General features: G+C 38.4%; 1 protein-coding gene across 1 annotated transcript; it reads left to right on the forward strand.

Annotated features, from left to right (window-relative positions):
• Positions 1–25,992: 25,992 nt before the first annotated feature.
• SPESP1 (sperm equatorial segment protein 1) lies at positions 25,993–43,156 on the forward strand. Its single transcript, XM_008971867.4, has 2 exons — positions 25,993–26,274; positions 41,089–43,156. The coding sequence occupies exons 1-2, from the start codon at positions 26,211–26,213 to the stop codon at positions 42,075–42,077; spliced, it is 1,053 nt and encodes a 350-aa protein (XP_008970115.2). The 5' UTR covers positions 25,993–26,210; the 3' UTR covers positions 42,078–43,156.
• Positions 43,157–60,948: the final 17,792 nt, after the last annotated feature.

Below are 60,948 nucleotides of genomic sequence, written 5' to 3' on the forward strand. Positions count from 1 at the left end.
AAATATATACCTAGGTATCTATATGCATCTACATATATATTGATGTCTCCATACATTTTTTTTTTTTTTTTTTTTGAGACTGAGTCTCACTCTGTCGCCCAGGCTGGACTGCAGTGGCGTGATCTCAATAGCTCACTGCAACCTCCGCCACCTGGGTTCAAGCAATTCTCATGCCTCAGCCTCTCAAGTAGCTGGGACTACAAGTGCCCGCCACCAGGCCCAGCTAATTTTTGTATTTTTAGTAGAACAGGGTTTCACCATGTTGGCCAGGCTGGTCTTGAATTTCTGACCTCAAGTGATCCGCCTGCTTCGGCCTCCCAAAGTGCTGAGATTACAGGTGTGAGCCACCACACCCGGCCGGAATACGTACTTCTTTTAAACTAATTTTCCATATTTTGGATGTACCTTCGTTAGTTATCTATAACCACACTGATGGATCAAAAATGGTTAGCCTCTTGAGGCTCTCCTTGATTTGTATAACAACATTACAAACAAGGACTAAAGCCTCCTTTTGTCTAATTCTGACCCGGTTCACAGACCAAGAGCCCTTTGAAAAAAAGAGGAAGCTGGATACCCTTGAGGAACAAATAACTAAAATGTCACAAGTATGTACTCAGGGTCCAACTCCAGTTCATTTCTAATGGAATAAACAATTAACCAGCTAACTGTGTGGTGAGAAAAGAGAAGTACCCAGATTTTGGGAAGTACCCAGATACCTTAATTCACAGCAACCCAGAAAGCCACTGTTGTCCCCAGAGGATGTGGGGTCTTATAGGGCAAACCTTAGTCTTAAAACACACATGTAGAACTTCAAAGACTTTTCCCTTACCAATGGAGTTATGGCTTCCCAAGTGCATCAACATATTTTTGCTTTGTTCTAGGTCAGTAGAAGACTTGAAAAAAAATGCTAGGCAGCATATACTGTTTATGACATTGTGTCACAGATGGGAAAGTAAAATTTGGGCATGTGAAAGGAATGTTAGCATCCATGGCTCAGGAGACCCCACTCCTCCACTTCCTTGATGCCTGTATTCCAGGTCTTTAGCAGTGAGCACTTTTTGCACAACAGCCCTGCCAATGAGAGAAGCTACAGCCTCTTACACACACACATACACACACACACTTAGAAAAAGTAGGCACAGACTTAGTAAAATATCCTCATGGCATTTCCTAGATTCTAAGAAGTATGGCTTTTCAGGTATTAGCATTTCTGAAATTTGATATATTCATTTTTATTTAATCAGTGTGTTTCTTTAAAGTGGCAGTCCTTACTTTTGCAAAAACAATTTTGTTATTAAATCAGTGGACATTTCATCCAGGCTTCTGTGAAAGCCATGCTATTCACAGGTTCTGTGTTGGGAGTGGCCCAATTTCCAACATTCAGAGAGTTCTCCAGCCTCAGGTCAGCCACTCAAGGAGAAGCTGGAGCTGTCTTCCCGCTGTCCCCATCTCCCTCCACTCCCTGGGCCTGCTTGACTCCTTTAGACATAATTAAACTCTTCTTATATCTTTTCAACTCAGAATGGGCAAGGTTCATGTTTTCATGAACAGTAGGACCAAATTGCATTGTGTGATAGTTTAAGGTTAGGTGGTTAACTGTGATGCAAAAATACATAAAAATCTGAAAAAAGTAAGCATTTTGATAACCTGTTTTTATAATCAGCCTAATTTTTAATCAAGTCTACTATTTAATTTATAATATAACATTATTAGTCAATTTAGGGCAGTAAAATTTGTGTCATTTCTTTTTAGCCATAATTTACTAGAATAACTTTCATTGGAATTTTTAAAAATCTAGAAAATACATACCTTTTCTAAATGTAGCACCAGTAGTAAATCAAATAATGACGATGAAAGTAATTTTGAAGACATCACAACCAAAAGAGTTTCTGCTAGATTGACTCAGAAGTATAATCCTTTACATACTGAGTTCAGTTGCACTGCTCTAATTAATTGAGAAGCACTAAAATTTGAATGTGTTATTTGCAGAGATATACTGGCTAATGTAAGCAATTCACCGTCAAACTATAGGCAACATGCATACGCAACTCATAAAGACACACATTCACAATGAAAAGAATTGTTTGAAAGAAGGAATATTGAATTAAAAAGTTAATGGAAGAAGATGTTCAATATTTCATATATGAAGAGTGAGTAGTACTTTTCAGGCTTCTTATCAAGTAGCACTTTGCATGACTAGGACAAAAAATTAAATTGTGGCGACATTAGCAAAAAACTTCATAAAAAATGTTTGCTTGGAAATGATGGGGGAATCTTGAGCAAAGAAGATACTGTGAAGACTATTTTCCAATGAAACTATAGATTAATGTATTTTAAAACTATCTAATTATGTGGAAGACCAATTTATGGTACAAATAAAGCCAGCAAACTATTTTTTAATGAAACCTGATGCACAGGTAACGCTAACAAAGCAATTCTTTTAGTATATGTGTTATTTGAGCATGATGGTAATATGAAAGTAGAATTTTTTTTCCAACTTCATTACCATAAACAGAACTCAGAACTGTATAAAATGATGATAGATTACACTGTCTATGTGGTTTGGAGATTAGGGGTAGAAGTATTTTTGATGCACAGATGTAATGACAAGTAAGCATTCTGGAGTAGTTAATCCAGAGAAAAGAGCTGGGCCAGAATATAAACCAACATGTAGTTCCTTCATTGAGAAAGTCTTGCTATCAAACAAACAAACAAAAAAACAAGCTGAACCAATAGTGTCTTAGCAGCATAGTTAAAATTGTGAGTTACATAAAGGATTATGTGTTAAATGTGAGGCTATTCTGTGATCATATGGAAGCTAATCATAAACAAGTGGTGTTGTATGATGAGGTATGATGGTTGCTGAGTGGAGAATTCTGCAGAGAATAAACATTCTCTGCAAACACCAACTCCTGGTATTTCTGCAAGATAAGAAACTAATTTGGTCCCAGCTTTTTAAAGATGTCAGAATTGCTAACTTTTATGATATTCCCAATATTTGAAGTTATCTCACTAATTTCACGCGAGGATGAAACGAAGTATTTTCAAATGCAGATAAGATGGAATGGCAAAATGGCAAAACAAGATGGAAGACTGGAAGGACAAAGTTTCTGCAGATGGTTATGGCATGTTTCATAATTTCACAATTATCGATAGCATAGATGAAGACCTGGAAACTGCACAACTGCAAAATGTTCTCAGTAAATGATTGAAAGTAGATGAGCTTTGTGCAGGCAGAAATCTACTGTACAACTGGCAAGGGCGCCATGTGGAAGAAGTGCTTGGCTCACTGGGGGTCTGAATGTAGATTTGCACAGAATTTTTGAAGGGCAATTTGACAGTGTATATCAACATTTTAAAAGTATGTAATTTTGAAATATAATTTACAGAGAAGTGTATAAGACAGAAATGAAGAGCTCAGTGATTGGTCACAAAAGGAACACCCGTGTAACTTCTACCCAGGTCAAAATAACTAGTAGTATTTCACTTGTATTAATGGCAATCCATTTTGCCTTCTATTTGTCTAGTTGGAAAACACTCTTCCATTAACAAATCCAGTTTTTAAAATAACTGTAACTGAAATTCTGGCCAGTTCTATATAAACATTACATTCCTTTGAAAAGTTCAATGGTTAAAAGAAATCAAAGTATTAAAAGGAAGAATAAATAAATACCAGCTGAAAGGTTTATAGGGGTAGTTGTCTGTGAAGAAGAAAAGGTAAGTTCTCACTGGAGCAGGAGTTGTGGGGTTGCAGAAAGTGGGTACAGCAAGAGTGGAGGAGTGAGAGGAAGGCTGGTGTGGAAATGGTCTGGCAAAGCATTTTAGAGAAGCGGTGGGGCTCAGGGAAAGCCCAGTGAGGCTGGATTTCAGAGTGGTTGGTAACAAAATTCCAAATTTGTGAAAACATAACTCTGAGTTTTAAATACAGCTGATCCTTAAATGATGCAGGGGTTAGGGGTGCCTACCCCCTGCTCAGTCAAAAATCCATGTGTAACTTTTGACTCACCCAAAACTTAACTACTGATAGTCTTACTGATAACATAAACAGTCAATTAACACATATTTAGTATATTAGATATATTATATACTATATTCTTAAAGTAAGCTAGAACAAAAGAAAATGTTATTTAAAAAATCCTAAGGAAAATCCATTGACAGTACTCTACTGTATTTATCAGTATTGTAAGTTAACTGTTTACAAGGTGAATTGTCTTTCTGAAATGGCAACCGTAGCTGCAGACCTCAATCCACAGTACGTATCAAGCAATCTAACTTTTTCTTGTAATGTCATGAATTTTCTCTGCTTCTTGAGACACTTCCAGCATCACTAGGGGCACTTTGTATGGATTCCATGGTGTGAGTCAAGGTTTACAGTATTGAACTAAACATAATGAAAGCTATGTGAGAACCATGAGAGATCACATGTACTGTGGTTCCAATGGTCTGCAGGGAGAAACTGCTCACCTGGAGATGATCTGCATCACTTGAGTTAAGCAGATACTCACGACAGTTGAGCTCCCCACAATAGCAACAGGAGGTGGCTATGAAGTTTTTACAGTAGTACAGTATATACCACAGTTCATTTGGTGCATTATGATTTAATACTGCATCTTATATTTGTTTACATTTCTCTTGACTGAATTGTGTCATCTATGGTCTGTAAGTGTGTGCATAAGTTTTTATAAATTTTAACATCTTATAATGGACTCATTTTATGGTAATAAATGATAAAATGGACCAATATCGACGTATATTTTATACATTTATGACATACTTAACTTTCTTAATTTTTTCATTATTTTTAAGCTACATGGTTCACATCAAAGTTTTTTCAAATTGTTGGAAATGTAGAACACATTTTCTAATGTATTTATTTTAAAAACCCACATAGAAGTGGACTCATGTAGTTCAAATCTGTGTTGTTGAGAGGTTAACTGTTTATCAAATGATCCCTCCCACCAGCCCACACACTGAGGATACATGCCAAGTCTATCATATCTAAGTCTCATTCTCATTCCAGCTTGTTATATTTGAGCAAGTAGCCAGGTGGTCACAGGTTTTAGGACTGAGTAGAAAAATAATCTGGAGCATGGACCACAGAGGCTGTGCTTTTTATCTAGTGCCTAAAAGAGTCTACTGTCCATATCAGTGGCAATGTATTAAATTACATTACAAATTAGTAAACAAATGAAAAAAAAGTCAAACTGTTTAAGCCAAAACATTCAGCCTTTTGGAAAGATAACAAAAATTCAAACATGTTTCCTTAGGGTCCTACTGTGAGCTAGATTAGAATTTTGTAAATTAAAATTAGAATAATACAGGCACCTCAATTTGTCATGTTTTAACAATGAAAATAAAGAAAATGCTTATTAAATTGTTCTTTAGTGAATGTGAGTTTGTATTGTAACTCTATTACATATTTCCTACTCTATAGAGAGAAGATCATAAACCCATAAATGTCTGTCCTTGAAAGCAGAGAGAGAACATGTGCTTCATGATAGCACCAGGCCAGACTGCATCTGTGAAGAATATAGAAAAGTTTGCAAAGGTGTATCCCTTCATTGGGTATGTAAAACACCTCTACCTGTTAATGTCATCAACTGCAGTTTGGGTCACTCCAAAGCATATTATTTCTAGACAGACAACATACAGTGTCTTTAGAATGTAAACACTGGACAACACAGCAAGACCCTGTCTCTACAAAAAATTAAAAAGTTAGCTGGGTGTGGTAGCATGCACCTGTAGTCCTAGCTACTCAGGAGGCTGAGGCAAGAGGATCTTTTGAGCCCAAGAGTTTGAAGCTGCAATGAGCTATGATCACAACACTGCACTCTAGCCTGGGCAACAGAGTGAGACCCTGTCTGTATATTAAAAAAAGAATATAAAGACTGGATCTAGATAGAATTGGCTTTATGTATTACACATATCAGATACAAAAACCTTCAAAAGGTACATTTTTATAAAATTATTTTTGTGCTAAACAGTATAAAATGTATCATCTTAACCATTTTTAAGTGTGAAGTTCAGTAGTGTCAGCTATTTTCATATTGTTGTGCAACAGATTTCTAAAAGCTTTTTCATCTTGCAAAACTGAAGCTCTATACCTATTAAACAGCAACTCCCCCTCTCCCCTTTCCCCAGTCCCCAGCAACCACAATTCTGCTTGTTTCTAAGAGTCTGGTTTCTTTAAAACCACATTTAAGTGGAATCATGTAGTATTTGTCTTTTTGTGACTGTCTTATTTCACTTAGCGTAATGTTCCCAAGATTTGACCTAGAACAAACTGCTGAATGTGCTTATTACAGTATCTGTATGCCTTTTGGTGGGAAAATGTTGAAAAAACAAACAAACAAACAAACAAACAAAGACAGCTGGTAACACTGCAATGCCCAACGCCCAATTCCAAAGCTCCTTAAATATTCCTTGCAGAATTAATGTTTTGGAGCAGTGCTTCTGGCAGGCCTCTTCTCACTTTTTGTTTTGTTAGGGGGCAGTCGATGGCATACCTAATATATTCAACATCCCCGATCCTCTATAGGACAAGATTACCTTCTGTAATAATCAGTAATAATGATTCTCTTGATTTGTTCTTTAGTTTTATAACAACTACTAAAAGAGTATAAATTTTAAAGATATTTCACATATGAAATAAAATTTGTGTTAACAACAAAAATATATCTCACAATTTGCCCTACTTTAGTTTCCAACTTTATTATTTTTTTCCTTTTATTTTTTGAGATGGAGTCTTGCTCCGTCACCCAGGTTGGAGTGCGGTGGCATGATCTCGGCTAACTGCAACCTCTGCCTCTCAAGTTTAAGTGATTCTCTTACCTCAGTCTTCCAAAGTAGCTGGAATTACAGGTACACGTCACCATGCCCAGCTAGTTTTTGTATTTTTAGTAGAGACGGGTTTTTGCTGTGTTGGCCAGGCTGGTCTCAAACTCCTGACCTCAGGTGATCTGCCTGCCTCAGCCTCCCAAAGTGCTGGAATTACAGGCATGAGCCACCGCACCTGGCCTGTTTTCAACTTTAAATACAAATGAAAACGCTAAGAGGTCACAAAGACTGACATGATTGAAGTAACTCAGGTTTTGCTTCTTCATCTTTATAAGGCTGTGCCATCATTGCTGATGTCAAATCTACCATCTCAATGCAGGAATGTGTTTATCACTTGAGCTGGATTCAGGCACACACTGTGCCAGACAGCTGGAACAATTCTCAAGTATAAGCGGTAAATAGATGTACTAATTGACAGATTACATGTATATTCTTAAAACTCACCAGTAATCACTGCTATTGTATAGAGTGCAGACCAATAATTTTGTTTTTAGGTAGGAGTGTTTTATTATTGACTTTTTTTTTTTTTTTTAGACAGAGTCTTGCTCTGTCGCCCAGGCTGGAGTGCAGTGGTGCATTGTTGGCTCAGTGCAACCTCCGCCTCCCTAGTTCAAGTGATTCTCTTGCCTCAGCCTCCCAAGTAGCTGGGATTACAGGCACGTGCCACCACATCTGGCTAATTTTTGTACTTTTAGTAGAGATAGGATTTCGCCATGTCGGCCAGGCTGGTTTCAAACTCCTGACCTCAGGTGGTCCGCCTGCCTTGGCCTCCCAAAGTGCTGGGATTACAGGTGTGAGCCAACGTGCCTGGCCTTACCATTGACATTTTTTATAATTGCCAGGGAGTAGTGACAATAAAAAGTAGGTCAACTTTCCATTGGTTTTGTTACTTTATAAATTTTTTTTCGATGTTCCCTCTTGCCTGCACCACAGGCAGGCTTACCTTGTTCTTGGCACTCCACCCTCTTGAATGTCTTACATTTTGCCACTTTAGTGGCAAAATGACTCCTCCCACCTCATCAGAGCTGCCACGGCCCAGAACTCACTTTCACAGAGGGCCTTGAATTTAGAATGTGGACATGCCATTTATATGAGGCTATTTCTGTAGTCAGAGACAGACCAACAAGAATGAAGGAAGGAGATGTTCACCTTACAATGTTTAACTTATGCCGTTAGTGGACTGCTATGTGTAAATTAATATTGTTAAAAACTCTGAGATTATTTTTATAAATAGCACAAGTATAATAAATTGTACATTTGGGGTGTTTTAAATGGGTTAATTTAAAAAATTTAAATGTTAAAACAGATCGCAACTTTTATAATCATTTTGCCATTTCTACAAAATGACAAAGTAATAGATGCCATTGAGCCTGTTTGCACTGCTAAAGCAACCAACCCTCTGGGTTGCACAGAACTACAGGATTTCACGGGATGCAGGGCTGTCAGTGCTAAAACCCAGACAGTCCTGTCCAGGTAAACCAGGATGGCTGGTTACTGACGTAGGCCCTTCAGAGTACAGCACACCCTAATCTTATAGGATGCCTGGTTTCTTACTGCTGAGTCTGGAGATTTTTTCTGGTAAAGAACAGAAGATAGATGTTTTCCCTTCATGCTGAAACAGGCACTCAAACTAGAAGAGTTCAGCTTAGAGGAACGGAGGCCTCCACAACCCTCTGCCCACATCTTTCTTTTTTTTTTTTTTTTTTTTTTTTTTTTTTTTTTTTTTGAGACGGAGTCTCGCTCTGTCGCCCAGGCTGGAGTGCAGTGGCGCGATCTCGGCTCACTGCAAGCTCCGCCTCCTGGGTTCACGCCATTCTCCTGCCTCAGCCTCCCGAGTAGCTGGGACTACAGGCACCCGCTACCACGCCCGGCTAATTTTTTGTATTTTTAGTAGAGACGGGGTTTCACCGTATTAGCCAGGATGGTCTCGATCTCCTGACCTCGTGATCCGCCCGCCTCGGCCTCCCAAAGTGCTGGGATTACAGGCGTGAGCCACCGCGCCCGGCCTGCCCACATCTTTCTAAACCAATCTCTAACTCAGATAGACTACCGGACAACAACAACAACAAATGCAATTACATAATGTCCTTTATATAACTCAGAGTAGAGTGTTTTATAAACTAAAATCAAAATGGCTATAGAAAATTTGCAATTTTCTTTCTGACCTGAGAGAGACTTACCTTTCTCAAAATTACCTGGAGGCTGTTGCCACACCTCTGTGGCATAAATTCAGAAAGCCCTAGATTTGGGGTTCCAGGGCTGAAATGTAAGTATCCAGAGATCTAAGAAATATTTTTGAATATGGAACGAAATAAAAGGTTCAGGGAGTATTACAGCCCTGCTGAAACTGTACCCCAAGTGAATCGCATTACTAAAAAATCAATACACATTACCAACAGCCAAACTATTGTATTGTTGGAGGTTTAGTGCTGAAACAAATAGTAGTAAAAGAGAATAGTGGTGTTTCTCATAGATTGCATGTTGTCCTTTAACCAATGGCATGGTCTGCAGAATCTATAAATAATGATTTATAGTAGAAGTTAAGTCTTGAAATAAAGTCATTTGTGATCAAGTTTGATTAACATCTTTGCCTGTTGCTACTTGAAAAACAAAACTAAACCTAACCAAAACAAAAAAGACTTCTAGACCTGAAAGAAAAGAATCAAAATGGTAAAATAAACAAAAAAGTTATGGCGGCTTCATTAATTAACCACTTAAGACTTGGCCATTCACAGCACCAGTGAGATTTCAACTGCAAGGTCAGTTAAAACAAAGGCAATTGGAGCTCATGAATGACTGAAAATAGATTAGTTTTATCAAAGTGGAGAGTCAGATAAAAAGTCTCACCAAAAGGATGTGGGGAAGACAGTAATCATGTCTGCATTTGTGGAAAGGTAAACGGATACAAGCTTTTTGGAGGGCAATTTGACCCCATATACAGAATTTTAAATACGCATATACTCTGATTGAGTAAGGTCATTTCTGAGAATCCAGAACACTGAATATTTACACAAATTTGCAAAAATATATGAACAAGGAAAGCTTATTGCTGAATATTTGTAACATTTGTAATAGTTAAAAGTTGACAACCTAGATATTTAACAATAGAGTTGAAAACTTCATTGAGGTGTTTTGTATACACTGACATGGAAGTAAGTTGGGAATAAACTGGGGAGAAGAAAACAAGTTACAGGCATTTACAGTATTAAAATAAGTTAAAAAATAAAACAATCTGAATACATGTGTATATGTGTGCTCATAAATACAGGAAATACTATATTCCCAGCAAACTGTCAAGGGTGGTTAGTACTTGGGAATGGGACTGGAAGTATTTCATTTGAATTTTTTTAGGATGTGCTTATATTAGTTTCTGTTTTTTAAGGCAGAATTTTTTTTTTTTTTTTTGAGACAGAGTTTCACTCTGTTGCTCAGGCTGGAGTGCAGTGGCACAATCTCGGCTCACTGCAATCTCCGTCTCCTTGGTTCAAGCAATTCTCCTGATTCAGCCTCCCAAGTAGCTGGGATTGCAGGTGTGTGCCAGGTCTGGCTAATTTTTGTATTTTTAGTAGAGATGGGGTTTCGCCATGTTGGCCAGGCTGGTCTCGAACTCCTGATCTCAAGTGATCCACCTGCCTTGGCCTCCCAAAGTGCTGGGATTACAGGCATGAGCCACCGTGTCTGGCCAGAATGTCTTTAAAAACACTTATTTTTATTTTTATTTGTTTTTTTTTTTTAGAATCAGGGAGCTGTTCTTAGGTCCTTACTCTGAATACCATGTACTTGCATTGTCTACATAAGAGACAAAAAGCAGTGGTGACTGCCACTGGTGACAAACCAGGCTCTCCACACCATCTCAGAAAACAAATGAACAAACAAACACCTTATCTATCCTACTATATTTTGAGGAAAAGGGTTCACTTAGGTAATATTAAAGTCACTTATCAAATAAAGCTAATATATTGTCTAAAGAACTAAAGTTATGTGTTTGGGCCTATTCATATTGCTCTATTTTAAATATGGAGGATAAAAAGAATAAAGAATGCTTTTCCTTCTTCCCTAAGTTATTTCTTACTCTCTTGGGTTTTCCCAAGCCTACATCTGTCTCTCTCTAGACACCATCCAAGTAAATTTTCAGATATTTTTAAAACAGGAAGCAGAAGCTGTCTGTGAATGGCTCTAAAATAAATGTTATTTCTGGAAGGTTCCAAATGGCCTGGGGGAGTGAAGTGGGTCAGGACTAATAGAAACAAATTTGATAAAGTTGCATGGTACAAGATCAAAACACAAAATTTAGCCACGTTTCTATACATAAGCAATGAACAATTTAAACAGAAAATTGAGAGAGGACAATTACATTTACAATAGCATCAAAAAATAAAATACCTAGGAATAAATTTTACCAAAAAGGTGAAAGACTTGTACACTAAAAATTATAAAACACTGCTGAAAGAAATTTAAAAAGACCTAAATAAATGAAAAGACAACTGTGTTCATGGATCATAACACACAGAGAGCCCTGAAGAGCTGAAACAATCTTGAAAAAGTTGTAGGACTCACACTTTTAGATTTCAAAACTTACTACAAAGCTACAGTAATCAAAACTGTGATACTGCCATAAGAAAAGACATATAGGCCAGTGGAATGAAATCAAGAGTTGAGAAATAAGCCCACACATCTATGGCCAATTGATTTTTGGCAACAGTGCCAAGACTGTTCAATAGGGAAAGAACAGTGTTTCAACTAATGGTGCTGGGACAACTGGCTGTCCATATGCAAAAGAATTAAGTTGGATCCCTACCTCACACCATATTTTAAAAATCAACTTAAAATGGATCAACAATCTAAATATAAAGGCTAAAACTATAAAATCCTTAGAAGAAAACAGAGGTAAATCTTCATGACTTTAGATCTGGCAATGGGTTCATAAATATGATATCAGAAGCATGAGCAACCAGAGGAAAAATATAGACAAATTGGACTTCATCAAAATTAAAAACTTTTGCGCATTAAAGACGTTATTTAGAAAGAGAAAAGACAACCCATAGAATGGGGGAAAATATCTGCAAACCATATCCCTGATAAGAGTCTACTGTCTAGAATATATAAAGAATTCTTGCAATTCAACAACAAAAAGAGAAAAAACCCAATTAAAAAATGGGGAAAAAACTTGAATACACATTTCTCCAAAGAGGATATATAAGTGGCCAAAATGCCCCTGAAAAAAATGTGCAATATCATTAGTCATTTGGAAAATGCAAATCAAAATCTCAATGAAACTTCACACCCAGAAATGGAGACACAAAAAGCCCTTCAAAAAAATCAATGAACCCAGGAGCTGGTTTTTTGAAAAGATCAACAAAATTGATAGACCACTAGCAAGACTAATAAAGAAAAGAGAGAAGAATCAAATAGACACAATAAAAAATGACAAAGGGGATATCACCACCAATCCCACAGAAATACAAACTACCATCAGAGAATACTATAAACACCTCTATGCAAATAAACTAGAAAATCTAGAAGAAATGGATAAATTCCTCGACACATACACTCTCCCAAGACTAAACCAGGAAGAAGCTGAATCTCTGAATAGACCAATAACAGGCTCTGAAATTGAGGCAATAATTAATAGCTTACCAACCAAAAAAAGTCCAGGACCAGATGGATTCACAGCCGAATTCCACCAGAGGTACAAGGAGGAGCTGGTACCATTCCTTCTGAAACTATTCCAATCAATAGAAAAAGAGGGAATCCTCCCTAACTCATTTTATGAGGCCAGCATCATTCTGATACCAAAGCCTGGCAGAGACACAACAACAAAAAAAAAAAAAAAAAGAGAGAATTTTAGGCCAATATCCTTGATGAACATCGACGCAAAAATCCTCAATAAAATACTGGCAAACTGAATCCAGCAACACATCAAAAAGCTTATCCACCATGATCAAGTGGGCTTCATCCCTGGGATGCAAGGCTGGTTCAACATACGAAAATCAATAAACGTAATCCAGCATATAAACAGAACCAAAGATAAAAACCACATGATTATCTCAATAGATGCAGAAAAGGCCTTTGACAAAATTCAATAACGCTTCATGCTAAAAACTCTCAATAAATTGGGTATTGATGGGACGTATCTCAAAATAATAAGAGCTATCTATGACAAACCGACAGCCAATATCATACTGAATGGACAAAAACTGGAAGCATTCCCTTTGAAAACTGGCACAAGACAGGGATGCCCTCTCTCACCACTCCTATTCAACATAGTGTTGGAGGTTCTGGCCAGGGCAATCAGGCAGGAGAAGGAAATAAAGGGAATTCAATTAGGAAAAGAGGAAGTCAAATTGTCCCTGTTTGCAGATGACATGATTGTATATCTAGAAAACCCCAACATCTCAGCCCAAAATCTCCTTAAGCTGATAAGCAACTTCAGCAAAGTCTCAGGATACAAAATCAACGTGCAAAAATCACAAACATTCTTATACACCAATAACAGACAAACAGAGAGCCAAATCATGAGTGAACTCCCATTCACAATTGCTTCAAAGAGAATAAAATACCTAGGAATCCAACTTACAAGGGATGTGAAGGACCTCTTCAAGGAGAACTACAAACCACTGCTCAATGAAATAAAAGAGGACACAAACAAATGGAAGAACATTCCATGCTCATGGGTAGGAAGAATCAATATCGTGAAAATGGCCATACTGCCCAAGGTAATTTACAGATTCAATGCCATCCCCATCAAGCTACCAATGACTTTCTTCACAGAATTGGAAAAAACTACTTTAAAATTCACATGGAACCAAAAAAGAGCCCGCATTGCCAAGTCAATCCTAAGCCAAAAGAACAAAGCTGGAGGCATCACGATACCTGACTTCAAACTATACTACAAGGCTACAGTAATCAAAACAGCATGCTACTGGTACCAAAACAGAGATATAGACCAATGGAACAAAACAGAGCCCTCAGAAATAATGCCACATATCTACAACTATCTGATCTTTGACAAACCTGAGAAAAACAAGCAATGGGGAAAGGATTCCCTATTTAATAAATGGTGCTGGGAAAACTGGCTAGCCATACGTAGAAAGCTGAAACTGGATCCCTTCCTTACACCTTATACAAAAATTAATTCAAGATGGATTAAAGACTTAAATGTTAGACCTAAAACCATAAAAACCCTAGAAGAAAACCTAGGCAATACCATTCAGGACATAGGCATGGGCAAGGACTTCATGTCTAAAACACCAAAAGCAATGGCAACAAAAGCCAAAATTGACAAATGGGATCTAATTAAACTAAAGAGCTTCTGCACAGCAAAAGAAACCATCATCAGAGTGAACAGGCAACCTACAGAATGGGAGAAAATTTTTGCAACCTACTCATCTGACAAAGGGCTAATATCCAGAATCTACAATGAACTCAAACAAATTTACAAGAAAAAAACAAACAACCCCATCAAAAAGTGAGCAAGGGATATGAACAGACACTTCTCAAAAGAAGACATGTATGCAGCCAAAAGACACATGAAAAAATGCTCATCATCACTGGCCATCAGAGAAATGCAAATCAAAACCACAATGAGATACCATCTCACACCAGTTAGAATGGCAATCATTAAAAAGTCAGGAAACAACAGGTGCTGGAGAGGATGTGGAGAAAAAGGAACACTTTTACACTGTTGGTGGGACTGTAAACTAGTTCAACCATTGTGGAAGTCAGTGTGGCAATTCCTCAGGGAACTAGAACTAGAAATACCATTTGACCCAGCCATCCCATTACTGGGTATATACCCAAAGGATTATAAATCATGCTGCTATAAAGACACATGCACACGTATGTTTATTGTGGCACTATTCACAATAGCAAAGACTTGGAACCAACCCAAATGTCCAACAATGATAGACTGGATTAAGAAAATGTGGCACATATACACCATGGAATACTATGCAGCCATAAAAAATGATGAGTTCATGTCCTTTGTAGGGACATGGATGAAGCTGGAAACCATCATTCTCAGCAAACTATTGCAAGGACAAAAAACCAAACACCACATGTTCTCACTCATAGGTGGGAATAGAACAATGAGAACACATGGACACAGGAAGGGGAACATCACACACCGGGGACTGTTGTGGGGTGGGGGGAGGTGGGAGGGATAGCATTAGGAGACATACCTAATGCTAAATGACAAGTTAATGGGTGCAGCACACCAACATGGCACATGTATACATATGTAACAAACCTGCACGTTGTGCACATGTACCAAAAACTTAAATTAAAAAAAAAAAAGAAACTTCACACCCCTTACAGTAACTATAATTAAAACAAACAAACCAGAAAATAAGGAGTCTTGGTAAGGATGTGAAAAAAACCAAACCCTTGTATATTGCTAGTGGGAATGCAAAATGTCTAGCTGTTGTGGAAAAGTTTGGCGATTCCTCAAAAAGTAACGTACAGAATTTCAGTTTGATCCAGTAGTTTCAAATAATAGTCCCAATCATTGAAAACAGATACTCAGACAAGTATATTTACGTGCATGTCCACAGCAGCACTATTCACGACAGCTGAAAGGTTGGAAAGAACCCAAATGTCTATCAACAGATAAAAGGATAAACAAATTGTGGTACACACATATAATGGAATGTTATTTTACCATAAGAATTAAATGCTGATACATGCTACAATGTGAATGAACCTCAAAAATAATATGCTAAGTGAAAGAAGCCAGTCACAAAAGCCTACATATTGTATCAGTCCATTTATATAAAATATTAACAATAGGCAAATCCAAAGAGACAAAGCAGATTGTTGTTTTCCAGGGGATGCAATGAGAGGGAAATGAGAAATAACTGCTTATCAGGTATGGAGTTTTCTTTTGGGGAGATAAAATGTTTGTTTGTAAAAATGGAGTCTCACTGTGTTGCCCAGGCTGGTCTTGGACTCCTGGGATCAAGTGATCCCCCTGCCTAGGCCTCTCAAAGTGCTGGGATTACAGGCATGAGCCACCGTACCCCACCAATAAAGTGTTTTGAAACTAGATCGGAGGAGTAATTACACAACATTGTGAATGTACTAAATGCCACCAAATTGTGCACTTTAAAATGGCTAATTTTATGTATGTGACGTTCACCTCAGTTAAAAAAAATAAGCATCAATGAGATGCTGACTTCTACTCTTCTTCAATCAACTACTCAGAGTAAGAGTAAGGAGTAAGGAGTAAGGGGAAAAAAGCCCTAAAAATCGGGTCTGCCTTTGTGTGGTCACTACTAAACCTTCTCTAGGCTGCACTGACCACCTCAGAGACCACTAGCAGTATTTGCCAATTTCAACATCAAAAATTAAGCATTTATCCTCTGTGATGGTAAATATAGTTCACTGACATTGAAATAAAATGAAAGTGGTGGGCTGGGTGTGGTGGTTCATGCCTGTAATCCCAGCACTTTTGGAGGCCAAGGCCGGTGGGTCACTTGAGACCAGGAGTTCAAGACCAGCCTGGCCAACATGGCAAAACCCCATCTCTACTAAAAATACAAAAATTAGCTGGGCGTGGTGGTACATGCCTGTAATCCCAGCTACTCGGGAGGCTGAGGCAGGAGAATCACTTGAATCTGGGAGGTGGAGGTTGCATTAAGCCAAGATTGCACCATTGCACACCAGCATGGGCAACAGAGCAAGACTCTGTTTCAAAAAAAAAAAAAAAAAAAAAAGATGTGGAAAGTTCTTCATCTTCGTTCAAACTCTACTTACTAGAGCCACCTGCTGCATTTGTCCCCCTACAGTACAGGGCTTCTCAGCCCTAGTTGTGTATTAGAGTTAATTATCTAAAATCTTTTGTACTCTATTTTTTTAAAAATCCCAATGTCCAGACTCCACCTGAAAAATTCTGATTCAATTGGTTGGGGATAGAGCTTTTTTTTAAACTAAACTTTTGAAATAATTGTAGATTCACATGTATTTGTGTAGAAAATAATACAGTGATTCCACATACCCTTTTACCCAGTTTTCTCCACAATGGTAGCATCTTGCAAAACAAGATATGTACAAGATGTGTATAATTTCGCCACCAGGATCAGGATTTTTTTTTTTTTTTTTTTTTGAGACAGGGTCTTGCTTTGTCACCCAGGTTGGAGTGCAGTGGCATGATTAAGGCTCACTGCAGCCTCAACCTCCTGGGCTCAAGCCTTTCTCTCACCTCAGCCTCCCAAGTAATTGGGACAACAGGTGTGGGCAATCATGCCTGGCTAATTTATGTATTTTTTCGGGGAGATGAGTTTTCATCATGTTGCCAAGGCTGGTCTTGAACTCCTAGGCTCAAGGGATCCGCCTGCCTCAGCTTCCCAAAGTGCTGGGATTACAGGCATGAGCCACCATACCTGGCTCTCCACCAGGATATTGAGATTGCTATAATAAAGGCACAGAACATTTCCATTACCAAAGGATCCCTTGTGTAGCCCATTTTTAACCACACCTCCTTACCTCCCACTTCTCTTTCCTCTCCCATCTCCTACCCTAACAACTAACCTTACTTTATTTCTATAATTGTCATTTTAAGAATGTTATATAAATAGAATCATACAATATGTAATCTTTGGGGATTGACTTTTTTCACTCAGCGTCATTCACTGAAGGTTCATCTAAGTCATTGCATGTATCAAAAGTTCATTTCTTTCATTGCTGAATAGTAGTCCATGGTGTGGGTACATCACAGTGTGTATAACCATTTGCCCATTGAAGGACAGCTCAGTTGCTTCCAGATTTTTTTTTGGTTATGATGAATAAAGCTGCTATGATTACTCATGTATAGGTTTTTGTGTGGGCATAAGTTTTCATTTTCTTGGAGAAGTGCCCAAGAGTGCAATTGTTGAGTTGTATGGTTTTTGCATATTTAGTTTCATAAGAAAATGCCAAACTGCCTTGCAGAGGTGGCTGCTGGAATAAATCCACCAGCAATTTATAAGTGATCCAGTTTCTCTGCATCCTCAACAGCATTTGGTGTTGTCACTATTTTTATTTTAGTCATCCTGATATGCGTGTAGTGATAACTCATGTAGTTTTAATTCACATTTCCCTGGTGGCTAACGATGCTGAACACCTTTTCATGTGCATTATTTGCATCTGTGTATTCTCTTCAGTGAATGTCTGTCTTTTGCCCATTTTCTAACTGATACTTCTCACTGTTGATTTTTGAGAATTCTCTATATTCTAGACACTAGTCCTTTGTCAGATTTGTGGTTTGCAGATTTTAAAAGAAATTTGTAATTTGTCTTTCATCCTAACAGGGTCTTTCTCAGAGCAAACATTTTAAATTGTGATGCAGTCCAACTTATCAGTTTTATGAATTATGCTTTTGTTGTCAAGTCTAAAAACTTTTTGCCTAATCATAGATCCTGAAGATTTCAAAACCCAGGTGTTAATTTGATCAGGTCTGCCTGCCCTGCTTGGTTTTTTTGGTCGCTTGCTTCTTATTTTTTTTCCTTCCTTTTTCCGTGAAGCTGAAGGCCTCAGTAGTTGAAGCCCTTGCTGCTGCACACTGAAATTTATCCTTCCTTGGCTCCTTTATCGATAACTCATGGGTCACCATGGTAATGGTCACTTCAGTTGTTTTTCAGGAACTTGGGCCAGCTCCTGTCGTTTGAACTGGTTGAGGCCACTGCCCCTTCAACTGGGCTTGTGCAGGTGCTGGAGAGGTGGCCTTTTGATGTTAGAGGGCCAAAGCTTCTCCCTCGGATCATGCTAATGCTGGCATTTTCTGTGCATATGTTCCATGAAATGACACTTGTGCAGAACCTGCCACTTCATTTTTCCCCCACTGTCAATCACCTTTCCCCACACCTTAGACCACCCCACTTCCCTAACCCATAAATATCCCTAAGCCTCATCTTTGGGGAGGCAGATTTGAGAGCTGGTCTCCCACCTCCTCACCTGGCAGCTTTGTAAATAAATATTTTGTCTTTTGCAAATCCAGGTGACTGTGACTGACTTACTGTGCATGGGCAGAACAGACCTGGACCTGGCTGATAACAATTTTCTCCTATTTTTCTCTTAAAGTTTTATGGATTTATACCTGTGATCCATTTTGAGTTAATTTTTATATAAAGTGTGAAATTTAGGTTGATGTTCATGTTTTTACCTGTGCACATCCAATTGCTCCAGCACCATTTGTTGAAAAGGTAATCCTTCCTTTATTTAATTGCATTTGCATTTTGTGAAAAATCACTTGGACATTTTGTGTAGTCTATTTCTGGATTTTTCTATTCTGTTACATTGATACATGTGTCTACTCCTCTGCCAATACCACACAGTCTTGATTATTGGTTATGTTTAAAAAGTTTCTGAACTAATTCTCAGTGTGGCCTGAGAACCATTTCTGAAGCTAGAAGAAAGTCTCCAAGAGACTGACTAGTCCAATTATCCCCTGTAATCCAGAAAGGTATAGTCAAAGTGTGCTGTACTAAGAGTCAAAAGACCTGGTTCTTGTAGTCTCAGCTCATCAGGATGTGGCTGAGTGACCTGGCTAGGTCTTTTAGTCTGAGTCCCAGTTTTCTCATCTGTGGAACTGGGATGCTCATACAGCACTTGTTTAGCCTACCCTCCCAGTATGCTTGTGAGTGTAAAAGGAAATATATTTGATCTATATGTAAGGTTTAGACTTAAGCATAATTCAAATACAAAGGGTTCTTATTTTAGGGATAAGCACAATGAGATTCAGAGATTAAGGTTCTCCTTACCCAAAGTCATCTTCTATTTGACTTCGTGGCACCCATCAGAAAATTTCACATATTATTCAGCACATATGTAGTGTCCAAACTCTGCCAGGCACTGTGAAAAGTCCCTGGGGTACAAACACAAAAAGACATGGTCTCTGCCTTAAGAATCTTTCTATTTAGTGAGGACATAATTTTACAAAAGCTAAGTGAATACAAATTAAATTTGTATTGAGTATTCCTTTAGAATTCCAGGACCCTCCTAGTTGGATGAGTCCACAGGACAATAAATCATTGTCCTAGCATCTCTGTAAGTCCCCAGCTACACTTTCAGACTTTCACAGGGATGCACACTGACTTTGGTAGAGTCAACAGGAAAGAGGGTTTTCCTGGACAGAGCTAAAAATCCTGTGAGGTTCACACACTTGTAACCCCTTCCCAGCGATCACCATCTACACTCCAGGATTCCTCTGCCATCCATTTATTAATCAAAAACATCCCACAGAGCCTATTCAGGGCCCAGATGTCAGGCTTAGTATCTGGGTGATAAAATAATGTATACAACAAACTCCCATGACACGAGTTTACCTATGTAACAAACCTGCACATGTGCCCCCGAATATAAAATAAAAGTTAAAAAAATACAATTTTTAAAAATTTAAAAAGTGTATATTGCCTACATCAGGTGGGGCAGATCGTGCAGACAGTGGGCATTCCCAAGGGTCAGCCTGCTTCTTCTGTGTGCTCCCAGGTCTCATTTCATGAATTGATTTCAGCCAAGGACTATCTATAATGTAACTGCATGTGGACTAGCTTTGTCAGAGAAAAGACTGGATGTAACATTCTTCTACGTAGCCGGCACTGAAGAAAATCTTCTTTGGAAAACAAAGGCTATTACTATTAAATCACTTAAACATTATTACACGCTATTTGGTACGTTCCAAGTGCATGAGAGTAAAGCAAAACACACAATAGCAAAACATGATCTATTGCAGCAAAATCAAAATTCAGTTTCTAGAGTCACAGCTGGAGAGATGCTCTGATGTAACTACAAGTGCCATCCCAGCCACTGGTGAGGCTCTACTGCCCCCGGGTGGCTGAAGTCCTTCTCTGACAAAGCTGCCGGTGCTCTCATGCTGATAATGTTACGGTGATTTTTACAAGGGCAGAGTGGATGTATGAATAGTTGGATGGATGGATAAATGCATGGAGGGATTGGGGTATTCATTCATTTAATAGTATTTAATTTCAACTATTTTTCCACACATGGGGCCAAGTGCTGTTAAGACATGATGTTTGAGATCTGAGATGTAAAAAACTGCATTGGTGTTAATTAAGCTAGAGCTGTGGTCCGAGCTGCTCAGTGCATTGGTCCCAGGAGAATGGGGCGGGGCGGGGTAAGAAAGGATTAAGGAAGTGACCTAAGATAAGAGGGGAGGGACTTCCCAAATACACTTCTAGGGAGACAAATATAGCTCTGGCTAACCCATAGCCTATTAACTCATATCACTTGGGTTAACAGGAGAAAGAATAAAAAACAGTAAGTGCGGGGTTAGATGTATACTAGAAGGAATACAGGGAAAATTCAAGGTGGGAACAGGGAGAGTAGGCAGAACACTTTGCTACACTGAAAAACAAAGTCAAACAGGTTAAAACAAGATATGGCACTTGACGTGACTCGTCTTCAAAGATGATGCCACTCAGTATTAGTTACTATACTATTGATGGATATGCAAACTGGTACATTTATTTTGACATAGTGGTTTCACAATCAGGAATTTATTGTCTAGAATTACTTGCATGATATACAGAGAAAAGAACAGATGAGACCACCTGTTATTCGTTTCACCTGGACTTAAATAATAGAGTTAAGACACTTCGAGATGAGGAGTTTCTTCTGGAGATTGAAGATTGTGCTGGAAGTTGTCACTGTAGCTGGGTTAGTATTGTTAGCTCTTTTTAAGAGTCTGTAAAAATTCTACAAGATTCCCAGCGATCTTTTTAAGATTCTATAAAAATTCCCAGTCTTTTGATTTCAATTGAACTCAAATATGCATTTATTGAGCACCTGGTGAATGCACACTACTTTGGCTGGGTTTTAGGAGGTTGTGATGCAGGGATAACTCAGATCGGATTCCTTCCCTCAAAGACCTTGGTCTAGAGAAGCCTGGCTTGTAAAAACATAAAATACAGAATTTATGGTGAAATAATGGCTACAATACAGCATTATGAAAATATGGGATAGGGAAGATATGATACATTCTAACTGGAGGGATGATGGAGGGGAGATTCCCAGCAGATGTGGCATTTGAGCCTTGAAACAGAATTTTGACAGCTCTAGGGGAAGAGGGTGGGGGAAAGTGGGGAAGGATTCTTTTCCTTTAGGTTGGAAGAGCATGTGTTGCTATTTATTAAGTCTTTATTGAGCACCAGCAAGGTGTTGTGTAAAATAGACAGCATAAAAACAACTATAAAGGGGAGATAAAATACATCCCTGAAAAAAAGTCATATAACAGTAAATGATACTGTTTGATTACCTATCAAAACAGTCTACAGAATCCAGAGGTGAAGCAGAAATGCAGGCTACTTTTCTCTGGGTAGTGAATTAGCCACTTCAAAAATATTTCAGTGAAGTCAGTAAAGGAAAACACGAGGCATAATAAGACATTTCTACCACTAGCCCTCCTTTCTTCACTAGATTTTGTAAAAAGTTACTGTTTCTATTTTTAACTACATGAGTAATCTTGCTTCAAAAAATTCAAGGGATAAGAAAAAGTAAAAAGCAAAATTCTCCCTTCAAAATCCCCTGTTCTCCTCCAATCTCATTTCTCTTTCTGGAAGTAAGCACTATTATCAGCTTACTGTGTTTCCTTCCAGAATGATTTCAGATGAATTCATGGAAATATGTAACTGGTGTAATTTTGCATAAGTGGATATATGTGTTTTTCTGAACTTTTTTACTCAACACCATATTTTAGAGAATTTTATATGTTAGCACGTAGACCATGGAGTACAGAGCTACAACATTTTTTTTTTTTTTAAACTGGAATTCCACAATTAGGATATACCTTGGCTATTTCACCATTTCCTTTTTAATGGTTAACAAGATGAAAACTGCTAAAGTCTTACTGGGGTTTTTATAACCAAACAAGGGAAAAACGACTCCAACTCTGGGCCTAAAAGACATCCTACTTGAACCTCTCACTTGCAGTTCCTCATTCAATCCCCAAACTGCAGTGTGTTTCACAAATCCAGTCTCCTAAGTGAAGGGAAAGCAGGAAACCCTTGAAGAATTCAGTAGTAATACAATGAGATAAGTATGTGCTGTGATTCTTAACTCCTAGCCTTCTCCAAAGGGACCAGTGATCATCTAGGGATAAATCTGCACTGAAAAAAGAGGAAAATCGCAGTATGCCACAGTAGTTCACTGGTTAGAGTGGGGTTTACAGGGGTGAAGTAATTAAAGGAATTTTAACCCAAGTCCACCTTACAGTAAGTTCAATGGAACCCTAAACCCTTCCAGTGTTTTTTCCCCAATTCCTGAGTGTACATTTAAAGGACATAAGGCAGAATCTTCACATTGGTTTCCTAACCTTTAGAACAAGGGTGAGCAAGATAGAAAAGACTATGAAGAATCCACAGAGCTTTATTACACTCTCCAACCCCCAATCAAAATAGTAATGCACAAGTTATAACAATCCCTTGTTGACTAGCTATAGTGTCACCCTAAAATATCTGAATCAATTATCTTAATTTATACCTGCCTTCCAGCTTGACTGGTAATGAAAACAGATGGACCTGGAAGAATGACTGACAATTATTAACTCAATTAAGTAGTGTACCCAACTGCAGGTGCCTTTCCAAGCGTGGTCTCTTTCAAGGAACAAATCAACAGAGACCCTTGTATGTAGCTATTGCTTAGGTAAATGCTTTCTCCTCCTCCATTTAACAAGCACTTACTGTCTTACAGTTTCTGTGAGTCACGAATCTAAGCGTGGCTTAGCTGGGTGCCTCCATCTCTGGGTTTCTCAGGCAGCTACAATCAATATGTCAGCCGGGCTGTGGTCAACTCCAGGCTCACCTGGGGAGAATCTATTACCAAGTTCACTCACCTGATTGTTGTCAGGCCTCAGGTCCTTACTGGCTGTTGGCTGGAGACATTGGCTCCTCAACATGTGTCCGGAATTGGTGGGTTCTTGGTCTAACTTAAAGAACGAAGCCGTGGATCCTCGTGGTGAGTGTCACAGTTCTTAAAGGCGGCATGTCCGGAATTTGTTCCTTCTGATGTTCGGATGTGTTTGGAGTTTCTTCCTTCTGGTGGATTCGTGGTCTAGCTGGACCAGGAGTGAAGCTGTAGACCCTCATGGTGAGTGTTACAGCTCTTAAGGCGGCCCATCTGAGTTGTTCATTCCTCCCGGTGGGTTCGTGGTCTCACTGGCTTCAGGAGTGAAGCGGCAGACCTTCGCAGCGAGTGTTACAGCTTATAAACGCAGTGTGGGCCCAGAGTAAACAGTAGCAAGAGTTATTGCAAAAAGCGAAAGAACAAACCTTCCATACCACAGAAAGAGACCCCATCCGGTTACTACTGCTGGTTCGGGCAGCCTGCTTTTATTCCCTTATCTGGCCCCACCCACATCCTGCTGATTGGTTCACTTTACAGAGAGCTGATTGGTCCGTTTTGACAGGGTGCTGATTGGTGCATTTACAATCCCTGAGCTAGACACAAAAGTTCTCCAAGTCCCCACTAGATTAGCTAGACACGGGGTGCTGATTGGTGCATTTACAAACCTTGAGCTAGACACAGAGTGCCCATTGGCGCATTCACAATCCCTTAGCTAGACATAAAGGTTCTCCAAGTCCCCACCAGACTCAGGAGCCCAGCTGGCTTCACCCAGTGGATCCCACACCCAGGCGCAGGTGGAGCTGCCTGCCAGTCCCCCGCCCTGCGCCCGCACTCCTCAGCCCTTGGGCGGTCGATGGGACTGGGCGCCGTGGAGGAGGGAGCGGCGCTCCTCAGGGAGGCTCAGGCATGGCAGGCTGCAGGTCCTGAGCCCTGCCCTGCGGGGAGGCAGCTAAGGCCTGGCGAGAAATCGAGCACAGCAGCTCCTGGCCCAGGTGCTAAGCTCCCCCCAACTGCCCGTGGCCAGCGGGGACGGCCTGCCGCGCTGAGTGCCGGGCCCGCCGAGCCCGCCGAGCCCACGCCCACGCCCACCCGGAACTCGGGCTGGCCCGCAAGCGCCGTGCGCAGTCCCAGTTTCCGCCGGCGCCTCTAGTCTTGCTTCCCTCCAGTCCATTCTTCATGCTACAGGAAGAGTGAGTTTTCTGGAATACAAATCTAATCACAACCGTTCCCAGCTCAAAACCTAGCGGTACTCTAGTACTGGTGCCTCAGACTAAAATCCAAGCCCCTTGCTTCCTGAGGCAGAGATGAGTGTACGTGAATTTTTAAAAATAACCATACAGAAAAACAGATTCTTTGGGATGTGCAGTTCTGTGAATTTTTATTTTTATTTATTTATTTTTTTGAGGTGGAGTCTTGCTCTGTCACCCAGGCTGGAGTGCAGTGGCACGATCTCGGCTCACTGCAACCTCTGCTTCCCGGGTTCAAGTGATTCTCCTGCCTCAGTCTCCCAAGTAGCTGGGACTACAGGCGTGTGCCACCACCCACGCCTGGCTAATTTTGTATTTTTAGTAGCCACGAAGTTTCACTATGTTGGTCAGGCTGGTCTCGAACTCCTGACCTCAGGTGGTCCGCCCACCTCGGCCTCCCAAAGTGCTGGGATTACAGGAGTGAGCCACCGCGCCCGGCCTTCTGTGAATTTTAACACATGTATAGATTCTTGTGGCCACTGCCATCTATTAGTCCCCAAAACAACCTCATGCTATACCTTCATAGTCGTACTCTCCCTCATCCCTACCCCTATCTTTTTAAGAAGGTCAAAGAAATGGAATGTGATCTTTTGAAAAACAAAAACACCCAAGCCCCTTAGGGCGTTTTTAATGCCCTTGCCTATACCTCTCCTCCCTGTCCTCCAACAACTGCCCTCCCAAGCCCCACAATGCAACTCGCCGGAACTATGCTCAGTTCTTGGGGTGCTCCAAGCTGTCCTCCACTTAGCCAAGCTCCCCACCCGCTTCCGGGGGTGGGTTTCCACTGTGCACAACAGTACCTAGCGCTTCCCCCACTACAGCCCCCTTTCACGCTGTGGTAATTGCCAGGTTATCTGCCTCTCCCATTACAGTTCCTTCCTCACAGGGACCGCGTTTAAACCACGGCGGTATCCCTACCGCGCAGGATGGGCCGAGCCCCGCACGCCCCGAGGCAGCACCCCGCACGCAGTAGCCGGGCGTCGAGGCGTTCACAGCCCACACCAGGCGCGGACCGACGAAGGCGGAGCGAGCATGCGCACTAGGAAGGGGCGGGGCGGGGCGCGCGCGATCCCCCGCCCGCTGCACGCGGTCCCAGGAGGGGCGGGCCTTGGCCGCTCGCTCTCCCCTCCCCCATGCCGCTGCGCTTGCGCGCTGGGGACAACCGTTGCTGGGTGTCCCAGGGCCTGAGGCAGGACGGTCCTCCGCTGACACCTTCCCTTTCGGCCTTGAGGTTCCCAGCCTGGTGGCCCCAGGACGTTCCGGTCGCATGGCAGAGTGCCACGGACGACGCCTATGAAGCCCTTAGTCCTTCTAGTTGCGCTTTTGCTATGGCCTTCGTCTGTGCCGGCTTATCCGAGTGAGTGACCGGCCTGAGGAGGCAGCGGACCGGGGACACCCTGGGGGAACTTCCCGAGCTCCGCGACCTCGAAGCCTGGCCCTTCCTTCTCCCTGGTCCTACATGCCTCCCTCCCCAACTGTCCGGGGTCCTGGCCTCGACGCCGAGGGGTGTCCCTCTCCTCTCCTGGTCAGGGAACGCAGCAACTGAGGCGGCGCGGCCCAGATGAGACGGGAAGCGCCTGCGGGCCGTGGGCGCGGGTGGAACCCCCTCACCTCACCGGAGGCCTGCCTCTGCCCACCCGATCCTTCCCCAGCCATTGGGCGTGTGACCGTGCAGGGGTCGTGTGACAGCTGCTGGCCAGCTAGGAATGATTTTTACATTTCTTCTTTTTTTTTAATTATTATACTTTAAGTTCTAGGGTACATGTGCACAGCGTGCAGGTTTGTTACATATGTATCCATGTGCCATATTGGCGTGCTGCACCCATAACTTGTCATTTACATTAGGTATATCTCCTAATGCTATCCCTCCCCCCTCCCCCCACCCCACGACAGGCCCTGGTGTGTGATGTTCTATTTTTGCATTTTCAAAGTAAATATGAAATGTACTCTTTCATGACTTGTGGAAAAGCATGACGCTCACATTTCATTGTTCGTGAATAAAGTTTTACTGGCACACAACCACGCTCATTCCTTTACGTATTGCCCATGGCTGCTTTCCCGCGTTAGAACAACGGGGTTAAGTGGTTGCCACACAGTCTGGTCTGCAAAGACTGAAGTATTTACTCTCTGGCCCTGTACAGAAAAAGGTTGACCCATACGGTAAAATTTGGAGAGCTTGTGGATTGTGGGTCGCGGTCTGGGACACTCACCTGAGGATGCGCTCCCAGAGAGCATGCTTGCGCACGCGGCATTCAAAGCCTTAGTTAAGCAGGATTATAACTTAAGACCTGCCAAGGAGCAATTTTTGTCCCTCCCCGAAAGCTGAAAACCAATAAGGTCAAATTCAGGGGTGCTAAGACTTTACTATATTAACAATATCATGTGGGCACCTTAAGGCACTTAGTATTTAAGTCAGGTAGGTGAGGCTTCCCCATTTAGTCTAACTGTAGTTCATTGTGGCATTTAGTAATGTTGGAGTTTGGTTTCACTTAAATCAATAAATACAATTTAACAGGTGTAAAAAAAGCACTATCGTGCATGCTGATTATGCAAATCTATTTTTCAGAATTGCTAAACGATCTTAGTTAAAAATCAAATTTAAAAACTGAAAATACAACACAATCTAAATTATGAATAGTAATGGGAAAAGTTCTAGATGAAGTTCTAGGTAACTAAAGTTAGCTCTTTAAATACTAGCATTTATGATTTATAGCTGTTTTTAATAAAGAGTTTTGTAAAATTTTTCTTCCTTGACATAGAGGACCAGAACATAATGAAGATGCTACTATCTTTTCTTGATGTCTGATGATCATTATTACTAACACCAGTTATTGCATTTTGGTAGTTGTAGATCAGCAAGTCACAAGTGACTAACATATATGGAGACTTTAACTGAAGTGACTTTAACACTGTCATACAGTACACTCTGGGACTGCTAGGTAGGAGTCCCTGGACACCCACTTAACTCAGTGCAGCCTCTTGCCTAACACCATAATTTTCCCCTCCCCCTCCCCTTCCCTTCCCCCCCCCTTTTTTTTTCCCTGAGACAGGGTCTCACTCTCTAGCCCAAACTAGAGTGCAGTGGCCCGATCTCGGCTCACCGCAACCTCTGCCTCCCAGGCTCAAGGGATTCTCCCACCTCAGCCTCCTGAGTAGCTGGGATTATAGGTGCACGCCACTACCACCTGGCTAATTTTTGTATTTCTAGTAGAGACGGGGTTTCACCATGTTGGCCAGGCTGGTCTCGAGCTCCTGACCTCAAATGATCCATCCGCCTCGGCCTCGCAAAGTGCTGGGATTACAGGCTTGAGCCACTGTGCCCAGCCAGCCTGTTGTCTTTCTTAGCACCCTATTCCCTAATCTTTCTTGGGAAGAAAGAAAAGGGTTGTAGGAAATGAAAAGACGCTTCCCAGAAAAAAGGAGTGATTTTGTGTTGAATATATAGATGTTATAAGACATAAGGAAACTGTATACAGGTTGTAATCATAGAAGATGTCTTGGAATATGTAATTACCTTTCTTCTACAGAAGTGGATTAAGGAATATATAGAGCAGGCAGTGGTACATGGCTGCTTTCTCTGTATCTGTCTCTCTACTTTTTCTCTAATTTTAATTTTGTTTTTAAAATAAGTATACCAAAATGCGTATATCATTGAGCTTGATGTAAATCAGCTATGCATTCTTTTATATGGCCACTATTCAAACAATTGTTGGCGAGATGCAAAAGATAAGGTACATAGGTTTTTATAATGAAAAGTGCAGCTTTGACACATTTTTTCTAGACTACTAGACAGTTTTGAGGTTATATTACGCAAACATCACGGGTGTATTAAGTAATTGCATTTATTGAAAACCTCAGTACTTCTTGTATCTGCCTATACCTTTCTAACAGGCCCAATCCAAGCTTAGCTAGTATTTGTTTAATCTAAATTCAGTTAGACATAAATGCAGCTTGGGTATACAGAAGTCGGCACTCCTTTACATACACACACACACATCCTGATGGTGCTGGAGAAACAACGTTTTACTATATAAAATTTTTATACATTCAGTTTCCTCTACCTGATTTTTCCATAGTTTTAAATACTTTCCCATTTTTAAATTTTTAAATGGGAAAGTATTTAATGTATTCCCTCTTTAATGTATTTGCACTGTGCAACTTACTTTACTTTTTAATGAGAATTCTTTTTGCTTTAAAAAAAAAAATGCACAGGCCGGGCATGGTGTCTTACACCTGTAATCCCAGCACTTTGGGAGGCTGAGGCGGGCAGATCACCTGAGCCCAGAAATTCAAGACCAGGCTGGGCAACATGGCGAAACCCTGTCTTTACAAAAAATACAAAAATTAGCCAGATGTGGTGGGGCAGGCCTGTAGTCCCAGCTATTCGGGAGGCTGAGGTGGGAGGATCACCTGAGCCCAGGAGGTAGAGGTTGCAGTGAGCTGAGATGGCGCCACTGCATTCCAGCCTGGCTGACAGAGTGAGACCTTGTCTCAAAAAAAAAAAAAAAGCACAGTAACTTCTAAAGTAATATTAACATAATAGTTACATATTTAAATAATATCAACTACTATTAAAATTATATAATTGGCCTTTTTAAATTTTAAGTCATCAAATATTCATGGGCTGGCAGTGCAAACTAATTAAAATTAAAGTGTGTTAATTTAATATTAATATATGTTAATTTTTAAATGATTCAAACTTTGCATAATAAGTATAAATAAAATTAAAATATTAATTTTGGGGTATCTCCCAAATAAATTATTTCCTCTAGATCATCTCTTGGTATAGACTAGGAAAAATAGGGTTAGTCTAGGATTACGAAAGCTCTTATTTCTAGATTGGTATTATAAGAAGGCTCAATGTATCAGTCTTTGGCTTCTGTCATTGTGTTTAGGAAGGATTTTGTCCTAATGAACCACAGAAGGTAAGGGAAACAATAAGGCAGCAACCAGCAACAATTGTTTGAATCTATCACCAAATAAATTAAGAGGAAAAGAATATTCTTTTATTTCAAATACATTCTAAAGGTAAAGTTCACTGAGTTCTGGTGCTGCAAGTTCACTTAGCTAGTGCCCAAGGCTACAGCATTTAAAAGGTCTCTCAAACCTGTGAATAAACTGTCATGACACACTTTGTTAATGTTTGAGATAATGAGGAGCATGTCATCCAATAGGCAAGTGTCAAGAGAGTAGTCTGTGGGGGAGTAGCAGGAAGTTTCATTAGCCTGTCCATTGATGTTTTATGGGGGAAAAAAGTCCTGTCTTTCTGTTCTGTTGATCATATTATCCCTTAAATGGATATACTTTAATCTCTTGATAATATATGTGAAATTAAACTTAAGCAACATTTTTTATCTCCAAATAAAATACTAGTTATTTGAAAAGAAAATATTTTCTTTTTTTTTTAGTATCACTATATATTTGAAGCATTTTAAAAACACACAATTTATTTAACCTAAGTATAGTTTTTTCCGAGCCTCAAATATTCATACCTTGACCATTTGGAGCCATTGTAAGCTGTCTTCTCTTGTTCTTTTGATAGGATCCCATATATTTTTAAAGACTTCTTGTTTTCTGATGTTAACTGATTGTTCCAAGCCCACTTTGTGTGTTTCCCACTCTATCTTTCTCACTCTGAATGGAATTAACTGTCTTTCCAAAGGGATGGAGAACATGGTATGAGAGACCAAAGTGCCTGCGATACATACTAGACTACTGCAGTGGGGAAATATTGTTATTTTTGTCATTTTAGTGAACAGAACTAGAAGAGAAAGATTTAAAATAATGAGTTTATTTTGGTTCCAATTATAACATTACTCATAGGATGCATCTTGATTTTTAACTCTTTATCCACACTAGAATTGTAACATAATTTAATAAGGCTATTTTGGTTGTGTATTGTGGCAAAAATGACTGCTCCCCAAATTTATCATTTTTCATGATTCTATGGGTTCACTAGACTCAGCTGGGCAGCTCTGCTTCATATGGTATAGCTGAGGTCACTCATGCAGCTGCATTCAGCTGGAAGTTCAAATGGATAGGAACATCCCAGATGGCCTCTCATCCTCCAGGGTCTTTACATGACTTCTCATCTTTCAGTACTCTAGCCCAAGTTTCTTTACACCATGGCAGCTTGCTTCCAAGAAGGAGATTTATAAGCCCCAACATGGATGCTCTTACGAAGCCTACACTGTAACAGACTTGCTAATGTCCTATAGGCCAAGACAAGTCACATGGGGCAAGCCCATATCCAATGTCAGAAGACACTACCCAAGAACATGAATAGCAGGAAGTGTAAAGCCATAAAGTTACATTTCTTTAACTGGAACACTTGATTAATATGAACATAATTACTTGTTTATTTACCTGTCAGCAAAAATTAAGATTTGTGTAATAATAAATTATAAGAAAATTGCTGGATGAATAAGAAGATTTAATATTTCCTTTTATGACCATTCCTTGAGTACACCTCAGTAATTAAGCACAATTATTACTACTTTGAGTTGGAAATACAGTACTCCAGCTCAGTTCATTTTAAAATTTTAACCTTCATAAAAGTTCATTTTAATTTGAAGGTGTTGGATATTTTAACTGGTAGTTCTTGCATTATTACAGCTTTCGGTTATTAATTCTTACTTTAGTACTTAACTGCTGTAGAATAAGGGAAGTTTATTCTTTATGAGTCCACTTCATGGCATGTATAGAAAATACAAGCAATTTGTTCTCCAAAGTTATGGACATTCAGCCAGAGCGTGTGGACCATCTATAAGTGATGGATGCTTGGGTATATGTTTAAGTTTTATATACATGAGTTCTTTATGGATAAAGCCATTTTGTTTTCACTATCATTGTAATAAAAATCCTAGTTATATTCAAATCTTTAACAAAATGAGCATCCATAATTGGTGATTAAATTTTGGGTGCAATCAGCAGTTGCCATATCAAGGCTACTGGCCAAGGGCAAAGTAGAAATGTATGTGTATCTACACAATGAAATATTATTTGGCCATAAAAATCAATGAAGTACCGATACATGCTACAACATAGATGATCTTGAAGACATTACGCTAAGTATAAGAAGCCACTCACAAAAGGACACATATCGTATGAGTCCATTTATATGAAATGTCTAGCATAGGCAAATGCGTAGCTACAGAAAGTAGATTAGTGGTTGTCCAGGGGCTGGGGGATAAGGGATATGGGAAATGGATTTTACTGTGGGATGACAAAACTGTTTTAAACTTAGATTGTGGTGGTGATTGTACCACTCTGGACATACTGAAAACCATTGAATTGCATACTTTAAGATAAATAAAAGGTAAATTATGGAGGTATTTTAATATTAAGATTGTGATTTACTTACATTAAAATTATGTCAATGCAGTATTACTTTAGAGATTGATAAAATTCAATGAAAGGTAATTAGTAGAACATAAGTTTATGTGATCTAAACTTACATTAGGCTATTTAGTAAGGGGCAGTTACGAGAAGTATGGGGGCTCTCTGAGAAATGGAGCTGTTTCACCATGATGTTTATGATGTTATTTTATATAAACTTCACACTTAGAAATTTAGAAAGACGTAGTAAGCTGTGTCTTTTATTATAAAAAACTGCTTACTTTGCCTAAAATAAAAGAACATTCTTATTACTCATTTAAAATTTTCTCTCTAATAATTATTGGACAATTAGCCAGAAACTGCTCCCCACACAATAGTTTTTAGACTAACAGATTTATTTTTAAACAAAACATGAAGTCTAGTTTTCTTCCTCTGTATTCTTCTGTAGAAATGTTTTACCTGTGATTATCTTAGTAAGATAAATTACTAGAAGTGCAATTAATTTACATACCTTCCAGCATTCTGTTCATTCATTCAGTTATTCATACTTTTTGACTGTCTAGTATGGTTCTAGGCACTGGGTAAAACAGAGTATATAATGAATAAATTAGATGTGTCACAGCTCTCAAAGAGCTTACTAAGTGTAACAGTTAACAAATATTAAACTAACAAATACAGTTAGAACTGTCTAAATTCTATAAAGAAAAGATCAGTATGCTAGAAAGAGACTAAAGAAGGATCTAGGGATCAAAAGGGGAGTAAGGATGGAACTTATTATTTTTTTTCTTTATTTCTTCTAAAAAAAAAAACAGGATCCATGTGTAGAACGTGCAGTTTGTTACATAGGCATACGTGTGCCATAGTGGTTTGCTGCATCTATTGGCCCATCCTTTAAGTTCTCTCCCCTCACCCCCCACCCACCAACAGGCGGTGGTGTGTGTTCTCCAGGGGCTGGGGTATAGGGGATATGGGAAATGGGTTTTATTGTTCTCCTCTCTGGGTAGGAGGGAACTTATTTTACTAAGGAAGTAACATATACACATGCCAATCCTAGGTTTTATCATTTAAAAATATTTGCCTACTTGACTGGCAAAACAAAAATTGTTTTTAATTTGCATATCTTTTATGAACAATGAATTTTAGCAAGTTTTCATGCAAATTGGCTTTTATGTTATTCTCTTCCTCCTTTAATTGGTCATTCTATGAAAAGGAAATATATTTCACATGTATTATTTATTGAATGAAGTTTTAAATTTTATTTATTTATCTATTATTTTATTTTATTTTTTTGAAATGGAGTTTCACTCTTGTCCCCCAGGCTGGAGTGCAATGGCACAACCTTGGCTTACTGCAACCTCTGCCTCCTGGGTTCAAGCGATTCTCCTGCCTCAGCCTCGAGAGTAGCTGGGACTACAGGTGCATGTCACCATGCCCAGTTAATTTTTGTATTTTTAGTAGAGACGAGGTTTCACCATGTTGGCCAGGCTGGTCTCGAACTCCTGACCTTAGTTGACCCACCCAAAGTGCTGAGATTACAGGCGTGGGCCACCAAGCGCAGCCTGAAATTTTATATTTCATTGCTCATTTTAAATCATGATTTTATTATTTTCCTCATAATAAACTCAAAAGTAATTAACTTGCCTTTTATTTCTGTGTGAACGGGATGTATTTTTTTGTAAGTCATTGATTGTCAGTTACTTGTACTTTGTAGTAAGAAAATACTGTATTTGGATTATTTTCAATATTACTAGATACATCTTAATATGCGAAAGGGATGCATTTTGGTCCATTTGATGATAGAACAAAATTTGGTCATATTTAATTTAATTTAATTTTAATATTTACATGTAGTTTAAAATATTTTGGTCCAGTTGACAGCACAATTTCGGATACTATATTTATTTATTTGATTTTATTTAATGTTCACATGTATTTTAAAACAGAGTAGTATCCCTGCAGAATAATTTTATCACAACACTAATACAGCTTTGCCAGCATCCTTGTGTCATTTCTTTATGACAACATTGTGTGGTTGTTACAAGCACCTGCTTTGAAGTAAGGCAGCCTGTGTTCAAATCTCATCCTTACTTATAAGTTGAATATAATCTTAAGCAAATTGCTTATCCTTTCTAAGTCTCTTCCTTTTCTTCTTTGACAAAGTACTTCTCACAGTCAAAGCCCTGGGTATAGTGCCTGGCACATAGTGATCATTCAATCAGTGGAAGCTATTAGGATCTTTTAAATCATTATCTTCCATTTCCCCTTTGGATTTCCTACCACTTTTGTTCCTACAGTTATTTAGTACCATTTTGTTTACTTTCTTACCATTTCTGTTGTGTGACAGTTCTTCCTGTACTATTTCAAGAAGAGAAGTGCAGGCAACCTCAGGCTCACCTTCAGGCCCCATATCTGAGATTCCAGCAAAATCTCAAGCCTGCTTAGCCGTGGGCCATCCTGCTTATAAGAGGAACTGGAGAGCAGCATCATGGTTTCCCAAGCTGAAGATTCTTACCTGGGCCAGAGCCATGTTCTAGGACATTGCCATGTTTGCTTTAATCACTTACTGGTAAAAATAGATGGGATATTATAAAGTATACCAGTGTAGACTATGAATATCCAAGTATAATAACACAACTTCTAGCAAGATTGTCTGTTCCTTGTAAGAATTTGAATTTTGTTCAGCTTTCTAGCACCTCCTGAAGAATGGAGAAAAACAGGTTTTCACAGTGGCCACAGCCATCTGTAGGGACAGTTGAGGCTCCACTATCTTTTACTACCTTGACTACAAACATTTTTATAAAGATCAAATTGATTTGCAAGAGCAGACCTGATTAGTAGAACTGAGAAGGTCAACATGAAATAGGGAGATGTTTTAGGGGACAAAAGCAGGAGGTAGAAGGTGTGTGGAGAGAGGATGGAATTAACAATAGAAAAATATGGAGCCAAGGGTACATGAAGAACAGAGGAAAATCGAGGTAGGAGGTAGTGCACTCTGTTGCTAGGCAGCCAAGAACAGGCTTTTGGGTGTTGCCTGAGTAACAATAGAAGGGGATAATAAATATTTCAGTTTGTTAAGGAATCAGCTAGTAGTAAGTATCTCCTTTTCCTGTCCTTTGGCACTCTAACTCACCTAATATCCACCTGGGTATCTTATTTACTACTTTGAGAAGAGGCAAGCTAAATGGTTGAAAAGCAAGTGTTTAGCAGCCTATAATCTAATGGCAATGTCTTTCTAAAAGCGTTGAAACCTTTGTTGGTTTTACATTTTAGATTTGCTTATTATAGTTGCTCGGAATTAAAATCTTTTTCAGATTAAAAAAACATTTTATTACGGAAAAATTTAAATATGTACACAAGTACAAAGAATTACATAATCTCCACATATTTATAATAGCTTCAGTTATTATTACTATTATTAGCATTTCAGTAGTTTTTGGGGAACAGGTGGTTTTTGGTTACATGGGTAAGTTCTTTAGTGGTGATTTCTAGCTTTAGTTATTATTAATTCATGATTAATCCTATTTCATTGATAGCTCTACCCACATTCCTTTTCCTCTCACTTCCCTTGACACTCTCCCCAATTTCTTGGGCTTGGATTATGTAGAAGCGAATTCTAGACATCCTATAATTTTATCAGCAAATACTTCAGCATGAAGCACTAAAATATAAGGACTTTACAAAACACAAAACAATGTAATTTTTTACTTATAAAAATAATTCCTTAATATTATCAAATATCTGGTTAGTGTTTCTGATTGTCTTTCTCTTTTTCCAGTTTGATAGAATCAGAATTCAAGTAAGATTTATACATGTAACTTATTGATATACCTGTTAATTCTCTTTTAATCTATAGTTCTTCCTCCATCTCTGTTTTTTCCCTTGCAATTTAATTGTTGAAGAAACTGGGTCATACATCCTTTAGTTTTTCACAGTCTAGGTTTTGCTGATTACACCCCCATGGTGTAGTTTAATATCTCCCTTATTGTCCTATATATTTTCTGTATATTGTTAGTTATATCTAGGGAGACCTACTGGATTCAGATTTGACTTTTTTTTTTTTGCAAGACTACTTCATAGGTGGTGTTGCGTTCTTCCATCAAGAAATACATAATGTCGGATTTTGTGCCTTTTTAGGTATACATAGCCATAGAAAATTATTGCAAAATGATCATATTTTAATTATAAATGGCTTCTTTAATTATTAGCTGAAATAGTTTACAGATTGAAACCTTTCTTCCTTTTGAGCTATTTTTCCATATGCAATTGGGTCTATTTCTATATTTTCTGTTCTGCTCCATTCATCTGTTCATGGCCAATGCTATACTATTTTTCATAATAGAGGCTTTATAATATATTTAAATATTTGATTTTAATATCTGATAAGGCTAGGCTTTGTTTTCCTGGCTGTTCTTATTTGTTCTTCCAAATAAACTTTATAATAAAATTTTCTAACTCCAGAAAAAAATTAATGACATTTTTAGAAACATATTAAATGTATAAATTAAAAGAGAGGATATGACATCTAAGCATCTTTATGATGCTGAATCTTTTCATCTGAGAACATGGTATAGCTTTCTATTTGTTGATATTTATGTCTTTCAAAAGATTTTATTATATTCCTGTATTAGTTTACTGTAGCTCCTATAACAAATTACCACAAACTTGATGGTTTAAAACAGCAAAAATTTATTCTCACAGTTCTAGAGGCCAGAAGTCTGGAATCCATTTCCCTGAGCCAAAATCAAGGCATAGACTGGGCTATGCTCCTTCTGGAAACTCAAGGGAAAAATATGCTCCTTGCGTCTTCTAGTTTCTGGTGGCTGCCTACATTCCATGACTTGTGGCCACATCAGTCTAATCTCTGCCTCTTCCTCCACATTACCTCTTCCTCTTCTGGGTGTGTGTCAAATCTCTCTGTGTCTATCTCTTATAAGAACATTTGTGACTGGATTTAGAGTCCACCCAGGTAACCCAGAATAATTGCCCCATGTCAAGAAACTTAATTTAACCACATCTGCAAAGACACTTCTTTCTTAAGGTAATATTTACAGGTTCTAGGGTGATATCTTTGAATATTCATTATTTAGCCTACTATAACTCTTCATATTGATTTTGGCATGTTTTTAATATTTTATGGTTATGTATATATATAATGCCAGGCTGCAGTACAGTGGAAAGATCATGGCTCACTGCAGCCTCAGCCTCCCTAGGCTCAAGCAATCCTTTCACTTCAGCCTTCCCACTAGCTGGGAATACAGGTATGTGCCACCATGCCCAGCTAATTCTTGTACTTTTATAGAGTTGGGGTTTCACCATGTTTCCCAGGCTGGTCTCGAACCCCTGGGCTCAAGCCATCCACCTGCCTCGGCCTCTCAAAGTGCTGGGATTACAGGTGTGAATCACTGCACACAGCCAATATTTTGTTTCATTTTTTCTGTTACGTAAACAACATCTTATTTCTTATATCTTCTAAGCAGTTTATATTTATATATTCATTTTGGTATATTGATTTTTATGACTTGCTATTTATGAAATTCTCTTACTAATTGTAGTAGCTTTTCAATGGATTCTTTTGTGTTATCTGTATTTATAATTCTATCATCTGTATGTAAACATAGTTTTACCTCTTTCTGTCCAATTCTTATGTCTCCAATTATTTTCCCTCATCTAATTGCATTGACTAGTATCTCCAACATGATGTTAAATATTAACAGTAATGAAGATATTAGGTATTCTTATCTTGTTCCTGTCTTTAGTGGAAAAGCTTCTACTGTTTCCCACTAAATAAGATACAAAGTATATTTTAATGTTCTTTTTAGGGAACATGTTTTTCTATATAATTTTAAGGGAAATTTATATTTAAAATGAGAAATGTAAGCAGTTACCTTTATAAAGAATAATATCTTATTAGTGATCTGTAGCTTTGAAAGTGTTTTAAAATATCTAATTTATTTGGTTCAGTGAGATAAAAAGGCAAGTGTAGTATCTTAGCTTTATAGTTAAGTGAATATCCAGATAAGTTAAATAATTACCTAAGGTCATGCTGCTATAAATTGGTAGAGCCAGGACCAGGATCAAATATTTTATTTTCACTGCACAAGGCATATTCATTTTACTCAATTATTTTCCTTCATTAAGACTCTGATTCAGGACAATGCATTTTATAAGTATGAGTTTACATGAATAAGTTATTTTCCTTTTTAAAATGTGATTTTTATACAATTTTTGTTTGCCATTAAAAAATAAAGGAGAAAAAATTCTTGAAACTTAAAAAAATAAATGTGACTTATAATGGTTTACTATATTAAATGATTGGTGTGTGTGTGTGTGTGTGTGTGTGTGTTTAGGGAGTAAAACATTATAGTTAAAGTCTAAAGTCTCCTCTACTGACCAAATTGAGTCCCACTGCCTCTCCTTAGAGGCAACTGCCCATATGAGTTTAGTACGTTATCATTACAGTCCATTAAAAAAATCTGCAGTTCACAGACAAAATATATGATACTATGTGAGTGATTTTTAAAAAGTATTATAAGGATAACATCAAACTCTACTTTATGTTTTATGCTTTCTTTTTCACTTATCATCATCATATGGATCTTAGGAGTATACAAGGTTTTTCTAAGCATTACATAAAATGCAGAATTTACTTTTAGAATCAAGACCTCCAGACGTGTGGTATCTTTCCACTAACCACATTGGCTCACTAAACTGTTCTCATTAAGAATTTTTTAATAATCAGCTGTGGAATCTAGTGTAATTTCATTGACCAGCATCTGTTTTTGAGGTGAAATGGGTTAATATAAATTATATCCGTTTTCTCATTGGGCGTAAATGCAGAACTTCCACCTCAAGCAGCCACTCCCTGATTTTACAGTTTTTGGGGGTTCATTTTGTTTGGGGCTCTTTTCTGATGGCTGTTCTGTTCAAAACCAATCTATTCTGGCCACTGTTAAAGGTTTATACTCTCTGTGAATAAAGTAGGAATATGCTAGCAGTACGAAAGAGATTTTGTAAAACTGTTAATGCTAATTACAAATGGTGCTTCTAGTAAATAAAGCTGGCCTCCTTAAAACTCAAAAAAAAAGAATTTTTTAATATTTAGAAATATGCCTTCAATTTTGATTAAATGTCTATCTGGTCTTTCTAAGTTGTAACAGAATAAAGAAGAGAGGAGAAACATGTAAATACAAAGCAGTTTTTGAGTATTTTGTGCTTACCAAAAAGCTAAATAAAAGTGCCTCCTGAACAGAAAGTTTATTACTTTATTTAGCCTGCAGGGGGATGGTTCAGGTAGGCGTAATGCATTAGTGTTTGGTAAAAAGTGATTTACTTCCCTGAATTAAATCAATTTGTATACTTGAAAATGGCAAACCTTAAAATTGCACATGGTAAAAAACCATAGCACTTAAAATTAAAATACCCTGGTTCAGGAGTAGTTGAACAGAATTCCAGAATATCTTAATATCTTACTATCTTTTCTGTTCTCCATGTTGGAAATGAGAGGCTTTACTGCTCAGATGCTGCAAAATAGGAGTATAAATAGAACTACCTTTTTTTTTTTTGCTTATGAAAATATTTTATTTTAGGAGACCCCTCAAAAAAAGACTCTCCACATTAGATAGACGCCCCAACAATACCCTTGGGCTTTTTTTGTCTTTTCTGTATTTTTTCTTTTTTAAGTCAACTAAAACAATTTGATGCTTAAAATAAAAGACAGGAAATATTTCCTGACTAGACTTTAGTCAAGAATATATATATATTTTTGATCCGGGGGCAGGTGAGGAGAAGGAAGGTGCTGCCAGCGGTTCATGAAGTAGAACTACCATTTTGTTGTTAAGAGTGAAATGCTGATGATTTAGACCAGGAACTCACAAACTTTTTCTGTAAAGGGTAATATAGTATTTTCAGCTTTGCAGGCCATGTGGTCTCTTACAATTACTCTAGTGTTGCAGGCAAAAGCACCTGTAGATAATACACAAACAAATAGGCAAGACTCATTGGGTTCCAATAAAACTTTACTTACTAAAACAGTTGAGTGGATATGAGTCACAGACTATAGTTAGATCTTTGTTGGGTTGAAGGCAGTAGTATACTGGTAAACATTTAAAACTGGCTTTTCGGAGAGAGGAGGAAACTCTGATTTGTAGCATTTGCTCATTTACATGGCGTAGATACTCCAACCATGGTTGATTTCAAACTACCAAGTTGACATCACTGAGCAGGGAGGTAGAGATGCACAGTAGCACACCATTATATGCATTTTCATCATACAGATACACTAGATGTAAATAACCTCACAAGCATAGAAAATAGTAAAATAATTAGAAAGTGATGAGTTTAGGATATTTATTACCTTTGCTTTTAATATAATTTATTTGATTGTAAATGTAGATAAGTTAATTGTTAAATAATGTCTGTGTTTAACATCTGGCTCACAAAATTCATAAAAATTTAACAATGGGCTCTAGTGAACCAGTATAAGCCTACTCCAGCACACCACTGTGTTAGAGGACATAATCAAGAATTTTCGTTTAATAAGTTGCCTGTTGAATCATAAGTTATATGGGAGAATAAAAGCAAAAATATAGAGAGAATGGTGTTAATATGCAACTTTTGCACTAATCTTGCTCAACGGTTTTAATAAGAACCTGAAGAAATAATTTTGTTTATTTAAGTGAAAGTTGACTCTGTGTCAAAGGTGCTTTGCATATTGGTTCTTTATTTCAATTTTTAGGTGATAGCATATGAAATAAATTTTGGTCAGTAGATTCTGTCAGTGTGTCATATATAATAATAAATGTTACTTATTATTTATTTGATTTTTTCCCTGAAGGCATAACTGTGACGCCTGATGAAGAGCAAAACTTGAATCATTATATACAAGTTTTAGAGAACCTAGTACGAAGTGTTCCCTCTGGGGAGCCAGGTCGTGAGAAAAAATCTAACTCTCCAAAACATGTTTATTCTATAGCATCAAAGGGATCAAAATTTAAGGAGCTAGTTACACATGGAGACGCTTCAACTGTGAATGATGTTTTAACCAATCCTATCAGTGAAGAAACTACAACTTTCCCTACAGGAGGCTTCACACCGGAAATAGGAAAGAAAAAACACACGGAAAGTACCCCATTCTGGTCAATCAAACCAAACAATGTTTCCATTGTTTTGCGTGCAGAGGAACCTTATATTGAAAATGAAGAGCCAGAGCCAGAGCCGGAGCCAGCTGCAAAACAAACTGAGGCACCAAGAATGTTGCCAGTTGTTACTGAATCATCTACAAGTCCATATGTTACCTCATACAAGTCACCTGTCACCACTTTAGATAAGAACACTGGCATTGAGATCTCTACAGAATCAGAAGATGTTCCTCAGCTCTCAGGTGAAACTGCGATAGAAAAACCCGAAGTGTTTGGAAAGCACCCAGAGAGTTGGAATAATGATGACATTTTGAAAAAAATTTTAGCTATTAATTCACAAGTGCAACAGGCACTTCTTAGTGACACCAGCAACCCAGCATATAGAGAAGATATTGAAGCCTCTAAAGATCACCTAAAACGAAGCCTTGCTCTAGCAGCAGCAGCAGAACATAAATTAAAAACAATGTATAAGTCCCAGTTATTGCCAGTAGGACGAACAAGTAATAAAATTGATGACATCGAAACTGTTATTAACATGCTGTGTAATTCTAGATCTAAACTCTATGAATATTTAGATATTAAATGTGTTCCACCAGAGATGAGAGAAAAAGCTGCTACAGTATTCAATACATTAAAAAATATGTGTAGATCAAGGAGAGTCACAGCCTTATTAAAAGTTTATTAAACAATAATATAAAAATTTTAAACCTACTTGATATTCCATAACAAAGTTGATTTAAGCAAACTGCATTTTTTCACAGGAGAAATAATCATATTCGTAATTTCAAAAGTTGTATAAAAATATTTTCTATTGTAGTTCAAATGTGCCAACATCTTTATGTGTCATGTGTTATGAACAATTTTCATATGCACTAAAAACCTAATTTAAAATAAAATTTTGGTTCAGGAGTTTGTAGTTTTTTCTCATTAATTTTAAATGTTGTGAAGACTTTTACGATGTTTAAGCTTTGATTTTACTTGAATAGATTAGTTAAATTCATTCATTTTATGAGTTAAGAGACTGTGCTCTCTCTCACTCTATAGCTACTTTTAAATAAAATAATTCTATATACATAAAGTGTAAAATTTTGGGGCATATGGTCTTTCTTTTTCAGATAATCTGAGTTGTCTTTTTTTTTTTTTGAGACAGAGTCTCACTCTGTCACGCAGGCTCGAGTGCAGTGGTGCGATCTTGGCTCACTGCAACCTCCGCCTCCCGGGTTCAAGTGATTCTCCTGCCTCAGCCTCCTGAGTAGCTGGGATTACAGGCACCCATGACCACGCTTGGCTAATTTTTATATTTTTAGTAGAGACGGGGTTTCACCATGTTGGCCAGGCTGGTCTCAAACTCCTGACCTCAGGCAATCCACCCTCCTCGGGCTCCCAAAGTACTGGGATTACAGGCGTGAGCCAGTGCGCCCAGCGAGTTTTCTGTCTTAATAGCATAACTTGGAGCTTGTATCTGCACTTTTATTTGGATATAGGTGTGCCTCCTTTAAAATGTAGATACTATATTAAGATACATCTCTATTCTTTTGTCATTAAGTACTTTTGGAGTATCAATGAGGTACTGTAACCTGGATATGTAATGAAGTCATTCTCATTTCCTTTCTTTGTGTACATACACATTGAAGATTTTCAAATCTTTTGTCAGAGAGTATGACTGACACCATTAAGGTTAACTGTGTAGTATTATAATAATGGCTCAGGTAATTCTGTTTATGATTTGACCAGTATTATATTCAAATACATTTATTTATTTGTTCATCAAGACATTCATTTATAGTTTGATAAAGATTTATTGACCTTTTACTATGTGCAGGACACAATAGATGCTAGGCTTTGGGGATACAAAAATAAGACCTACTTTCTTTTCTCTTTGACATTATATTATAGCAGGAAAGATACACACTAAACAAATAATATCAAGAATTTTTAAATTTCAGTTGTGACAAGTTATTATGAAGGTGTGAGGTGTTTGACCTCACTTAGACCAAGAATAATGGGAAAGCTACCCTGAGAAAGTGGCAATTAAGGTATAGTCTGAAAGATTAGGGTGTATGTAAGGAGAAAGTGAACATTCCAGGCAGAGGGAACAGCAGGTATGAATGCTGTGAGTTAAAAATAAGGATGAGAAGTTCAGGAAGTACCTGGAGTATAGAAAGGCAAGAAAGAGCATCACAAGATGGATCTGGTGACATATACACCAGGTCAGAATATATCCTGTGGCGCCTTCAGTGCGTTATTAAATGTTTTAGCCTTTACCCTGTGATCAATGAGAAGCCATTAGTGGATTTTAAGCAAAAAGGACTAGTATGATCAAATATCTGTTAACAACAACCAAACCCACTTGCTGCAGTTTTGGAAGTGGGCAAAAGTAGATGCGCACTGTGCACAGGCCAAATGTTGCTTGGAGTAGGTGGAAAGAATTGGCAATTAAGAGGGAGAACCAGGCCGGGCGCAGTGGCTCACGCCTGTAATCCCAGCACTTTGGGAGGCCAAGGTGGGCGGATCACCTGAGGTCAGGAGTTCAAGACCAGCCTGGCCAACATGGTAAAACCCCGTCTCTACTAAAAATACAAAAATTAGCTGGGCGTGATGGTGGGCGCCTGTAATCCCAGCTACTTGGGAGGCTGAGGCAGGAGAATTGCTTGAACGTGGGAGGTGGAGGTTGCAGTGAGCCGAGATTGCAGTGAGCTGAGATTGCAGTGAGCCGAATTGCAGTGAGCCAAGATTGCGCCACTGAACTCCAGCCTGGGTGACAGAGCAAGACTGTTTTGGGTGGGGGGGGGAAAGAGGGAGAATCAACAAGATTTGGTGATTGAATGGATATGGGGACTGTGCTAATAGCAGGGACCAAAAATAATTCCCACAATTAGTTGTGTTGTAAAAAGTATTATATATAGGCTTTGTTTACTAAAAATACTCTTTTACTGTTATTTATAAAATAATTTTACTTTGGAAAATTTCAAAAATTTGCAAAAGTAAAGAATAATATAATGAATCCATGTACATGTCAACCTTAAAAAAATACCTCATAGAGACAAGCTCTCTGAAACAAAAGATTTTAATTGGGAATAAAAAAGCGTTGCAATCTAGGGTACACAAGCCATGAAAATCATAAGCACACACACCAGGAAAATCAGGACAAAGGGAGTTTTTAAAGCAGGAGTCCACACAAACTGCTTTGAAACAAAGCTCACTGCAGGAGATAGGCCTTGGTAGGTGCCTGTCCTGGTCAGATCATATCAGAAATGCTGAAGGCCAAGGAAATGCCTGAGAATAAGCTCTGATTACAGGATACATCCAAGATGTATAGGTATTTCAAGAATGTAAGCAGGAGGATTTTTTCTTTATGACCTCCCCAGCTCCCATTTTTGATTAGGGCTTTGACATAAGTGACTCCATTTTGTTATTGTTCACTTCCACATACCCATCATCTAGTCTCAACAATCATCTAAAGACTAATCTTCTTTCATCTATATCCCTACCCCTTTCCCCTCTTCCTATTTTATGTTGAATTAAATCACGGATACTTTATCATTTCATCAGTAAAAATATAACAATGTGAAGCTCTGTAAGTTTTTTTTTTTTTTTTTTAAACATAACCACAATATCACACATAAAGGTTTAATGATTTCTGGCTGGGTGCAGTGGCTCACGCCAGTAATCCCAGCACTTTGGGAGGCCAAGGCAGGAGGATCATTTGTGGTCAGGAGTTCAAGACCAGCCTGGCCAATATGGTGAAACCCTGTCTCTACTAAAAATATAAAACATAGCTGGGTGTGGTGTTGCATGCCTGTCATCCCAGCCACTCAGGAGGCTGAGGCAGGAGAATAGCTTGGACCCAGGAGACAGGTTGCAGTGAGCTGAGATCATGTCACTGTGCTCCAGCCTGGGCAACAGAGGGAGACTCCATCTCAAAAAAAAAAAAAGTTTAATGATTTTTACTATCATCAAATATCTAGTCAGTGTTCAAATTCCCAATTGTGAAATAATTTTTAAAATTTAGGGTTTATATGAATTGAGATTAAATAAAGTTCACACATTAAAATTGGTTGATTTGACTAATAAGTCTCTTTTAATCTAAAGTATTCCTTTATACCTCTTTTTTTTCCCCTTTAGGTTTATTAACTGAAGAAATTGGTCATTTGTCCTATAGTTTCCCACAATATGGATTTTGCTAATTGCATCCCCATAGTGCCATTTAGCATGTTCTCCTATCCTCTATCTTTTCTATAAATTGGTAGTTGGATCTAGAGAGGCTTCATCAAACTGAGGTTTTTTTTTTCTTTCTCTTTCTTCTTTTTTTTTTTTTTTTTTGGCAAGATGCTGTTTTATTCTTCCATATGGTTGGGTCTCTTTTTGTATTTTTAGCAGACTTTTATGGTCATTGCCTAGATAGATTAATTGATCAGGTGATATAAAGTAGAGACATCATTCCTTCCATTATTATCTGGAATGTGTCTATAAAGAGAAACTTTCATCTATTATTTGATTCCCCAGTGGTCTAGTGTGTATTGGAAAGACATCAAATGCTTGAATCCCTTTGCTTAATAATTTCCAGAATAATTAGTTCATAGAATCTCCAATGATACTCTATTTTATTAGTAGCCTTTATTGTTTTCAAACAATTTTAGTTTTACAGAGAAATTGATCAGAAAGTACAGAGTTCTCACATCCGTCTCTCTCCTCCCTGACACATCTTGTATTGGTGTGGTACATTTGTTATAATTAATGAACCTACATTGACACATCATCATCACCTAAACTCCATAGTTTATACTAAGATTCGCTCTTGGTGTTTTACATTTTATGCATTTGGACAATTGTACATGTGTCCACCGTTATAGTATCACACAGAGTAGTTTCACTGCCCTAAAACCCTCTGTGTTTCATCTATTCATGCCTCCCTCTCCCCTAACTTCTGGCTGGCAACCACTGCTTTTTTTTTTTTTTCCCACAATTTTGCCTTTTCCAGAATGTATATATAAGTTGAGTAACTTATTTGAAATGCCTAGGACCAGAAGTGTTTTGAATTTTGTTTTTTTTTCAGATTTTGGTATTTGCATATACATAATGAGATATCTTGGGGATAGGATCCAAGTCTAAACATGAAATTCATTTATGTTTCATATATACTTTATGCACAGAGCCTGAAGGTAATTTTCTACAGTACTTTTAATAATTTTGAGCATGAAATAAGGTTTGTGTACATGACCCATCAGAAAGCAAAGGTGTCAATATCTCAGCCACCCATGTGGACAGTCTGTGGTTATTTAGCATCACTATCATTTCTGACTCTGAATTTATTTGCTACTGATAAGCGATTATTTTCTTACACTTATGCACACATAAGTACTTGACAGTAAAAACATGACATACTATTAATACAGTGAAAAAATAATGTGTCAGTTGTGGAATTTTTCACTTGAGATGTCCTGTCAGCATTCAAAAGCTTTCAGATTTTGGAACATTTTGGATTTTTGTTTTGTTTTGTTTTTTTGCTTTTTGTTTTGAGACAGAGTCTCACTCTGTTTCCCAGGCTGGAGTGCAATGGTGCGATCTTGCTCACTGCAACCTCCGCCTCTTGGGTTCAAGCAATTCTCCTGCCTCAGCTTCCTGAGTAGCTGGGACTACAGGCGCGTGCCCCTATACCTGGCCAAATTTTTTTTGTGTGTATTTTTTTTAGTAGAGTCAGGGTTTTACTATGTTGGCCAGGCTGGTATCAAACTCCTGATCTCAAGTGATCCGCTGGCCTCGGCGTCCCAAAGTGCTGGGATTACAGGCCTGAGCCACAGCGCCCAGCCCATTTTGGATTTTGGATTTTCAGATTAGGGATGCTCAGTCTGTAGTTGGAATCAATGCAGTCTGTAGCCTTTTCAGACTGGTTTCTTTCATTTAGTAATACACATGTAAGTTTCCTCTGTGTCTTTTAATGACTTGATAGTTTATTTCTTTTTGGTGTTGAATAATATTCTATTGTCTAGATGTACCATAATTTATTTATTCATTCACCTACTGAAGGACATCTTGGTTGCTTCTAAGTTTTGACAATTATGAATAAAGCTGATGTAAACGTTTATGTGCAGGTTTTTGTGTGGACAGAAGTTTTCAACTCCTTTGGGTAAACACCAAGGAGCATGATTGCTGAATCATACGTGATACGGTTTGGATGTGTGTCCCCTCTAAATCTCATGTTGAAATGTGATTCCCAATGTTGTAGATGGGGCTTGGTGGAAGATGACTGGATCGCAGGGGCAGATCCCTTATGAATGATTTAGCATGATCCCTTTGGTGATAAGTGAACTCTTGCTCAGTTAGTTCATGTGAGATCTGGCTGTTTAAAAGTCTGGGACCTCCCCTCCTTGCTGTCTTGCTCCCACTCTCGCCATGTGATATGCTAGCTCTCTGTCACTTTGTGCCATGATTGTAAGCTCCCTTAGGCCCTCACCAGAAGTAGATGCTTGCACCACACTTCCTGTACAGCCTGTGGAACCGGGGGCCAATTAAACCTTTTTTCTTATAAATTACCCAGCTTCAGGTACTTCTTTATAGCAATGCAAGAATGGACTAATACAACGTGGTAAGAGTATGTTTAGCTGTGCAAGAAATTGCCAAACTGTCTTCCAAAGCGGCTGTACCATGTTTGCATTCCCACCAAATGAATGAGAGTTTCTGTTACTTCACATACCCGCCAGCATTTAGTGTTGTTAGTATTCTGCATTTTGGCCATTCTAGTAGGTGTGTAGTGATATCTTATTGTTATGATCTATTGCTTTTTAACTAACCTTATTTTGTGATATAGATTCACATGTCTTATAGTTGTAAAAAATAATGCAGAGAGATCTAGTTAAATGTACCCTTTCCCTATTTCACCCAAATGTAGTATTTAAATTAGAGTACAATATAACAGCCAACATATAGATATTGGTACAAGATACAGAACATTTCCATCATCATAAAAATCTCTCATGCTGCTGTTTTACAGCCACACCACTTCCCCCCTCCCTGTCTAACCACCGGTAATCACTATTCTGTTCTCCATTTCCATAATTTTGTCATTTCAAGAATGTTGTATGAATGGCATCATACAGTACATAATCTTTTGGGACTAATTTTTTTTCATTAGCTTAACTCTCTGGAGATTTATCAAGATTTTTGCATGTATCAACTCATTCCTTGTTATTGCTGAGTGGTACTCCACAGTTTAACCATTTACTTGTTTCAGAATTTCTGGATTGTTTCCATGTCTTGGCTATTAGAAAAGAAAAGCTGCTGACAGAATGGGAGAAAATATTTGCAAATTATATATCTGATACAGATTATATATAATCTGACATTCATATACAGGTGTTTGTGTGAACATAAGTTTTCATTTCTCTGGGATAAATGCCCAGGAGTGCCATTGTTGTGTTGTGTGGCAGTTGCATATTCAGTCTTATAAGAAACTGCCCAACTCTTTTCCAGAGTGGCTGTACCATTTAACATAACCACCAGCAGTGTATGAGTTTCTGTGTGCTTAATTCTGTGTGCTAAAATTTATTATGGATTCTTGCATGTATTAATGAGGGATATTGGCCTATAGTTTTCTTTTTGTTTTTGTACTGTCCTTCTCTGGTTTTGGTATCAGGATATTAGCTTTATCAAATGAATTGAGGAGTATTCCTCTCTCTTCTATTTTATGGAAAAGATTTTGTAAATTGGTGTTAATTCTTCTTTCAACATTTGGTAGAATCATCGCCAGTGAACCCTCTGGGCCTGGAGGTTTCTGTTTTGAGAGTTTTACCTCTATAAATTCAATTTCCTTAATAGTTGTAGGGTTATTCAAATTATTTTATGTTAGGTGAGATGTAACTGTTCATGTTTTTTGAGGAATGGGTCTATTACATCCAACTTCTCAAATTTATGTTTTTAAAGTTGTTCGTAATATTCCTTTTTATCTTTTTGATGTTTACAGTCTTTAGTGATATAACTTGTTTCATTCCTGGTAATAATTTGTGTCTTTCTTCTTTTTACCTTTTTCAGTCTTGCTAGAGGCTTGTGGATTTTATCTTTTCAAAGAGCAAACCAATAAAAATTTGTTTCATTAATTTTTCTTTATTGTTTTCTGTGTTAAATTTTATTGATTTCTGCTCTTTATCATTTCATTCCTTCTGCTTGCTTTGGGGATTTTGCTCTTATTTTTCTAGGTTCTTGGTGTTAGACTTTTTCTCTTTTCTAATGTATGAATTTAACACTATACATTTTCTTATAAGCATTGTTTTTTCCATGTCTTATAACTTTTGATATGCTGTATTTTCTTTTCCTTCAATTTAATGTATTTTTCGTTTTATTTAATGACGTTGAACTTTTTGTTTGCCTATTGGCCTTGTGTACATTTTCCTCTTTGAGACTTCCTCTTTGGCCCACGGATTATTTTAAAGTATGTCATATAGTTTCTAAGTGTTGGGGGAGTTTACTGTAATCCTTTCATCACTGGTTTCTAGTTTGATTCTATTGCAGTCAGAGAAAAAACTATATATGATTTAATTCTTTTAAAATTGTTAAGGTTCATTTATGATCCAGGATATGGTATATACGTATAGAAAATAATGTATATTCTGTTGGTTGGAGGATTTTATAAATGTTAATTAGATCCTATTGTCTGCTGTTGATTTATTCTGTAATCTTTCTGATTTTCTATCAATTGTTGAAAGAGGAGTGCTGAGGTCTCCAACTGTAATTGTGGATTTGTGAATTTTTCCTTTCAGTTCTATCAGTTTTTGCTTCACATACTTTGCAGGTCCGTTGTTTATTGCATGTACATTTAGGATTGTTATGTCTTTTTGATGGACTGAACATTTAATCCTTGTATAATGTCCATTTATGCCTCTGGTAATTTTCTTTGTTATGAATTCTACCTTATTTGATATTAATATAGCCATTCTTGCTTTCCTTTGATTAATGTTTACTTGATATATTGTTTTTTATCCTTTTACTTTCAACCTGCCTATATCATTATGTTTGAAGTGAGTCTCTTGTAGAAAGTGTAACCTGGGTCATGTTTTATAATTCATTCTGCAATCTCTGCCTTTTAATTGGACCATTTAAATTTAGTATAATTACTGGCATATTAGGGCTCATTTTGCTATTTTATTTTATTTTATTTTTGTTTCATGTTTGTTCTCTCTGATTTTTGTTTCTCTGTTTTCTCTTTCCTGCCCTCCAGTGGATTACTTGAACATTTTTTGGAATTTTATTTTGATTTATTTATGTTTTATTTGAATAGATTTGTAGCAGTTACTCTAGGTAGCATATTACGTATATGTAACTTAAGACAGTGTACTGGTGTCATCATTTAACAGTTTGAGTGAAGAGTAGAAACCTTACCTCTCTTTAGATCCCTTTATCCTCTCCAACTTAGAATTGTCTTAACTATTTCCTCTACATACATTTAGAACCACATCAGACAGGATTATAAATTTTGATTTAACATCAAACATAATTTAGAAAACACAAAAGAAAAGAAAAATCTATTGTATCTACTCACATTTTTGCTCTAGCCATTATTTTCTTCTTTATGTTCCACGACTCCTTGCTTTATGATTTCTTTCTCATATAGAAAACTTCCTTATCCATTCTTTTAGGGTAGATCTTCCAGTGACAAATTCCCTTAGTTTTCCTTTGTCTGAAAATATCTTAATTTATTCTTTATTCCTGAAGGATGTTTTTACATGATATAGGGTTCCAGGTTGATCTTTCCTTTCATCAATTGAAAAATGTTGTGCTACTTTTTTCCCTGCCTTCATGGTTTTTGATGAGAGATCCACTGTCATTTCTATTGCTTTTTCTTATTGGTAAAATGTAATCTCTCTCTCACTGCTTTCAAGGGTTTTTTTTTTCTCTGACTTTAATTTTCAGAAGTTTGGATATAATGTGCCTTGGCATGGATTTCTTTGTATTTATCCTGCTTGAGATTTGCTCAGCTTCTGGAATCTGTAGGTTTATGCCTTTTGCCAAATTTAGACACTGTATCCATTCTTTTGAGGACGTTTTCAACTCTTTCCTTTTCTCCTCTTTTTATGAAACTCCAGTGACATGAATGGTAGATCTTTCATTATAGCCCCTTGGGTCCCTGAGGCTCATTCCATTCATTTTTGCTCCCAAACTTTTCCCAGTCTATTTTCTCTTTATTGATCAGATTGGGTAATTTCTATTGTTCTATCTTCAAGGATACTTATTATTTCATCTGTTCTCCCCATCCTTCTGTTGAGCACATCCACTGAGCTTTTTATTTCAATTATTGTATTTTTCAGTTCTAAAATTTCCATTTGGTACATCTTTTTTTTTTTTTTTTTTTTTTTTTTTTTGAGATGGAGTCTCGCTCTGTCACCCAGGCTGGAGGGCAGTGGCACAATCTTGGCTCACTGCAACCTCCACCTCCCGAGTTCAAGTGATTCTCCTGCTTCAGCCTCCTGAGTAGCTGGGACTACAGGCACATGCCACCACACCCAGCTAATTTTTGTATTTTTAGTAGAGATGGGGTTTCACCACATTGGCCAGGCTGGTCTTGAACTCCTGACCTTGTGACCCACCTGCCTCGGCCTCCCAAAGTGCTGGGATTACAGGTGTGAGCCACTGCGCTCGGCCTGGTACTTCTTTATATTTCCTAATTCTTTGCTAAGACTCTATTTTTTTGGGGGAGGGGAAGTTTTTATACTTTTTAATGGATTTCAAGCATGTTTATAATTGTTCACTGAAGCATTTTTATGATGGCTGATTTAAAATCTTTGTCATATAATTCAACATCTCTGTCATCTTGGTGTTGACATCTATTGATTATTTTCTCCATTGAGTAGTGGTAAAAATCCTGGCTCACCATTAGGGCTCCTCTGATACTACTGTAGTGGTGAGGGGGAGGAATGACTCATTAAGGCTGGGTGGGGGTGAAAGTCTAGGCTTTTCACCTGGTCTTCACTAATATAAAGTGGATAATTCATACATCCAACAGAGATGAAAGTCCTGTATCCCTACTCAGCCTTCTCCAACACGCCCTTACAGCTTGGTGAGTATGGAAATCTAGGTTCCCAACTTGGCTTTTGCTAGTGCGGATGGAGATTGGATGGGGGTCACAGTTTTTCTGTAGTGTTTGGCTGGAATAGAATGGTTATTGTCTAAAAGTTTTCTGTGTTGTCCCCGATCCCTCTCTCAATCCTTTGGCTAGAGGAAAGAGGCTTTTGTTGGGGATTTTATGTCTGTGCCTGTTCATGTTTCTGGGTTGTCAGCTTCTCTAGCTCCAAGTTTGGGATATATGAGGCTAAAAGAAAATTCAGAGAATGCACCACCGTGTCATTCCTTGGGTTCAGAAGTCTTTAGCCAGTTTGGCTTTTTTCCTTCACCTTTTACAGTTATCTTATATTTTGGAGATTGTACTTTATTCTTAAGACAATGAACATATTTTGAAAGATTTTAAGCATTTTTTGCAAGTCACTTTAAATGGCTTCAGTGTAGATAAAGGAAAGGAAGGAGCAAGACTGAGAGTAGAGTCCAGTTAGGAGACTGTCATAAAAATCTGGTGAAAGATGATGATCTCCTGGACTTGGATGGTAACAGAGGAGATGGAAATAAGTAGTAAATTTGAGAGATATTTAGGAATTAAGAACCAAGAATTTGGTGATTATTTTGTTACTGTAGGTAGTTAGACATGAACAGGGTAGGAAAGCCCTCTCCCGACCCCACCAGGAATGTCAGGCGACCATTAGATGATGGTCAGGTGGTTGTTAAACTGTCTCTCTAAAATAATAATTGGTTGCAACCAGTGCCGGGAAAAGGCATTCTCCCAGTAGATAGAAAAAACCTGACACTGGTGATCAGCAACTTCCCAGTAAAATCTCAAGAGCTGGGGAAGTGGGCTCAAGTATGTGCACTAAGAGGTAACATGATGGAGTTTAAACACTCGACAGGTAAGGGAAAAACACCTCGACTGAGTATGTGTACAACTTCAGTAATCACACTTAGTATGTGGCCCCTCCCAAGTGCTGGCAGGCCACTGCACATGCGCATGACCCACCCCCAGAGAAGAATCAAGGAAGGAGGAAAGAAGACCCCAGAGCCATGCCAGTGTATAAAACCCCAAGTCAAGGGCTGATGAAGTCACTTGGATCTCTCAAGTTTTCTGCTTGGCCCTCTTACAAGTTTACTTCCTTTTATTCCTGCTCTAAAAGTTTTTCATAAACGTTCACGCATGCTCTAAAACTTGCCTCAGTCTCTCCTTCTGCCTTCTGTCCGCTGGTCGAATTATTTCTTCTGAGGAGGCAAGAATTGAGGTTGCTGCAGACCCATACGATTCACTGCTGCTAACAATTTGATGTGCAAGATAAAGAAAGCGGTAAGGAATAACTTCTGTTTCCGACTTGAGCTACTTTGTGGGTGGTAGTGTACCTTGTCTTTTTTATAGCATGTATCAACATTGTATTATAATTTTACAGTTATTTATATGATTATTTGTTTAATGTTTGTCTCTCTTTACCAGATTGTAAGTCTATAAGAGAAGGAGTAATAAGAATTTTGTTCACTGCTGTACTCTCAGCAGCTAGCACAATGTCTGGCCTGTAATTATATGCTCAATAAATATTAATGCATTATGATATATTTAAAAGGGGAAGCATGCTTATGGAGAAGATGATTTTAGAAATCTCATTTTTGAATATATTAAATTTAAGTTGCCTATGAGACATATCCAGTTAGATATATTAGTCTGGAGCTTAAGAGATCTACAAATAACGATTTTGGAGCTACCTGGAAGCTAAATGGAGCTATCTGGAAGCTAAATGGAAATTTAAGCTATTGCAGTGGAGACATTCTTTATAGAGTGTATAGAGAAGAGGAGAAGACCTAGAACTAAGCTTTAAATATCTCTAATTTAGAGGGAAAAATGAAGAAAAGCACCTACCAAAGTGACCAAGTAAGAATAGTTAGAAAAGTGCTTAAAAATATTAAAACATTTGAAATATTTCTCCTGTATTTAACCACACCAGGAAAAGTGTGGTTAAATAGATGTCAAAGGAAGAAAGAGTGTTTAAAAAAGAGGGAGGATTTGACACTGTTGTAACTCAAAAATCAAACGAGATAAAGACTAAAAATCATCCACTGGATTAGTGCAAAAACGGTTTTGATAGGTTTGGAGATAAGCCATACTGGAAAAATGAGTTAAGGTAAGAAAATGGAGGCCGGGCGCAGTGGCTCACACCTGCAATCCCACCACTTTGGGAGGCCGAGGCAGGCGGATCACGAGGTCAGGAGATCGAAACCATCCTGGCTAACACGGTGAAACCCCATCTCTACTAAAATACAAAAAATTAGCCAGGCGTGGTGGCGGGCGCCTGTAGTCCCAGCTACTCAGGAGGCTGAGGCAGGAGAATGGCCTGAACCTGGGAGGCAGAGCTTGCAGTGAGCCGAGATTGCGCCACTGCACTCCAGCCTGTGTGACAGAGCGAGACTCCGTCTCAAAAAAAAAAAAGAAAAGAAAATGGAGACAAAAAGTAGAGACAATTCTTGAAATGTTTAAGTGACTAGAATGAGAGAAAAAGGTGATGGGGGTGGGGGGAATGTAAAGCCCAGGGAGAATATTAGTTTGTTATTTTCAGATAGGTGAGACTGAGAGGTGAAGTCAGCTGGACTTCTAGGTCAGGTGGGGACTTGGAGAACTTTTCTATCTTACAAGAGGATTGTAAAATGCACCAATCAGCACTCTGAAGCTAGAATTGTAAAACGCACCAATCAGTGCTCTGTGGCTAGCTAGAAGTTTATAAAATGTACCACCAATACATTGTAAAACATACCAATCAGCTCTTTGTGGCTAGCTAGAGGTTTATAAAATAGACCAATCAGCACACTGTAAAATGGACCAATCAGTGCTCTATAAAATGGACCAATCAGCACTCTATAAAATGGACCAATCAGCAGGACATGGACGGAGACAAGAGAATAAAAGCTAGCCACCCCAGCCAGCAGCAGCAACCGGCTGGGGTCCCCTTCCACGCTGAGGAAGGTTTGTTCTTTTGCTCTCCACAGTAAATCTTGCTGCTGCTCACTATTTAGGTCCACACCATCTGGAGCCATAACACCGCAAAGGTCCGTGGCTTCATTCTTTAAGTCAGAGACATCATGACCCCACCCGAAGGAACCAACTCTGGACACGAGACTAGACCATGTTTAGCAGCTGATGAGAAAGAGCCAGTAGAAAAGGAGAGGTTGAAGATGGGGTGCAGAGAGTAATAGGAGGGAAGGAGAAGAAATGAATACAGATAAAGGTAAGTCTGAAGGTTTGGTAGCAAAAAATGAAGGAATTCCAGATTGTAGGTTCTAAACATTTTTTTAATGGTGTAGAAGTTGATATCTGTTTAGATTAAGTTATAAGGTTTAAAAAAAGACAGCATATATTAAGGGCCTAGCATGTAGTAGGTGCTTAATAAATAGTAGCTTTGTGTTACTTGCAGTTTTAGAAAGGTTTTGTATGATTATAGCATTAGTACAGTATAATGTGATTTGAGAACATTTAAAATATTTTCTTTATAGGTCTGCCAAAGTGCTTGAAACTCAACTTTGAGAAAGTGGTTACACTGGACTAAAGCATTGTAAAATACTGCTTTATCTGTTTTATTTGTTCATATTGTGGTGAGATGCATTACTTTATTTTATTATTTCAATAGTTTGTGGAGTACAGGTGGTTTTTGGTAATGTGGTTAAGTTCTATAGTGGTGAATTCTGAGATTTTAGTGCACTCGTCACCCAAGCAGTGTACACTGTACCCAATATGTAATCTTGAATCCCTAACTCCCCTCCATGTCCTGCTCCCCTTGGAGTCCCCAAAGTCCATTACATTATTCCGTGTGTCTTCATGTCCTCACAGCTTAGCTCCCACTTATAAGTGAGAACATAGGGCATTTGGTTTTCCCATTCCTGAGTTACTTCATTTAGAATAATGACCTCCAGCTCCATTCAGGTTGCTGCAAAAGACATTATTTTGTTCTTTTTTATGGCTGAGTAGTATTCCATGGTGTATATATGCCACATTTTCTTTATTCACTTGGCACTTAGGTTGGTTTTACATCTTTGCAATTGCACATCTTGCTGAGGTATCCATGCATGTGCGTGTGTCTTTTTCATATAATGACTTTTTTTCCATTAGGTAGATACCCAGTAGTGGGATTGCTGGATCAAATGCTAGATCTACTTTTAGTTCTTTAAGGAATCACCATACTGTTTTCCATAGTGGTTGTACTAAATTACATTCCCAACAGTAGTGTAGAAGTGTTCCCTTTTCACCACATTCACACCAATATATTGTTTTTTGACTTTTTAATTACTGCCATTTTAAAAACAAAAAAAAAATAATTTCGGCCATTCTTTCTGTAGTAAGGTGGTATCTCACTGTGGTTTTAATTTGCGTTTCCCTGATGATTAGTGATGCTGAGCATTTTTCCATACATTTGTTGGCTGTTTGTATATCTTCCTTTGAGAAATGTCTATTCATGTCCTTTGACCACTTTTAGATGGGATTCTTTTTTTTTTCTTTAATGCAGTGTTTTAAAATGCAGCCAACTTCTTGTTTAGTTCCTACTTAAATAAAACCCTTAAAAAGGGTTTTTTAAACTGACAAATAAAAATTGTATATAATTATCATGTATAACATGTTTTGAAATATATAAACATGGAAGAGAATTAAATTGAGGTAATTAAGATATGCATTACCTCACACACTTCTCATTTTTTTGAGATGAGAACACTTAAAATCTACTCTCTTAGCAATTTTCAAGAATGTAACACATTATTGTTTAAATCTCCTTTGATGCTTTCCTGCAGGTTCAGCCTTGCCCCAGTCCCTTCCCCTTCTGTTTTTGAATTTGTGAAGGATTAGTGTTAATTCATGCTTAATGTTTGGGTAGAATTCACCAGTGAAGCCATCTGGTCCTGAACCTTTCTTTCTTGAGAGGTTTTTGGTTGCTGATTCAACCTCTTGGCTTACTATATGTCTGTCAAGATTTTTATAGCTTCAAATCTTACGGTTAAGTCTTTAATCCATCCTGAGTTAATTTTTTGTATATGGTAAGAGATAAAGATCCAGTTTCATTCTTCTGCATATGACTAGCCATTTTTTCCAGTACCATTTATTGAATAGGGTGTCCCTTCCTCCATTTGTTGAAGTTGGTTGTAGGGGTGTGGCGTTATTTCTGGGTTCTCTATTCTGTTATTTTTGCTTAGTACTGCTTTGGCTATTTGGACTCTTTTTTGGTTCCATATGAATTTTAGAATTGTTTTTTCTAATTCTGTGGAAAATGATGTTGGTGGTTTGATAGAAATTTCATTAAATCTGTAGATTGCTTTGGGCGGTATAGTCACTTTATCAATATTGATTCTTTCTACCCATGAGCATGGGATGTTTCTCCATTTGTTTGTGTCATTTACAATTACTTTCATCTATATTTTGAGGTTCTCCTTGTAGATGTCTTTCACCTCCTTGGTTAAATGTATTTCTAGATATTGTATTTTTTTGTGGCCATTGTAAAGGGGATTGAGTTCTTGATTTGGTTCTTAGCTTGAGCATTGTTGGTGTATAGCAATACAATTGATTTTTGTGCATTAATTTGGATCCTGAAACTTTACTGAAGTTGTTTATCAGGTCTAGAAGTCTTTTGGAGGAATCTTTGGTTTCCTAGTTTGGTATAAGTTTATGTCATTTGGCAAACAATGATAAATTGACTTCCTCTTTTTCTATTTGGGTACCTCCTTTTATTTCTTTCTCTTGCCTGATTGCCCTGGCTAGGACTTCCAGTACTATATTGAATAGGAGTGGTGAGAATGGATATCCTTGCCTTGTTCCAACTCTTAGGAGGAATCCTTTCAACTTTTCCCTGTTCAGTATGATGTTGGTTGTGGGTTTGTCATAGATGGCTCTTACGATTTTAAAGTTTGTTCCTTCAATGCCCAGTGTGTTGAGAATTTTTCTTATGAAGGGATATTGGATTTTATCAAATGCTTTTTCTGCATTTATTGAGATGATCATATGGTTTTTGTTTTTAATTCTGTTTACGTGGTGAATTATTTATTGATTTGCATATGTTAAATCATCCTTGCGATCCCTGGAATAATTATCGTGATGCATAATTTTTTCATTTTATTTTATTCCTTTATTTTTTGAGACAGGGTCTCTCCCTATCCTGGGTTGGAGTGCAGTGGCCCAATCAGGGCTCACAGCAGCCTTGACTTTGTGGGCTTGAGTGCTTCTCTTGCTTTAGCCCCCCAACCAACTGGGACTACAGGCATGTGCCACCACATCCAGCTAATTTTTTTGAATTTTAGTAGAGATGAGGTCTCACTATGTTGTCCAGGCTGGTCTTGAACTTCTGAACTCAACACAACCCCGGACGGGGTGGCTGCCGGGCGGAGACACTCCTCACTTCCCAGACGGGGTGGCTGCCGGGTGGAGGGGCTCCTCACTTCTCAGACGGGGCGGTTGCCGGACGGAGGGTCTCCTCCCTTCTCAGATGGGGTGGCTGGGCAGAGGCGCTCCTCACATCCCAGCCGGGGTGGCGGGGCAGAGGCGCTCCCCACATCTCAGACGATGGGCGGCGGGCAGAGACGCTCCTCACTTCCTAGATGGGATGGCGGCCGGGAAGAGGCGCTCCTCACTTCCTAGATGGGATGGCGGCCGGGCAGAGACGCTCCTCACTTTCCAGACTGGGCAGCCAGGCAGAGGGGCTCCTCACATCCCAGGCGATGGGCGGCCAGGCAGAGACGCTCCTCACTTCCCAGATGGGGTGGCGGCTGGGCAGAGGCTGCAATCTCGGCACTTTGGGAGGCCAAGGCAGGCGGCTGGGAGGTGGAGGTTGTAGCGAGCCGAGATCACGCCACTGCACTCCAGCCTGGGCACCATTGAGCACTGAGTGAACGAGACTCCGTGTGCAATCCTGGCACCTCGGGAGGCCGAGGCTGGCGGATCACTCGCGGTTAGGAGCTGGAGACCAGCCCGGCCAACACAGCGAAACCCCGTCTCCACCAAAAAAAAAAACGAAAACCAGTCAGGCGTGGCGGCGCGCGCCTGCAATCGCAGGCACTCGGCAGGCTGAGGCAGGAGAATCAGGCAGGGAGGTTGTAGTGAGCCGAGATGGCAGCAGTACAGTCCAGCTTCGGCTCGGCATCAGAGGGAGACCGTGGAAAGAGAGGGAGAGGGAGACCGTGGGGAGAGGGAGAGGGAGAGGGAAACCGTGGGGAGAGGGAGAGGGAGAAGAAGAGGGAGAGGGACAGGGACAGGGACGGGGACAGCTAGTTGGTAGATTTTTTTATTACTGATTCAATTTCATAACTTGTTACTGGTCTGTTCAGGATTTCAACTTCTGGATCAATCTTGGGGGCTGTATGTTTCCAGGAATTTATCCATGTCCTCTAGGTTTTCTAGTTTGTGTGCACAAAGATGTTCATAGGAGTCTCTGAGGATCTTTAGTATTTCTGTGGTTTCAGTTGTAATGTCATCTTTGCAATTTCTGACTGTGCTTATTTGGATCTTCTTTCCTGATTTCTTGGTTAATGTAGCTAGTGGTCTATCAATTTTGTTTATTCTTTCAAAGAATCAACTGTTCATTTTATTGACCTTTTATATGGTATTTTTTGTGTCAGTTTCATTTAGTTCTGCTCTTATCTTTGTGATTTCTTCTGCTGGCTTGGGGTTTGGTTTGTTCCTATTTTTCTAGTTCCTTGAAGTGCAACATTAAGTTGTTAATTTGAAGTCTTTTTGTCTTTTTGATGTAGGCATTTGGCACTATAAACTTCCCTCTTAACACTTTCTTCTTTTTTTTTTTGCTGTATCCCAGAGGTTTTGGTATGTTGTGTCTCTGTTTTCATTTGTTTCCAAAAAAAAATGTTTATTTCTGCCTTAATTTCATTGTTTAGCTAGAAGTTGTTCAGGAACAAGTTGTTTAGTTTTTATGTACCCATGTGGTTTTGAGAGTTCCTCTTGGTATTGATTTCTAATTTTATTCCACTGTGGTCTGAGAAGGTGCTTAATATAATTTTGATTTTTCAAAAATTATTGAGACTTTTTTTAATGACCAAGCATATGGCAAATTTTAGAGAATGTTTTGTGCACAAATGAGAAAAATGTATATTCTGCAGTTGTTGAGTGGGATGTTCTGTAAATGTCTATTAGGTCTATTTCCTCAAGAGTCCAATTTAAGTCCAGAGTTTGTTAGTTTTCTGCCTCAGTGATCTGTCAGTGGGATGTTGAAGTCACCCACTATTATTGTATGGCTGTCTATCTCATTTCTTAGGTCTAGTAGTATTTGTTTTATAAATCTGCATGCTCCAGTGTTGGGTGCATATACATTTAGGATAGTTAAATTTTCTTGTTGAATTGAACCTTTATCATTATGTAATGTTCTTTCGCATATTTTTAACTGTTGGTTTAAAGCTGATTTTATCTGATACAAGACTAGCAACTCCTGTGCTTTTGTTTTCCATTTCCATGATATGTCTTCTTCCACCCTTTTACTTCCAGCCTGTGGATGTCATTACACTTT

This window comes from Pan paniscus, chromosome 16, assembly GCF_029289425.2.
Source record: "Pan paniscus chromosome 16, NHGRI_mPanPan1-v2.0_pri, whole genome shotgun sequence".
Taxonomy (NCBI): domain Eukaryota; kingdom Metazoa; phylum Chordata; class Mammalia; order Primates; family Hominidae; genus Pan; species Pan paniscus.

Bases quoted from the DNA above. Each gene is read 5' to 3' on its own strand.
- SPESP1 (XM_008971867.4), top strand. From the start codon at position 26,211: ATGAAGCCCTTAGTCCTTCTAGTTGCGCTTTTGCTATGGCCTTCGTCT. The intron at 26,275-41,088 runs GTGAGTGACCGG...TTTTCCCTGAAG, and splicing joins GTCTGTGCCGGCTTATCCGA to GCATAACTGTGACGCCTGAT.